Genomic DNA, 72,089 nt, shown 5'->3' with positions numbered 1-72,089 from the left:
AAGAAAAATCTAAATCAAATCCATATTTGGTGTGACAACCCTTTGCCTTTGCCTTGGCATCAATTCTTCTAGGTACACTTTCACAAAGTCAGGGATTTTGTAGGCATGTAGTCAGGTGTATGATTAAACAGTTATACCAAACAGGTGCTAATGATCATCAATTATATGTAGGTTGAAACACAATCATTAACTGAAACAGAAATAGTTGTGTAGGAAGAATAAAACTGGGTGAGGAACAGCCAAACTCAGCTAACAAGGTGAGGCTGCTGAAGACAGTTTACTGTCAAAAGTCATACACCATGGCAAGACTGAGCACAGCAACAAGACACAAGGTAGTTATACTGCATCAGCAAGGTCTCTCCCAGGCAGACATTTCAAGGCAAACAGGGGTTTCCAGATGTGCTGGCCAAGCTCTTTTGAAGAAGCACAAAAAACAGGCAACCTTGAGGACCGTAGACACAGTGGTCGGCCAAGGAAACTTACTGCAGCAGATGAAAGACACATCATGCTTACTTCCCTTCGCAATCGGAAGATGTCCAGCAGTGCCATCAGCTCAGAATTGACAGAAAATAGTGGGACCCTGGTACACCCATCTACTGTCCGGAGAAGTGTGGTCAGAAGTGGCCTTCGTGGAAGACTTGCGGCCAAAAAGCCATACCTTCAATGTGGCGACAAGGCCAAGCGACTCAACTATGCATGAAAACACAGGAACTGGGGTGCAGAAAAATGGCAGCAGGTGCTCTGGACTGATGAGTCAAAATCTGAAATACTTGGCTGTAGCAGAAGGCAGTTTGTTTGCCGAAGGGCTGGAGAGCGGTACACGAATGAGTGTCTGCAGGCAACAGTAAACCATGGTGGAGGTTCCTTGCAACTTTGGGGCTGCATTTCTGCAAATGGAGTTGGGGATTTGGTCAGAATTAATGGTCTCCTCAATGCTGAGAAGTACAGGCAGATACTTATCCATCATGCAATACCATCAGGGAGGCATCTGATTGGCCCCAAATTTATTCTGCAGCATGACAACGACCCCAAACATACAGATAAAGTCATTAAGAACTATCTGCAGCATAAAGAAGAACAAGGAGTCCTGGAAGTGATGGTTTGGCCCCCACAGAGCCCTGATCTCAACATCGAGTCTGTCTGGGATTACATGAAGAGAGAGAAGCAACTGAGGCTGCCTAAACCCACAGAAGAACTGTGTTTAGTTCTCCAAGATGTTTGGGCCAACCTACCTGCCGAGTTCCTTCAAAAACTGTGTGCAAGTGTACCTAGAAAAATTGATGCTGATTTGAAGGCAAAGGGTGGTCACACCAAATACTGATTTGATGTAGATTTTTCTTCTGTTCACTCACTTTGCATTTAGTTAATTGATAAATATAATCTATTAACATGTCTATTTTTGAAAGCATTCTTACTTTACAGCATTTTTTTACACCTGCCTATAACTTTTGTACATTACTGTATGTGGTTGGATATAAAGGTGTTTTGAAGCAAAACAGTTTCTAACAGATAAACAGGTACTTGGACATATAATAATAATAAAATGTAAACGCCATCCTCCATTTGCAATTCTTCAAAATGTTTTGTCCTTTCATCTAATAGCAAGGACTTTTAAAAATTATGCTTAGGAATCATTTGAGATTTCAGACTTGATTGTTACACAATAACAAGTCATTCCTTTTTCTAATAAAGCAGTGATTCTATATGCATTGCCTTTTTTTTTTTCAATTATGTTGTTTGAAATATAATATTTTTTCCCTAACTGTTGCCACAAAGTTGTAAGTGCAAAATCGTCTAGAATGTCATTGTATGCTGTAGCGTTAAGATTTCCCTTCAGAGGAACTAAGGGGTCCGAACCATGATACACAGCCCCAGAACTTTATTCCTCCTCCACCTAACTTACAGTTGGCACTATGCATTCCATAGTCACCCAGATTCGTCCATTGGACTGCCAGATTGTGAAGTGTGATACATCCAGAAAATGCATTTCTACTGCTCTAGAGTCCAATGGCAGCGAGCTTTACACCACTCCAGCCAACGCTTGTTATTGCACATGGTGATCTTAGGCTTGTGTGTGGCTGCTTGGCCATGGAAAACCATTTCATGAAGCTCCCAACGAACAGTTAATGTGCTGACGTTGCTTCCAGAGGCAGTTTGGAACTCGGTAGTGATTGTTGCAACCGAGGACAGATGATTTTTACGCGTTGAAAGTCACTGAGCACTTCAGTATGGCCCATTCTACTGCCAGTGTTTAAGGAGACTGCATGGCTGTCTGCTTGATTGTATACACCTGTCAGCAGTGGGTGTTGCTGAAATAGTCCAATCCACTAATTAGAAGGGGTGTCCACATACTTTTGACCATGAAATGTACTTACATGAAAACTCAAAAAACTTGGCAGTGTTGTAGAGGGCTTTTATACTTTCATTACACGTGCAGGGATCATTACCTATGAAAATACCGACATACTTAAATCTGAAAACATATTACCTTTTCGGTTGTTATCCTTATATTTCATAATTTTTTGGTAACATTCAAACTGTGCCGTCACAATCTTATTCCTGGTGACTCCCATGTCAGTGTATATGTACCCCTGCTGTGCTGACTGAGTTTCATTGCCTTGGCTGGCCAACACAAATAGCTGAAGAAAAGGAAACAAAAATGGCAACAACAAGTCTGATATTAACGGAAAATGTTTTAGAAGCAAACTGTTTTGAACATGCATTAGTTAGTTAAATAGAGTAATGAGTCAGACCGATCAGCTAGGTCCCAACCCAGGTGAGTTGGATTAAATCGGTAACCAGGGGATGAATAAACTGGACACAGGCAGGGAAGCCAAGAAATCTGCAGAGTTTGGGGTAATTGACACAGTCCCACAGTACATGTGGTGCAAGAGACTCAGACCTGGAGAGCAGCTGGAGTCACTGATATTAACCCCCCACACACACAAATCCCATCAACTCCACCACTAGCAAATACACACACTCTCTTGTGCTGTCTTATTTTACAACTGAGATTGGAGTCTGGCCCAGGGCTGTTGGTTTGTAGGTTCAATCTGTCTCCTGTCTGGTCATTTAGCCGCACAAGGGTAAACTAAACAGAATAAGCTTTATGCCTTTTATCAGCCCCGAGGCCAATGAAACTGGCCAAATGGATCACATTCGCTTGTGGAGGAAAGGAAAGGCCTAAAATAGGGCACCACCCCAAAACTTTTTCACTTGCACCAAATTGACAATCAGGTTGTGGTAGCTTGACTGTTATTGACATTTTCAAAACATACAGTGTTTTCCTTTCAGACAAAAATACTGGTCTTAAAAGTCAAACAAACTTAATATAGTCCTAGTTATCTTGCCAGCTCCAGTCAAAGACAAAACCACTTACATTTGATTCTTTTTGCTCAAAAACAAGTATATCAGACTGCAACTAAAGACATATTAAGGTTTATTATTATGACAGAGATATTATTATATTATATTATTATAGTGGTTATTCTAACTATTGGATTTTTTTATGCAAATGATGTCCCTGGTAGATGTATTTGCTAAATATGAGAATGTATCTGCATTCCTCACTTGCATTACTTCCACTATTATGTGAGGAGCAGGTTCTATTTAAATAATAAGAGATTGATTCTGATATTTCTTGGATGCTTTCTTTTGTGATAACTACACATTTTGTGACTGACTGAGCTGAAAAGTAAATATCATTAAAAACAGAATTATTATGTTGGCTTGCTGTATTTCTGGACTTTTTTTACGCCTAAAAAGCTTTTCTCTATAAAACAAATGTGTCTGGGGCACAGGTCTCTGGGAGCTGGCAATATTTGCACATTATGTTTCATATATCTGTCTGATGCCGCATTAAAACCATTTCACATACTATATCAAGCTTAATTTGAGTTACAGCACAAGATATATAAATAGGCATGTTTTCAGGAACTTCAATTAGGTCATACCTTATACTGTAAAACACACGACTAAATAAAGCATGATTTTTTTTTCACAGAACAATAAAAACATAATAATCTGAACAGTAGGGAACACATACTACAAATAATTCCTCAATCACACAAAACCACTCATCAGTCTTTGGATCAACAACAGGAGATGTTATATGTTCCAATTTACAATATGCTAATCAAAATTAACTGTATAGATAGCCTAACGTCTGTTATTGAAACAAGATTTTAAATCAGGAGGGGACAATGCAAAAATATTTGATAACATAGCTGTCCAAAATATTTACACATATTTAATAAATAAGCAGTCTACACATGTATTGTTACCATATTAATATACTGTAAATCTTATTTCACAATAAAACAGAAGTTCATAGAAGCTTCTGGAAGTCAACTTGATTGCCATTAGTTATGAAAGGAGGGTTGGCACAGAAAAATCCAAGCAGAACTATTTGTGTTTAAAGGGTAAGTTAAGGAATCCGAGAATAAAGTTCCAGTTAAACACTTCAAAGTCAATGTGCAGTATTTCTGTTTGATTCATATGTGATATCTGCATAAGCATAATAGTCACCACACATCTTTGATGTTTACAATTTCTGGCTAAACAAACACTGATACTAGAATCTGGATTTTATGTTTACATAGGAGAAAATGATAATAAGCAACTTAATCTTGTTATTAAAACCTTTGCATTTTTTCAAACAATATAGTATAAGCCAATCTGGAATTAGAATAACTGACAAGGATGCCATATCAATTGGTTCAGTAATGCTAATATTTGTTTTTGTTTCTGAAGAAGAACAGGGTCAGTAATTCTTTACAACTCGTTGGGTGAGGTACTTCAGTATAATACGGATCAAAAAAACGGCAACATTACAAAATAGTAAGGTCTATGATTAAAAACAGGAAATACATTTGCAAAGGCAGAGACAGTGTGCTTAATACATAGTATTTAAATTGTAAATCGGGGTATTATAATGAAATTTGGTTTATGCTTGAGCAGTTTTAATGTCAATTTTGTTTTATATAAATGCATTGTATGGTTATCTTATGTTTAGAAATAATTTGAGATTTGAGACTTGATTTTTTCATGCCTTCTTGCTTTCACACAACAACAATATTCAGTGAATAAAAAATAATCAATAGATCTTACCTTTGTGAAGGAACATAGTAATAAAAGAGAAGCCACCCAACATCTGTCCATCTTTATGCGTGATGCTGCAGAGCATCCACAATGACGAACTCTGAGGACAGACACAATAATACTTCTGTAAAGACAGCTTTATCTGATAATGGTGTATATTACACATAATTAGTATCAGGTGCACAGGGCATTGAGACCATAAGCGATTATTATTATGTTTCAATTATGTATTGCTGTCATTCTACAACTGTGTCATCAGGACATAAACACACATTGTTGTTTAAAACACATCAGAGTCACCCATGCACCATTTAAAATTAAGAACCTGTACTATTAACATGGAAAGAAAGACAAAGCAATATTGGTGAAACTGTGTGGAATTACATGGCCTGTAAAATGCACCTTACAAATAGTATTTTAGTTAATTAATTTCACAGCTTTGACATAACAAAATTAGCCAGGCAGTGGGTTTATCCAAGTCACATCCTTGTCACCATAGACTTAAAAATATGATTATAGAATACATCCACCAAAAGATAGCAATGTACTGTACTTTCGAACTCCACACGTCGCCCACAAGCATTACAGCACAATTTACATGAAGAAAACCAGTTAGATACTTTAACTGAAAATATAAATGGAGCATTTGATATATATTATATGTGCTCAATAAGCTGTAAAATAGAAGAGTGCTCTGGAGCTCAAAGCTTTCAAACGTGATGTTGAATGCCTCCAGCAGTCATGTAGCTACACAAAACACTGGTAGATAAGCTACTAATACAGCTGTGGATCAATATTTATTTTCAAACCCAAGCACTCAACATCAACAGCAAAAAGAGCAAACACTTGAAAGAGAACTTGAAAGATCCATAATTGCAAAGAGGCAGGAGGGTAAGAGTTGTAAAGACAAATGAGCTGAAATTCCTGAAATCTTTGCTCTGCGGTTTCTCTAATCTGGAAACTCAACATTCACACTTGACTGTATTATAATGTGTTACTACTGTGTTAAGATAATGTGCATGGGATTCTACTGACACTCTGTCCACACTGTGTTATCCCAGCAATATCAGACAGCCGTGTGTCTATTCATTATTTAACTTCCCCTTTCTCATAGAAACAAGATTAATGCTGTACAGATACTGCAGGTCCAGCTGCAAAAACAACAAAACAGGAATACTGAGTCCTGGGCTATTATTGTTCATTTGAAACAGTAGATACTGCAATAACATGCTCCTAGAAATACCTATATATTGTTTTAACTACATCAAGTCATAAATCATTGTAAGAACTGTGTATTCTCTATTGGGCAGCATATTCATTTCTGCCTAACTATGCATTTCACTGGCCACCACTTAAGTCTACTGCTGGTTCCCTCCAGCGATCTCTTGTGAGTTCAAGCTGACTACTCAAAATCTTAAACACATGAAAAGACATAGCAGGTCAAATACATTTTTAAGGAATGCTGAGGGGTAAGAGAGTTTGCTCAGAGTTACTATATCTTCTAAATGATGGAGTTTGTCTTAATCACCAATTCACTTACATTTGGGTCTGAATTTCATTGGCCTGAGAATACATTATATGTGTCTGAAAGGCTGTATAACTTTATCATTCCCAAAGTATGACTGGTTTGTTTGCTAATTTACTTTATATATTTGTATATTTGAACATTTTACTACCAGCCTAGGGTTGTGTATCAATACAGGTAAAATAATATTCAAATTACAAGTAGTAAGGATTGAAATTAATATTTACATAAGATAAATACTAAAAGGCTTAAGAATGCATTGCTTAAAACATAATAATACATATCATACTGTCTTCATGACTAGTTTTAACATGTTGTGTTTTATCCTTTCTTTCTTTTTGTAAGTATACACTTTGACACAGTTAAATTACACAGGTTTGTTTTGTTGTTTAACACACAAAATCTAAATAAAAATGTTATCAGACACTAGAAACTAATTTCCATTTGGCTGGTCAAGGATCTCCATGGTAAATCAAACAAAGTGAAGACATTACTAAACAGAAACTGCCTTTTTGACATAAAAAAAAATATTTCATTTATTCTTTGGGACATATGACCCTATCACCCAATAGATTTTGCCAAAACAAGGCTGTAAATCACTAAAGCAATGCAACTAAGCCAGAAGTTATGAAGTATTTTCAAGCCTGTCTAATCATTTCATTAAAATGAAAATGCTGCAACTAGTTAACTGTACAAAGAAACATTTTATTTTCTCTAGTTACATTCACTATATGTGTTTCACAGTTTAAAAAGAGTCAAATGTATTCTGAAAAGAAAGGAGTATGAGTTTCAACTATTAGTTTTCATTCCATCGTTCTCCAGCAGTTGTAATTTGCATAATGCAGCAGATTTAAATATAAATACTAGCCTTGAGGCCACTGTGAAATATCACTGTAGCCACATGATACTGACAACATCAAGTAGCCCTTGGTTAAACCTAACATATTTCAAATGTCTGTGTTGTAGAATACAACGTGGACTCGGACTGGAAAAACATGAATCAAGATTTACTATGGAAATAAACTAGAGCTCTGAATGCTTAGGTGACTTACTTCTCTGTGTGTTTATTTTTGTGTGTCTGGAAAAACATTTTAACCTGTAAGCATATAGCACAGTGATGGCTAGATAAAAAAGAAATACATTTAAATAATATATTAATATGTAAGACAGTAGTCATATTGATTTAAACCAAACAAAGATGGACCATTTGGAATCATCCTGCATAGGTTAAATAATCAAAAACTGGGTACACTGATACAATTATACACACAAAGTAAAGAAAAGTTTAAGAAACATATTAAATACAAAGCACGTAATTTAAAAAGCGAAGGTTAAATCATTGTCTTCCATAGCTTTCCAAAGCAACCTTACTAATTGTAACTCCACTGCACAAATATGTTCCATCCACTCTTTCCTTAAATATTTCTCCCTAGAAGTAATTCATCTGACAACTGTAACTTGAGATGGCATTAAAAACCTAATTAAATAACATATTTTAAAGGTTTCAGAAAAGTCACCACTGAAATAGCATGGTTATGTAAACTGTACCAGGTCACCAAATAGCTAATTGGCCATGAGGCTGATATAGTTATATACATAGCTCTACTTACAGGTGCCTTTTCATACACTTGTCAATGCTCCACAGTTGTCATTTCCCCAGCAGTCATTGCCTGATGTCATGATTAATGACACCGAGCAAATAATAGAACTGTCTGGGATCACATGATCTAGTGTACAGCTGTTTAAAAGCATTATTTTTCACCAAATTCAATGGCCCAGTATTCCCCCAAAAAGTAATATAGACAAGTTTTTGTCAAAAAAAAAATATATATACAAAATTAACCAGATTTATAAACATTCCACACTAATTAGCTTACAAAGAGCTTTATTGTAGTAGATGTAGATGATTGTGTATCAGATTTTAATAAAGAGGAAAAAGGTATGTAAACAAATGCTGTATCACTAAAGTTTTAAGTTTAAAAAGTCACATAATACCAAGTGGTTATCCAGAGAATTCTACCCTACATTTGTTTAACTGAACATATTTATCTTGACTACATCAGGCAAACATTGGTTAAAAACAGTGCAATTAAAATTACTTAGACATCCAAACAGTTGCAAATTATACCACAATGACTGTTTACAATGGTGGTCAAAAGGGTTAATTTTTTATCATTTTGGTTTATGAAAAACTTACAAATATTATATAAATATTGAACATATACCAGTTTACTCGTATCACTTAATTCTGTGAAACTATTATGCCTTCTAGGAATTCATGGTGTGATAATATGGCTCCAAGGACAGATATACAATACGAGGATCATGTGTCCATAGTTGCCAAGAGTATGCTCAAAGTTTCATAATTTTAACCGTAGTTGACCTGCTCACTGCACTAACAGTGACTCTGTTGAAGCTCTATACAAGGCCAATATGAACTAAATAAATGTGTGTAACAGCTGTGGATTCATGAAATCAGTGTGCTAGCTATCATTATCAAATCTATTGTCTTCACAGGGTGTGTTGTAAACATCCCACAGGACAGACAGGATGTTTACTTTTTGGTCTTTTCCAGTTCCCCAAAAGCTTTCAGCAATTTATTTTTCATTGTGTTATTAGATTACACTTTATCTTGCAAAAGTCCCTCTAATTGGATCGGATGGCAGTTTTACGCATATCACTTAATTGTACATTGCGTAACATTCAGCTGGATAGCAAATCCAATGCAAATCTGACTGTAATACTTTCTTTAACTTTCTGCTTACCATAAAAGCCAACAAAAAACCTAAATCATATACTATATATATATATATATATATATATATATATATATATATATATACCTTATCAGGTTATATTATATGTAATCAATGATATTACTTTAAGCTTTTGCATTCTTAGTTGTATGGGAACTTTCCAGTATGCTACTATTTTAAACCTCAGAAAGTCTGTTTTGCAAAGGTCACAACAGCAGTCTACATACAGCTCTAAAACATTTCAATATCTGTAGATGTCAACTGGGAATTTAATGCAAGTGTGTCTGACCCTGTCTGAGTCACAGTGGACCTGAAGACACTATCCATTAATAAAGAGTCAAAAGGCTTCTATCCAACCCAGGAATAAATCACTGCTGTGCAGTTAAAAGCACATAGCTCCCTAGAATAAATCTGTCATTAAATTGAAATATGAAGTATATCTATTATATAATAATAATAATAATAATAATAATAATAATAATAATAATAATAATAATATAATTACCATTTAAGTGTATTGATTCAAAACCATAGGTTATTTTTATTGTATGATACAACTGCCAATATGTGTATGTGTTTATAGATTTTACATAATTTTCTAATGATTTTGTATCATGAATACAGGAATGGGAATACATGTATCGTTGACCCTCTCTTATATAAAGCATGTTTATTATTTCATTAATGTTTATTCAATTTCAGAAGGAATGGACAGATTGGTTATTTTAAATTGATGACCATACCTGTTATTAAAAAATGCCATTACACACCTGTAGATAAAGGCTATCAATGGGTGTTTATTTTTATATTGGAAACATGAAGTATTGACAAGTACAAACTGCAGCATTCATTACATTTTATTTAATTGCAATTTTATTAAACAGCAATTTTACATTAGCATATTGAATAGCCATTATATACATATTGATGTTCTTGAGATTAGCTTTTTTCCTCTTTTTTTTCTAATTAAGGTTTAGAAAAAAAGTAATTGCTTTGCCTGAGTTTTTCAAAAAGCAAATTGTAATATTTTAAGGCCTGGTCCCAAATGTTGTTTATATATGTTTATAGTTTTCCACTCAAAATACAAATATGTGTATGTTCTTCAAGAGCACCAGTCAGACCTGATGATGACTGCAGGTTGCTATTCAAAATGTCTAGCAAAGCAGTAACTCTTTGCTAAATCTCAGTGTCAGAAAACCAATTGCTTGCCTATAGTAGCATAGAGGCCAGCCAGGTGAGAGATGAGACACGTTTAATTGACAGTTAGGCTAGTGGCCTGGTTGCATACAAAACACTTCCAAGACAGTCTTGATTTAGTTTAATCATGAGTGAGGGGAGATTCTATCACTTAGGCTTGTACTGAACTTAACTTGTATTTTGTACACAGTGTGCTTATTTTGTTAGTAGTGTTTGTTATGGGTTTAGCCCCTGAGCTGAGTAGTTATGTGTTGCCATTTGTTGTTACTTGAATAAGTATGTGTTGAAACTTCATCAAATTCTATCTCACCTGTGACTCTCGGCTACCTCACTATATATATATATATATATATATATATATATATAGTGAGAAAGTCTACAGAAAATCTACAATTTTTTCCCCTTAACTGTGTGGAATATGGTGTGTAGATAAGTGGAAACAATCCTAATTTAAATGCATGAAGCTCTGAGGCACTGACACAGCAAAATGTGAAAAAAATTCAAGGGTATGTAGACTTTCTATAGGCACTGTATATATTTACTGTATATATACTATCTGTCAAAAGGCTACAAGTTATTTTATATTCAAATTATTCAATAGCAAATCTGTCCAGTACTTCATTTCAAGGATACATGATTGGTATTTATGACTCTTTTTACAGATGACTAACTCAAAACACTTCAAACCTCTTAACAGTAAACCAAAGCATGTGGTCAAGAGCAGGAGAAAATTAAAAGTCACAATTGAGTGAGGTGCAATGCACCAGGCATTTCTAACCAAGGTGTACTCTGTTCCACATATCAGAGTTCAGTTTGCCCCAAATAAATATTCAACTTTATTTTACGTGGATTAATCTGATGTTCTGCTGCTTTTCATTTTTTCTTTTAAAATTGAAACCAATTTCAATCCAGCAGAGTGCCAGCTGTTGCATAAGAATGAACAACATGCGCACCAGATTTTTTGAAGTTAAAACCAGAAATTTTGCTAAAAGGGATTAAGATTGATTTAAAGAAATAACTCAGAGTGCTTTTTACAAAGAACTTTATTTTATTGTTGTATTTATTTGTTCGTTATTTGGCACTCGCGGTATGAGTTGTTAACATTATAACTTTAAAGTCTCCCCTTAAACAGATGTTGACAATAAAGTCAAGAATGGAAGTTATCAACCATTAATTTAAGTTTGTGGATGTCAGTTTTGACAAAAGGAAATTACTTCCCTTTCCTTAAATTCAATTCCTGGGTGGCCCTTTTTATTACAGCTTCACTCAGCTGATGTGAACAAACACAACTAGGATTCCTGAGAGAATAGGCTGTTAATGGAAAGCATGGGAAACCAAAAACCGAGATGAGGTTTTACAAAAATAATATACTGGATACTCCAAATGTCTAGAGTGTAAGCCATATTTAGAATGCACAAATATATTTTTTAAATTCTAATATAATTCTGTTATTTTCTTCTCTCCTGTGTTACATAGTTTCCATTATATGTTTTAGAACATCTTTATAGCTGTATATTATTTATGCAAATACATGTTTTGCATTATAGGGAAACACATACAGAAAAATGCATCAATTATCTACCTGAAGGATTAGATAGGAGCCAATGCACATATGATACATCACACTAATCTAGCGATAATCCAGCTGCCTACAACATTGTGAAAATGTTAGCAATTATGTGTGAATGACTACAAATACATTCAATTTTGAGAAATGCAAGTGACAGGAGTGCAAGCTTTCATTTGCTCGGGTGAATGTCACAAAGCATGGCAGCCTACAGGGATGGGAGCATGATCCTTAGGTTACAGAAAATAATTTAAATGGCTGGAATTGTTGCAACATGACTGGCGAAGGCAACAAACTGAACCCGAAGCAAAACATTTTTTTCCACAAAGTGCAATAGTCCATTCTCATTCAATTGCACTCACAATGACAAATCCAGATGGTTGTCTTTTGCTGTTAAACAAACTGCACACCCTTCAGTGTTTGCCCACCACTCTCTGGAATGTCGCCCTGCTTTTGTGTTAGTAAATGCAAGCTTTGTCAGTAGTTATGATGTTATTGTGTAGAGGTATTATAAGGTAAAATTAGCTATAAACCGCTAGAGAGAAATCAAGTCAAGCCTTAAATTAGAATCAGAAGGTAAAACTTCAGATAAAGGAATGGTTTTCTGTTCTTTTTTTCTTTCTTTCATGCAAAGCTTTCTATCCAAGGGGAGTTTGAGTAGGCTGCAGTACACAACATAATGCAGACGATTTTCAATGAGATAACAAAGCCATAGGTAATTACTGTATCTTTTTTGTATTATTGCATCTACCAGTTGACCAATCAGGTCCTTCGAATATGTTCAGGCTACTAATAACAAGTACACTAACACACCAAGACAGAACGAGAATCCAGAGCAAACATGAAAAAGCTCTAATGATACTCATTTGCTGTTTACAAACTGTGTATTTTGTTAAGTTTATGTTTACATCTCTGGTTGTTTTATTTATCACATCAATAGTAACACTTAGGATGTGTCTTTACATGATGCACACACATTCAAAGAGATCTCTGTAGCCTTCTTGGGAAAGTCTAATGAGTTGCCTTTAGATGCGCCATCATCACGCCTGCATTCTAAATACTCTGTCTTTGTGTGGTTCACAGTTGGGGAGCTCTTTCTCTGGGTGACTCTAACTAATGATGTTTTCGAAATGAATGCTTCAAAATAGACATTGAAGGTAATGAGAAAATGGCTGATGCGTGAAGTCTGTTTCTTGCTCTCTGTTCTGTTTGTATTGCACGTAGAACACTCGTTCCTAATGTAATTAATTCTGAACTTAGTACAGGTAACCCCTCAAACAGCTGCTGTAATTAATTCACTTGTAAATAACAATAAAAAGACATGTCATTTATCTCATACAACTTTTTCCTGAGTGGGTTAGTGTCTAACCACCCCACCATTCCTTCCCAGCAATAAAACCCCCCAAAAATAATCACCTATTTCCAAGCTATGTGCCATTTTTTTCATGTGCCACAAAATGATTCATAGTACTGTCTAACCACACAAAAGGTCATGTTGTAAGGTCTCTCAGGAATCTATAATACTGGTTTGAATTATATACTATTGCAGTACATTTGCTAACTTAAAAAAACAATATATGCATTCTAAATTGACTATCACACTAGTAGGTCTCCTATTAATACAAAATAACAACAAACAGAAAGTCCCTGGATCTATCTGAGCTTGTTTGTCTTTGCTTGAAAGAACAGTGTATTATTAGAAACCCTAGACCACAAACATGGCTCTGTTTTCACACCTTATTTTTCATTGAGGACTGGAATTTTAAAGCCCATTAACCCCAAAGAACAGAAATGAGTGCTTCTAATCAGGATTTGTGTCTTCAGACATTCAGACCTACATATTTTCAAGTTGACACCCAAAGCTTTGACTTTCAAGACACACAGAAGATTACAGTGAACTAGAGTGTGCAGGCTTAAAGTACAACTGCAGAGGAATTTACAGTTAAGCCAGGATTTGGATTTGTAGACCAGTCCTTTTTCATAATAAATACTCAAATAATACATTGTTATATCACCAAATATAAGTCACTCTCATCCAGTACATTTTTGTTTAGCTATCAAGCTTTAAAAAATAAAAAACGATGTGGAAACTGTTGTCCTTTTCTGAGTTTAAACCACTCAGACTAACGTAAAACATGTCAGATGTATAACAGATGTATAACAGATGGTAATCCTAATTAAGCCGCCACTAAGTAGGCCAGGCTTGTTGTTTGCTATAAGCAGGTGGGTCAAAGTTTTGTTTTTGCTCCGAGCATCACTGTCAATTAAACTCTTCACTCGAGGGACAGGGCAATTGAGCATGACTACTAGGCTGTCTTTTCTGTTTGGAAACTAGTCAAAGGTCTTGGTTGGGTGACCACATTTTAAAGGCAGATAAGTAAACCAAAATTAGCTTGGAAAACTGCAGGCTCTATCCATAGCTGGGAGAAACAAAAAAACAAAACACAACAACTGCACTTTCCACCCATACTGTGATGGCAAGGAAACCTAATTTAGCCAGAAGGATACATTTCAGTAACTACTGAGAAAACAAATGCCAAAGAACTTGGCCTTAGAGTCAAGGAGGAAAGCGGTCACTGAAACAAGACTTGCAGAGGAATCAAGAACCTTTGTTTGCTGGACACGGCACACAGTATTGATGTCATCATAACCGCCATTAATATTTCATTCCTATTGCTGTACTGTAGATCAATCCTGTTTGTCAAACCAATCTTCCTGAAAAGAGTTAACTGTCAGCTGGTAGAAAAAGCCCTTTCTCCAAAACATTTAGTGAACAAACCACTGGTAGCTGGTATATCTCATTATGTTTGTCTTGATTATGATGATTTAAAATAATTTGTTTTATAATTACCTTCTCAAAGTTTTTTGAAAGCAACATATGCAAAGATAATCTAATCGTATACATTGTAAAATATTAATTCTGATTACCTGTATGGTTAATCCACTGAGCCACACACACAAATTATACTTCAAATGTTGTGGTAAATTTACTGGAGTAAGTCATTTAATTAATACTATATTGCATATTGAAACCAGTAACACGAACAGACTTTCATATATGTGATCTGCTGTCCTAAAACCTGTCCTTCTATGTTAATGCTAATATATATATATATATATATATACATATATATATATATATATATATATATATATACACTCACCTAAAGGATTATTAGGAACACCTGTTCAATTTCTCATTAATGCAATTATCTAACCAACCAATCACATGGCAGTTGCTTCAATGCATTTAGGGGTGTGGTCCTGGTCAAGACAATCTCCTGAACTCCAAACTGAATGTCTGAATGGGAAAGAAAGGTGATTTAAGCAATTTTGAGCGTGGCATGGTTGTTGGTGCCAGACGGGCCGGTCTGAGTATTTCACAATCTGCTCAGTTACTGGGATTTTCACACACAACCATTTCTAGGGTTTACAAAGAATGGTGTGAAAAGGGAAAAACATCCAGTATGCGGCAGTCCTGTGGGCGAAAATGCCTTGTTGATGCTAGAGGTCAGAGGAGAATGAGCCGACTGATTCAAGCTGATAGAAGAGCAACTTTGACTGAAATAACCACTCGTTACAACCGAGGTATGCAGCAAAGCATTTGTGAAGCCACAACACGTACAACCTTGAGGCGGATGGGCTACAACAGCAGAAGACCCCACCGGGTACCACTCATCTCCACTACAAATAGGAAAAAGAGGCTACAATTTGCACAAGCTCACCAAAATTGGACAGTTGAAGACTGGAAAAATGTTGCCTGGTCTGATGAGTCTCGATTTCTGTTGAGACATTCAGATGGTAGAGTCAGAATTTGGCGTAAACAGAATGAGAACATGGATCCATCATGCCTTGTTACCACTGTGCAGGCTGGTGGTGGTGGTGTAATGGTGTGGGGGATGTTTTCTTGGCACACTTTAGGCCCCTTAGTGCCAATTGGGCATCGTTTAAATGCCACGGCCTACCTGAGCATTGTTTCTGACCATGTCCATCCCTTTATGACCACCATGTACCCATCCTCTGATGGCTACTTCCAGCAGGATAATGCACCATGTCACAAAGGTCGAATCATTTCAAATTGGTTTCTTGAACATGACAATGAGTTCACTGTACTAAACTGGCCCCCACAGTCACCAGATCTCAACCCAATAGAGCATCTTTGGGATGTGGTGGAACGGGAGCTTCGTGCCCTGGATGTGCATCCCACAAATCTCCATCAACTGCAAGATGCTATCCTATCAATATGGGCCAACATTTCTAAAGAATGCTTTCAGCACCTTGTTGAATCAATGCCACGTAGAATTAAGGCAGTTCAGAAGGCGAAAGGGGGTCAAACACAGTATTAGTATGGTGTTCCTAATAATCCTTTAGGTGAGTGTATATATATAATTAATAATCCTGAAAAGTACCAAAAAGAGCCAGAAAGATCTTCAGAAGTCCCTTCAAAGTGTATGTTATTAATAAGCACGTAAACACACAATATGTAAATGCTAAACATCTTTCATATTATGAAATGACACCTCCCTGGAGTTAATTTCACAACAGTAGTGTTTCCCACACTGCTAAAGAGACATCATCTTCTAAACCAGAAAAACAGATGGACATGTTGTCCCTCTTGTATCTAGCACATTAAAATAACAATGCAGCCTCTGTCTTCTAAAATCTACAAGAAATACAAGCACAATATACATCACTCTCATGCTTCTTAATATACCCCACCACTCATTCACAAACACAACACAGACAGGTATAATATAATGAGTTAATTTAATTAAAATCACATAAAATGAAAAATCTCCCTAGTTAATGGAAATGTGTTAATTGCTTTAAATGGAAATGTGTTGCTTTGCTGAGAAAACAATCTAACTTCAAATGCAGATTAAATTAAATTAAAAGATTAAATTATTTGCAAAAGGCACAAAAAAAGAAACAGAAAAATGGAACAGACATGGAAAGGGAAATAGCCATATACTTAATAATTGGGGAACTGGTGTGTTGTGTTTCACTACACTGGTGCTACGCAGGCAGTATGCAACTGTCTTGGTTATGTTTCTACAAGATGTTTCCACAGTGAACTGGTGCCAACTATAAAAGACCCTACTCAAAATGATATGATAGATACTCACTGCTATAATTTAAAATAAGGCCTGTTACAGTGAAAATCCATCTCCAGTGTGCTGTTCCACCCAAAGCCATAGTGCCAAAAAGATTGGTGTGTGTGTGTATGTTATTAAGTGTGTACCTCATGCACACAGTATATTCATGCAGATGAGGAAAGAATTACACTGTTTCCAGGCATACTAGTATAATAAAAAAAAGTTAATTTCATGCACAAAGTTGACACAAAGTTTCTTGATAGATATCTTGTGTGTGTGTGTGTGCATGTGTGTGTGCGTGCGTGCGTGTGTGTGCAGGGGGATGTAATGGATCTCAGCTGTTGCTTCCGGTTATTTTTCATGTGTTTGATTGCTGGGGTCTTTTTCAAACTATGATACTACCCTGTGTATATTGAAATTGCTGTTTATGTCAAATGTATCTTTCCCTGCATTCTAGCTGAGAACAAGGGTGCACAGTAAGCATATATATATAATAGAGTTCAACCGCTGTTTTTGAAATACACAGATTCTGTCATTCAGTTTTCTTTTCCTTTCTAATATAAGTAAATATCTAAGAAAACCATTATAAGAAAACTCTAAGGATAGATTATGTATTACATAGCTCATGGCAGATTAACTTTTCCCATTCTTTCAGCTGCAACCTCCCCCTCTTATTCTCTTTACCTGCCTAGCTGTCAGCCCACGTGTTGGCCGAGATGATAAACCCACCAGGCTCTGATGTGTTAGCCGCAAACCAGGCCATCAAACATTCACCGCCAATACAGAAATAACCCCCAGGGCCATATCAAATTCAGGGCTGTTTTTAGATAACTACAGAAAATAAATGAACAAGCATGTCAGAGGCAATGAACTTGATATTGTAAGCACTTCTGAAAGCAAGAAGCCTTTTTTGTTTTTTATTTGAATTGCATAACATATGTTTTGCAAACACACATACATCCACAGTGTAGTCCACACTCTAGCACAAACTGTCAAATAAATGTCAAAACATCTTTATTTTAACGTCAGGATGTCATGTAAGATCAGTAGTTTTCATAGAGTTTAACGATTTTGCCTTTTTAAACAGTGTGTGTTATAATGGATATGTAATCACCCATATGGATCACTATTTAATCTTGATATTAATACTGAAAAACTATCAGAGTTAAGCCATCAAGATTTTGTGGACAACCAGTTAATTAATTCAATGAGAGAAGTAATGAGTATGGTACCATGCTCAGAAAAAGAATCACACACACACACACACACACACAAATAAAACATTTCAAAAACATTTGACAGAAGTTGCCATAATGTTTGGTGTGCTTTGAAATAAAGCCGTTTCAATGATTGAAAAGTATAAACAAAGACGTATACCAGGATGCTCTGTGGTAAGATGTCTGTGAAATATGAAAAAGTGTTCAATAGATAATAAATAAATAAATCTATGAATTAAAAACAAACAAACAAACAAAAACACACCTTTGCCCGAATATTTGCAGAGGAACTAGAATCTGGAACATCAACTCATATGATCAAACAGGGCATCAATGGACCATGCCCAGACATATCTCATGGAACAAGTATGTATGTAGATATACAAGGTGATGCTCACAGTGAAACAATTAATCAAATGCACTGTCAATCGTGGTGTGACCCTGATTCAGCTTACAGTTCCTGAAAATCTATGTGCAATTGAACAAAGCTCAAGGGCAGGCAACTACCTGGATATTCATTCAATTTAGCAAAGTTATATTAATTATTCAGCGGTTCATCAGACGTAGCATTTCACATTTAATCAAAACAACAATCCAAAGCACAAAGCCCAGCCATAAACAGTGCTAAAGAGGATCAAATTACTTAATTGGCCATCAGAAAACACCAGGCCTGAAACCTTTTGAAATGCTGTGGGTGGATCTGAAGGTTTGAATGTATTAAGTTGTTTGTAACAGAGGGAAAAATAGAAGCGCAGAATTTGTTAAACTCTTTCTGGGGTTCAAGAAATATCTGCATCCTGGAAACAAACTAAATGTAATAGGAACCAAATGCCACCGCACCTTTGCCCACCCATTATATGACTTCTTCCAAAGCACTTTAAAAAGTATAATAATTAATATATTACATCATGCAGGTGTTTGTCGTTAACTTTATTACAGGATGTAGTTTTAACCTTTATTGTCTGCAGAGCTGTGTATTATATGTTTTGCATTGTTTATCCAGGCAGGCAAATGCTTTTGTCTTTGATTGTATGTGTAAATAGTTAAATGTTTGTAATGTTTGTCCAGCTGATCATATTCTTTAGAAAAGCTCTGTGATTTCTTTCCAACTATATCTCCTAGTTGAAAAATAACACAAAGCTGAAATATGATAACATATTGCCCTTCCTGTCCAGCTAGGGGTGGTGATATACAGAGATATATACATTCCCAGAGACCCCTTCTCAGAAAGAACCAGGACTAACGCTGTAAACTATATATCAGGAAACTAATGTCTGCTGGTGACAGTCTGTTTAATACATAGCTCCTTTAAAAACCCCTGGGCATCATTTCAATTTTTTTCCACTGTAACGTCCTGCTTAAAAAAACATTTTGTACCACAAAGAGTTCCCCAGGATGTCTGCAAACACTGCGTCAGTGAAAACCACAGTAACACAACAGCCAAACTTCAGTCAAAACCCTCATGATAAATCCAACTAATACAGTAAACAATATTCAATCTGTCAATTGTTGGTAATAATAATAATAATAATAATAATAATAATAATAATAATAATAATAATAATAATAATACTATATTTTGAAAAGGCAAATAATATGTTTGTGGGTTGGAGAAGGAGTAAATAACATGTTAAAACAAAGTCGCACCCTTACATTTTGCCACCCTTCATGTGAAACAATGCTCATCTCTGACTTATTGTTAAAAATTGTGTTTGTGAAATAGTTTGTTGTCAAAAATACCTCTTCTAAGGTTATTGAACTCCAATCAGCAGCAATGTTCATAGTACTTATGTCTATCAGCAGATATCTACAGTACTGCACACAAGTGTTAACATAATTGGTGTTAAATAAACCCACATCACTGGAATATCTTGATTACCACTTGCTAGCATGAGAGATCAATAAACATGCAAATCTATATATAGTCTACACTTGTAAAATATTCTAATAACATGATTTGTCTGTCATTGTACAGTATTCAATATCAAGTTTGTTGGTTCTGATTAAAAACACAAATTCAGTAACACAAATAAGGATGTTGAAAAAATAAATACACAATACACTTGTTGTATGACTCCACCGTCTATTGTTTATAATATGGCTGTTGTGTACAATACTGAAAGGATACCTTAGAGGAGTATTGGTTTCATTTGCGTTTGCATTTTTATTTACATAGGGGCTCCATAGAGAATTATTTCTGTAGTCTGAGAAAGAAAACAAATATTGGAAGAGATGATTTCTGGTTTGAAATCGAAGTAAAAATTACGTCTAATTCCTTTGTTGTCCATTGTAAAATTTGCATCACAACTTATATTATAACAAGCTGTTAAGACTGTTATTGTCTTTGTTGATAGACTTCTCATTTATTTGCTCAAGATGAATAATACAAACATTCCCAGAAACAACCCACATTTAAGTATATTGACATGTACGTTTTGAAAGTTAGCTGCCAATCAAAACCCAAATCATGCAAAACTAATTTTATTTACAGAAACAACCAAACAAAAAGGTGGACATTAAAAATAAACCCAACAGTATCAGTTAGCAATATAAATAACAGTATAAAAAGATTAAACAACGGGTTCCATATTTTTGTTTTAAAACTTCAAAAGTAATAAAAATAAAGCATGCATCTGAACTAAGCCACAACTGAAAAACTTAAGCCAGGGAAGTGATGACTGAAGTAGAGACCAAATGTCTGTAGTGTTGTTTAGACACGGGGAATTATTTACAAGAATAAGGCTGATGAAAAGCAATAAGAGATACATTTGAGCTCTATCAGCATATTGAGGAACTGTGCATCTAGATATGTAAAAAATGATTAATGGAGGAAGAGACAATGCCTGCCACACTCATATCCAACTAATCACCAGAGCTTACATCCCATCATACCCACATCTGTTCAACATTATCTTTCTATAACCCACTGACTTAAATGTATATACAATCATAAACAATAGATGTGTGTGTGTGTGTGTGTGTGTGTGTGTATGTGTATATATGTCTGTTTGTGTGTAATTTATTTCCAAAGCTGGCTGGCTTTTCTCTGTAAACAGTCCATCTCAGAAACTACCGAGTGTCTTAGTGAGTTCATTTTTCAAAACATTTATAAAGCTTGCAGACTGGTTCAGTTGTCCATTTGGCTCCAGGTAACCCTGTCAATCTGCTTCTTTACACTTGAAAATCACATCAGAAATGCCATTTTTAGTCTATTCAACTTCACATAGAACAGAATGGATTATCACATTAATTCAAAAATTGATAATCCCTCAGCATTAGTATCTGCATTAGTATTCAGAGGATCTTCAGTCACCTAGCAAAAGTTTATTTTTAACCATTGGTAAGTCAATGACGCAATTAAAACATAATAAAACATATTAGGTATCATCTGCATATCAGCCTTCAAGAATTTTGGCTTTGACCCCAGTATTCTCTAATCCTCTGCTATAATGTAAGATACGTTTCCAGTCTTCAAGGAGTATCCAAGTGCACCTACATTTCACACAAGTAAGTGTGTAATCCATGGGTTGGTTACCTTCTGACATATCAAGTTATATCTTACTAAAATCCAACAATAACCCCAATTATATATATATATATATATATATATATATATATATATATATATATATATATATATATATATATATACATATTGTTTATGTAAAGTTCTACCTTAAAGAAAGTAGTTGTCTCACATATAGAATTAAATATAGTTTCCTCTTTGTATTATTATTTTTATTTGCTTTTTTAGTCTGTTTAATCAAACTTCAGATATGTGTACTTTATTTAAAACAAAATGCAGTGTCAGGTTCTTATATTACTAAACATTCTGATAAAGCAGAAAATACATACTGGTCATGTTAATATTTCAGAAGACTCAACAGCCACAGCCCTTGTATAATACAGAACGATACTGGGAAGCACAACTCATAATGTAAAGATTATATATATATATATATTTGTCTCAGAGTTGTGTTTTGTGAATATTACATCCTATTTATCGTTAAACATATATACACTTCTAACTGAAAATGTTCTTATCAAGTAATACATCAAAACAATTATGAATATTGTTACTTCTTAGTGTCTGTGCATATATATATATATATATATATATATATATAAAATCTGATTAATGATTAATCTTTACATGAACTCTCCTAAACAACAACAGCAGGAACACACACAAACACAACTGCATCTAACGTGTTTTTATTGCAACAAAATGCTTTGTTTTTTTCCTAGAAAAATCTCATGGGACTGGACTGGTGGTTATTATTGTTTCAATCACCAAAACTAATTATTAAAAACGCATATTTTCAATAATTATCATTTCAATCCTTTAATGCTATTACCAAATCGCACAGTTATTCTGAAACGTAATATTTTCCCAGTAGTTAACCTGTTTGGGAAATTTACTAGGACAGGTAATGCTTCAAGGAGAAAAGAAATGTCTTTTGGAAGGCTATGAAAATAATGGATGGTTTCTTGCCTGTTATTTGGCTGACCTCTCATGGACTTGCCAGTTTGCATCATCCATAACCACTTACCAGCCTTGCTGTCAAAACGTGATTACAGGTCTGGCGATCAAAGGACCAAAATTAAAATCTAATTAACCACTTAACTCCACTTCAATTAAAGACACACAGAAAAAAATGACTTCACGTCCAAGTCAAAACACAGCTCACATCAGGACATGTATTAATTAGGAGCGAAATATCTTTGGAAGAAGTAGACACATATATATATATATATATATATATATATATATATATATATATATATATATATATATATATAACAAACTTGGAAAAAATAGGACTGGTGGTTAGTTATTATAAAGACATTTTTGTTAAAAAATAAAGATCATATACAAAATTGACAGTTTAAGGTAGTTATAATGTAAATGAGGACAACTAACCTAAACAATCAGTATTATATTAATGGGCACATGTAATTTTTCGACCGCAGTCACATGTTTCTGCTTTAACAAAGCCCATGTATTTAACTGATCAGAGGGTTATATATATGAAAAGCTCTTCAAATTAACTGCTAGTTGATTTAGTCCATTTGGAAACAAATGCTTCGGATAACAACATAACTTTGCTTCCACTCGAGTAATCTTTGAACCATTTTAAACCCCAGCTATGAAATATGATCATGAACATGCTGTACATTGACTCGCTAACTGCTGTCACTAGCTTACGAGATTTGCGTGTATCAAAAAATACAACAAATTAAGACAAAATCGCACGAAGGTTTGATATACAATGATTGAAATATGTAACGCAAATACAATTAAATACAACAAAAAAAAGTAAAACCTTATTCTGTGGCGCTAATGCTGTCAACCGCTTTCTGCGAGGTAGTTGTTAGTGCATGTTCACTATCCCCCCTATAAGTTACCCACGTTGTCATTAAGACAGCAGACTAATACATGTAGACGCATCTTACCGAAATAAATGTGGAAATCCAAGTTCAAATTGTGCAGATTTGTAAGTGCCGTTTAACAAGCGTTTCTCCCAGTGTTTTCCTGTATGTGAAATGCAATCTGATCCTCGGATCTGGGACTAACGCAGCCGCTGGAGAGCTGATATAACAATGTTGTGCATGCAAGCCGACTCTGGTTTAAAGTGAAATGTGAGGAGAGTTGGAGCTGCTGTCAGATTGTAACTGATCAGCTACAGTGGCTTCCTGTTGCATCACAAAAGACCCCGCCTGCACTAGAGACACATGGCCTTCTTGGCCACTTTTCTCCCCCCATACACCCATCACAGTGCCAGTTTCACAGTGAAACACCCCTCACACACGAAAGGGTCTTCAACCCACACCAGGTTCTGCTGTTCTGTGTACATGTTTTGTTCTTGATCCTGAAGGTAACAGTTGGTGCTTTGGTAAGTACAATGCCTTGCAAATGTGTTCAGATCCTCTCAGCATTTTCACATTTGGTTGCTTTATAAACCTTGGCATCATGACACTTTGAAGTAGGAATTCATATGTGTTTATTACACCACCGTATTCACATATTCAAAGCAAAACCAAAAAGAAAGAAGTAAATGTATGATTAATATGAAATACAAACTGAAAAGTCATGATTGGATATGTATTCGAACCCGTTCCCGCGTGCAAACTTAAATTCATTCAGGTGCACAAAATGACCTTCACGAGCCACACAATTATTTGGATTGTGTGCAAGAATAGTGGTTCTCAGGATTTCAGAAAAAAACACACTTGTCTCGGTGAGGTTCCTTGGTCAGGTTGTGAATTGAGGACCAAGGAGCTTTCAATGCAAGTCAGGGTTGCACAGATCAGGAGAAGGGTGCACAAATATTGTGATGCATATCCCTGTGAGCATAATGTACTCGATCATCAATCAAGAAACGGATGATGCATTGTATCACACAGACACTGTCTAAATCAGAAGGTCCTTCCAAACTGAGCAACTTGAAAAGGAGGAAACTGGTGAGGGATGCCATTGTCAGGCCAACGACAACTTTGAAAGAGCTAGAGTTCTGCAATGTCCATCTCAATCACCTGAGTGATCCTGCAAAACATTTGCAAATTTGAACTTATTTGTGTATGCAAAGCATTACATTTGATGCCCAACACAGCACATCTCCCATTTGACTCCATCCCTACAGTCAAGCATAGTGGTGGCAGCATCATGCTATTGGGACTTCTCCTCAGCAGGGACTTTGGTCATGTAAGTTTGTTAGCCTTGAGTGACCCAGTCAAAGTCCTGACCAAGTCCTATTGAGAATCTGTGGAAAGACTTAAAAACTACTGTCCATCAGCGATCCCTCAGCAACGTGAGAGAGCTTGAGTGAATGTGCCAAGAATGGTAAAAACAAATGCACAAAGATGGTGTAAAAAGATTGTAGAGACTTACCTAATAAGACTTGCAGCTGGCATTGCTGCCAAAGGTGCTTCCACCAAAAATTTAGTTGACAGGCCTGGATAATTATGCAATCAACATATATATTTTTTTCTAATTCAGTTTTTTGTGACTAACTTATCCTACCCTTAGAATTCTTCAGTTGGAGCATTCAGGGTTTTATTTTCTTTAATATAAGTTTATTTAAACATGTATGCATCATTTTGGAATTTCCAAAAAATGGGACACCATAAGAAGGGTCTGAATACGTTTGCAAGGCAGTGTATGCATGCATGTATGTAGTATAAGAATACATATTTTTGTTATTTGTGTGTTTGGCAATTGTAATTTTCTCCTTAGAAAGGCAAGGTTCAAGATGTATGAAACCCAAAACATTCATTTATTTTGCACTTTTTGAGTTATGAGAGGCTCACCAACCAGAGAGGGATAGATAATGGATCATAATTGTAAATTAAAAGTTGTGAAAATTACAACACATATGATGGTGATTGCAATGAATGCTAGTTTGAACCTTTTTGTTGTTGTTATTGTAGCATTGATATTAAAATATGTAACAAATAATGCAATAAAAATATCCAAGTTTCCTTATGGCATCAAGAGAAATTCACCTTGTTACAATGTTGTTCTTTTTTCTCATTACTTCCAAAAAAATCACAAATTCACACAAAAAGATACAGCAATACTGCCCTCTTGTGATGCAAAGAAAAACTGAAGCACCTACAGTGTACAATGAAAGTGCTTTTCCATTATTTCTACCAATATAAAACATTCCTAACTATAAAGAACTGTATTGTCTACAAGTTGTCTTTGGATTAACATGTCAAAAAATACCTTGCCAAATACCATGTATGTTTGCAATAGTTCAGAATGATCTGCTATATAATATGCTCCAAGTGTAATTCAAGCCCAATCTTTACATTGTTTGATTATTTCAATTTAACTAACAAATTAAAACAATTAACACCAATCTGCATTGGAAGGACTGGAGTTTATTTTTCCCAGCCACTCAGACTGCAGACAATTTAACTGCTATGCCCAGAGAGTCATGTGACCATATGGAAAAGTCAGCCCTGATTGCCCAGTTCTTTTAAAAGTTTAGCATGAAAGAGAGAAGAGGAGGACTGTTAAATAATGGAGTTACACGGCTGTGTGGAAGAAGGTAAAATATAATAATTACATATCCATAAGTACCCCAGCATTAGAAAGTTTTTTTCGATGAGGGAAAACCCTACACCCGCCTATTTGCTCAGAATCAGGATTTCCAAGTCCTAGTAGAAGAGCCACCTGTTCACGGTTCAGAGTATTTCAGAATATATTTGTCACAAATCACTGAACACTCAATTTTGTGCCAGCATACTGGCTGATCACAACTGAGCTGAATTACACAGAAATGTATATTTTTCTCCCCCTAGAAACAATCAGAAATTCAAGATCTAAATGAAGAAATAAATCCCATTAGCACAGGAATGGATTTGGAATTAATTAGAAAAGGTCTCATTGTTGATTTGTTTTTGCGGCAGAATTTTGGTTGGATAGAGGAAAGTCGTTGATAACTCGCTTATGAAACAATTACAGGCTTCAAAAATAAAGAAACCTTTCGCTTTTATTTTTGTTCATTGCATTTAAACGGCTAACAAGTACATTCTTTATAAACATGCACAGAAGCAAAAAACAAACCAAAAACACCTATCACCATTATATTTTTCTGAATATAAAATATGTTGCGGTTTCCTTATTTTGTTCTAGTTGGCTCAAAAATATCAGTATAAAAACACAGTTTTTAGTAATACAGTTATCAGACAAGTTCTTGCACTTTGTTGTTAAAGGTAAAGAATGTGCTTGTCAAATTCATTAAATGTTAAATAAACATGTTGACAAGAAGAGTATATTTTAAACATATTATAAAACAATTCAGAGAGAGGTTAAACTACTTTAATTGAGAGTAAGTAGTGTTGACGTTTACTGCCATTGTTCCACGTGTTTTTCAAGGCTTGACAAGGATGTTGACGTTCTTCTTCTTTATTCGTATTTTCCCTCTTGTCACATGAGCACCTAAACACAAAACGCACACTTACACATTCAAATGTCTTTCAAATGTCCGAGGCCATTTTTTGGTTTTACATAATCTGCTTTTGCTATAAAGTGGGAAGACATCATCTGACAAAATGATATGGTTAATTAGGAAAGAGGAGTTTGAACCTACTTTGCTACTCAGTTCTTTTTAGAAATGAAGTGTGTTGCATAATGGCAGTCAATACAACCCAACAGAGTATTTAGTGTATGTGATTTGTAAATAACGCTGTTTCTGTTTACATCTGTTCAACTCTGGTCACTATCTTCAAACTTCAATAGTGTTTTTAGTGCTTCAAATTACAATTATATGACAGTTCTTGTGTATGGCGAATTCTAGGGATACTGTTGATTTCTGGATGTTTATAAAGAAGAGCCTAGATACTTTATTTCAGAGCATACTTGTCAGACATTTTCAAATACACTTTAGATTAACAAAGAAAGATTATTTGCCTATAAACAAAAATATTGTTACTATCTAAAACCTCATGCAAACAAAGTGATTTTACTCATGTTGTTTTACCTTCTTTCATGATTGTTGGTTGAATTTATAAATAATTCTGCTCTCCTCTACCAGTCAGCCACCCACTAACGTGACATTTCATTCAAATGAAGTTTCAAACCCAAGTTTTATAGCAAATAAAACTGATATATGTACAGTGAATGTTCAACACTAAATCCCTAAGTGTTCAGTACTGTGCAGAGCTTTAGCAAAACTAAAAACATATATATTGCATTTGATTACCAAAATAATCAAACATATATTGTGAATTATTATTTATTTATTTATTGTATATATAAGAATCCATTCAACTATATATTAAAAAGATACTTTTGTTGAGGAGCTTTTTGATAAATACCTTTCATGCAAGTTTTTCTACAGTCCTTCTTGGAGGTGAAGTTATTCTGGTTTCCTCCACATCCGCTGTACACAAAAGCCTGGCATCTGTTCGTCTTGGGATTATATAAGTATCTTTTCACAGAACCATCACAGGTGCCTCGGTCTGCGCAACTTAGACAGAAATCTGGTTTGTCGGAATCTGGAAACCACAAAGTAAACATCAGTGTTGCAGACAATAGTTAAAACCAGGTGTGGCACAGATGGCCACTTGAACTTGTAAAGACTTAATTAATAATAGAAGAATTGCATGTATCCTCTCCAAACCTTATGAGTGCAATGAATCAGTTCAAACATATATATATCAATGCACATAAATGTGTCTGATTGATGCTAGAATGACAAGGGCCAAATCTCTTTTTACCTCCTCTTTATCAATGTGAAAAACACACTGAATCCTGCTGTGCCAAATCACCAGACTGAAAATGATAGCCAGCAGTCTTAGAATAGGCAGGTTGACCCCACACTCAGTCAAGCCAAATAGCAGCCTTTGAATGGAGCAAGTTCAAACAGCTCAGTAATAGAAATTGGGAGGCTGCCCGGGGTCAGTGTGAAATATCAAGACAGCTGCAAACCTCTTGTTAACAGATCAGACCAATCCAGGAACACCCAGCGGATAACTCGGCTGACTAAGGCCATAAATTGAGAACAATCTGTAATAGGTGGGAGCCAATATGATGGAAAAATCTTTCCTGCGTATTTATGATGAAATATCATGTTCAGGCCTTGGGATATAACAGAGTATTACATGCCAGTATAAAGTAAAACTTGAGCACAGTGACATCAAGCAAAACAAATGAGCCTTTGAGTTCATGCATTAACCATGATCCATTACAGTGACTATTATCTGTTTCCAGCGATGTCACTTTTGTTACTTAATTGGAAAGACCCAGGGAATGAATCACACTTTCTTTGGCAGCATCACCTAACATCACAAACTCTGTGCATTCCGGTGATTAATGAGTAAACAAGTCATACTAAGATATTGAGATTCATGTGATTTTGACCCGGTAAGCATATGTACCAGCATTGATTAACCATTAAAAACGATTAAACATTTTACTGTATTCACAAATAAAATGACTTTGAACTCGTACATGGCTCAAAATAAGCACAGAAAATAAAAATAAATAAATAAATGATACATTAATAATTTGTGATGTATGTAAAATTGTACACGGTTTATAAATGTTGCAGGTGTTCAAAAATGAAATGCATAATCAATAGAGATGTCTATTTTTGGAAATAATAGAAGGCATTTCAAAATGTCTGTTCTTCTAAGATAAAGGATGTGTACAAACTGTAAAATAATATTATTTTATTTCTTAGCAGACACCCTTATCCAGTGTGACTTATAAAATAAGAGCATTAAAATATCCCTCTGTGTACAGCCCAAAATAAGATTTTGCTCATAACCCTGATAGAATAAAAACACTATAGTTTTCATCATTTTATAAATAACACACAAACTGAGGCCTCTTTACAGTACCAGCAATAAGGTCAACAGAGGAAAAAGCATTAATTAGGACACTGTAAGGGCACAAGGAGGCAGTATAGCATAACTCCTGAAAAATGCTTACTCCGAGATTGAAACTGGAATGATAGAGGCTGAGCTCAAAAAGACTAAAACAGAATAGCTTAAAAAATACTACAGATTTCTTATTTATGTATGCAAAATATACTTGGCACTATTAAATATGAAAAACAAACAAAACAAAACCAAAAAACGAGATGAAAGAACAGATGGCAAGCAGGATTTATTGCTGGATACCATTGTGTGTTACTATCTCATGCCTGAAATTCTGTACCAGGCACTGTTCCATTTCTGTGATGATGTTCATCACTTCAGTAAATCACTGAACATGGTCAAGGGTAAGGGCGAGAATTTCAATATTTGCCTTTGACCCCTGAAGCACTGGTTGTTTACTAAGTCACTTAAGCATCTCTGTTAATTTGTTCATTGGAAAGATTAATGCAAACCCACTGCAAAAAATAAATAAGAGTGTACTGTTACACATCTTACACTGATGCTAAGTTAGAACAGGCATATGCTTTCTTTAAAAAAAAAGAAAAAAAGTATGAAATATTTTAACAGTCAATGTAGGCTACTTACCCATATATTTGGAGGCATGTGGACGTGAAGAATTAGTCAGAGTGACAAAATCTATAAAAAATAAATACAAAAATACCACATTTAGTTTATTAACTTTATAATATAGGTCCTGCCCTTTTTGTGTTTTCTAAAAAGCAACTTCTTGACCTTGGAGCTGGTCCAAATAGCCCTAAGTAATTCTATATATTCAAACATTTGAATAAAAACACAACTGTCAGATTTTTGACTGTATATTTTCTGTGTATAAATTCCTTACATAGACTATAAAATGGAAAAGCTATATTTGCTGGACTCTTGGTTTTGTACTTCACAGGAGGAAAGTTGCACTGGAGGAATGGAAATTCACAAGTTTCAAGCACAGTAGGTGATACGATAATTCTATTTTAGAATGAAGGATTATTATAGTTTTATTTTTTATTTTTTAAGAATATTTTCAAATTGAAAAAGGTCACAAAAGCATTTATTTAAACATTCTCTCATCCAGCTCAATTTCCCCCCCTGGGTCTGTGGTGTTCTTGTAATAGCTGTCCCGAGTCTACCAAAAAATATTCATTTCACATCAACACAACCTACTACCGAAAAGGTAATTTCATGATGGTGTCTTGAAGGCAGAGAAAAAATATTCTCTGAGCTACAGTAGTTCCCAGCAGTATTTCTCTCACTTATTTTGACATTTACTGTTTACAACTAATAATATATCTGGGGTCAGGAGTTTACTCGCTCTTTTAGTTATTGGTCCTGCTCCCAATATAATTCATTAAAGCTCTATTGTAACACAATAATTCAATATTTCTTCCAGAGATTTTATATATATATACACACACACACACACACTCACCTAAAGGATTGTTAGGAACACCATACTAATACTGTGTTTGACCCCCTTTCGCCTTCAGAACTGCCTTAATTCAACAAGGTGCTGAAAGCATTCTTTAGAAATGTTGGCCCATATTGATAGGATAGCATCTTGCAGTTGATGGAAATTTGTGGGATGCACATCCAGGGCACGAAGCTCCCGTTCCACCACATCCCAAAGATGCTCTATTGGGTTGAGATCTGGTGACTGTGGGGGCCAGTTTAGTACAGTGAACTCATTGTCATGTTCAAGAAACCAATTTGAAATGATTCGACCTTTGTAACATGGTGCATTATCCTGCTGGAAGTAGCCATCAGAGGATGGGTACATGGTGGCCATAAAGGGATGGACATGGTCAGAAACAATGCTCAGGTAGGCCGTGGCATTTAAACGATGCCCAATTGGCACTAAGGGGCCTAAAGTGTGCCAAGAAAACATCCCCCACACCATTACACCACCACCACCAGCCTGCACAGTGGTAACAAGGCATGATGGATCCATGTTCTCATTCTGTTTACGCCATATTCTGACTCTACCATCTGAATGTCTCAACAGAAATCGAGACTCATCAGACCAGGCAACATTTTTCCAGTCTTCAACTGTCCAATTTTGGTGAGCTTGTGCAAATTGTAGCCTCTTTTTCCTATTTGTAGTGGAGATGGAGTGGTACCCGGTGGGGTCTTCTGCTGTTGTAGCCCATCCGCCTCAAGGTTGTACGTGTTGTGGCTTCACAAATGCTTTGCTGCATACCTCGGTTGTAACGAGTGGTTATTTCAGTCAAAGTTGCTCTTCTATCAGCTTGAATCAGTCGGCCCATTCTCCTCTGACCTCTAGCATCAACAAGGCATTTTCGCCCACAGGACTGCCGCATACTGGATGTTTTTCCCTTTTCACACCATTCTTTGTAAACCCTAGAAATGGTTGTGCGTGAAAATCCCAGTAACTGAGCAGATTGTGAAATACTCAGACCGGCCCGTCTGGCACCAACAACCATGCCACGCTCAAAATTGCTTAAATCACCTTTCTTTCCCATTCAGACATTCAGTTTGGAGTTCAGGAGATTGTCTTGACCAGGACCACACCCCTAAATGCATTGACGCAACTGCCATGTGATTGGTTGGTTAGATAATTGCATTAATGAGAAATTGAACAGGTGTTCCTAATAATCCTTTAGGTGAGTGTATATGTATATATATATATGTATATATATATATATGTATATATATATATGTATATATATATATATATATATATATATATATATATATATATATATATATATATATAAAAAAACATAAGATGGGGGCTCTGTTGATAGATCAGTTTGGTCACTACGAGTCAGACATGGCTGGTTTAAAACTATGCCCTATGACATGTATTCCCCAAAGGGAAATCTGTAACTGTACCTGTAAACTTGCAGTGAAAACTAAATGTCTTCTTCTTACAAAACTATAGCGTAGGTTGCACTGTAGACTCAGAGGGGAAAAAAGCAGATGGCCAGTCAGTGCACATTTCTGAAGATGGGTATATCGGTCTACATCTCTCTTACATTACTAAGAGTCCTGCCATGGTGAGTAACACATAGGAAGGTATATAACAAATAATTGCCAAATTTAGAAATAAAATATATTGTTCATGGCACTATTTTGTCACAACTTGTGGGTTATATTTATATTGCGGGGAACTGGTTTCAGATCATTCTTTGCAAGGGTCTTTGTATGAAGCCTTACTTTCAGCTCTTTGATCTCAATGTGTATTCTTTTGGGATTAGATGAATATATTAAGTTGGCCATTCAAAAAAGTGAATCCTATTTTGACAAACTCCTTTACATCATTCAGCTAAGTTTCATTAATTTAATAAAAAATACATTTAAAAATCACAAATATTCATCTTCTCATTACAGTATTAAACTACATAATTTATACAACACCTTTATTGCATTCACTACATAGCCTGACAAGATGTAGTCTGTCTACATTATACATTTTTTTCCTTTGCCCAACATTAATTCCTTTTCAGTGGGTGCACCCATTATTTCATTTCATTTAATGTTGTAGTTGGTTATTTGGTGTTATAACCTGCTTGATCCTATTGTGGTCCTTATAAGAGGCAGTCATGCTCAATATAACCCTGGCAGGTTGTAGAGGCTCCTGGGCTTTGTTCCTTCTACACTATAAATTACTTAACGAAAGCTGAAACTGTTCACTTGATCCAACTTTCAAACCTCACAGGTCATACAAAGTTAATTAACCGCAAAACATAGGACTGTGGTTCTTGAGGGCCTACTGTTTGGCACTCAGGGATACACAGACAGACAGAAAGAGGAGATATTAAATGCTGCCTTTTTGCTGTATTTTTAATTGATTAAAATAATAATAAAAAAAGATGTGTGAGTGAAACATCCAGGGACAGCTCAAGCCTCTCATCAGTTTTTCAGCAAAAGTAATTTCAAATGTGTTATTCCCATTAGAAATCCACATTCTTGAAATAGCCGTGACCAAAATCCCACTTTGTAGTGTCGAAACGCAGCTTCACGTAAAACTACCCAAGACCCTTAAGAGTCCTTCCTAAGCTCAAGAAACCACTGGCTCAATGTCATAAACATTTGATTGTAGAGTTATCTGAGAAAGTATTTTAATCTCCAAATGGAAAGAAAGGAAGGGAGAGTACCAAGTCTGTTTCTCAAGGTAAAAATAGCCACATCCCGTGCTTGTTTTCCACTATTTTGCTTTAGGCATTTATATATTTATCCCTGACATGTATTTATTGATCCAGTTTAAGTGACTAATATCCCCGGTAAACCATTCAATAATAAAAAAAGCATTTACGAAGGGTGAAAAACACTTAAAGTTATAGAAGTAGTAAATTAACTCAACTGAAAGTCTTAGCTTGCAAACCTTTCATCAATTGTTTTCAGCTATTTCCTAATTTCCTACATTTTTTTTTAGTATTCTAGTAGTGTCAACAGAAAAATGGCATATCACTATTTATTACAATATAATACAAACATTGCATTCAATATAGGCAAGATGTCAATAAATAAAAAGGTAAATGAACGGAAACCAAAAAAAAACTCAAACTTTGTGTTATAAAAACATTATTCCAAATAACCAAATCCCCATGTGGGACTTTGGAAATAATATATTGAAAAGTAAACAGTTTTTAAAATGTTTTTATAACTACAAGAATAACAAATAAAGACGCTTTCCATAAACTTTGATAAGAGAAGGTAATAATCTTTCCTTGATGTTTATTTCAAAATCAATGAACATAATTAAAAAAGTTTAAAATTTTACTTTTTCCTCCCATTAGCTTTAGACTCACAAACTTAGATACACCTTTCCCACCAGAGTCTTCCCACACAGTTTAGGAGCTTATACTTGTAGAAAACTGTGTATGTGCAGTACATAACTAAAAATGAGAAGTCAGCCAGATGCATGCTGAATCTTCACACTCTCTGCCTCTTTTAACTCCTTCTGCACATCAAAAGACTCTGGAGGAAAAAGCACTTGATATCTCATATGTTCACGCAGTGCAGTTTATAGTTATTGTTAAATCTGATAACCTCAGTTTTTTCCCCCCGTCACCGTTGATATCTTGAGTCATTTGTACGTTTCTGTCTTTCAGAGCCTTGTATAAAAGTGCCTGCAGTGTTTCCTAGAGTAAGCTGCGAGAACCTGTGTGGATTACCATACTCTGAAATGGAAAACACATGCAATGGTAGTGAAGGACTGAAGAGTGAGAAGACTAAGCCAAGAGGAAACCTAGCTTTGGAGGAAAAATCTCAATTCTCCACGAAAACTGTTAGTCATGAAACAATCCTTATTTTGCTGATGCACCATACAATTTCAAGTCATGATTTCTGGATCGCCTCGATTTCTTGATTGTTTTCAAGTATTAATCCAAGTGTTAACATAATGTAGACTGTGATATCGCCACTTTCCCATAGAAAAGGCTTACCTGCAGAAATGACAGGAAACATAGGCTCAGATTCTGTGCGCTTTTCAATGACTTCTGCTTTGCCAGACTCTGATGGGAAAACACGAGAAGAGGATGTGACAATGTGTCTTGTTTTGAGACCAATGAGTCAAGTTTGTCTTGTATTAATCATGAACAGATAATGAATAAAAAAAAATGCTGCTGTGATGTGGTAAAGTACTGAAATGTAATATGATAGCATTGGATGCATAATAAAAAGCATTACAACACTCTTGCTCTGTTACTTGTGGGGAACAGAAAAATTATATTACCAAAAATAATATATAGGAAAACTTTAACCTTGTTTTAAAATAGTTACTTAATACAGGTGTGTGTCTGTGTGTGTGTGTATAGTGTTTAGAAATAAAATTGATTTGAAAAACTGAATGTCAGATAATAAAAATAGAGTATGGTAATAAATCCCACTGGACCATTTTAAAACACTGTACTTATAGGAAAACCAGTCTGCAGTGCATTATACTACGGGCAGCCAAGGACATATTTCATTTCATTAAAGTTGATAACCTAATGCTGATTCACTAGGTGGGTGCATTCCAGAAATGCTGCTCCATAAACACCTTTAGAAAGACCTTTCTGTAGTGGAAATATAATTCAAACTGAAATCATGAGGGATATTATGTGGATCAGTAAATTCTGTGTTGGCAATATTTTAAAGTATTTATGTATTTCATTGCTAGGATCCAATAGTAAGCTTATATAAAGTGCATGGAGCCCTGTAACTTATACATGTATTCCCTTCTTGTTTTATATGCTAAATATATACATTAATCTCCCATAGCTAATAGAGAACATGGGTGATTTTTCTAATTGTATTTTACTTAATGAATGTAAAGATCAGAGGACATCAGGCCAGGAATTCCAGGTGGCAAGGTGCAGGATATCATAATAAACAACAATACAGATTTATACAAAAAAGATAATAACGGGAGATAAAATGAGAAACTAACATACTTAAGATTTGTCTTACTGAAATCACCATATTTTTCTTCCGTTTTGTTTACTAATCAAATCTACAATCATTAGGTCCTGAGAATCCTGGGACAGCGTATCTTGTGCTCAAACGTTGCATGTGTTTAAACTAACTACATCAATTATACCAATTATCTCAATGGATATCCATACCAAAGCATATCAAAGACTGATGCTGTTAAAAAGTGCATGCAAGATACATGTGGGATACAATCCGAGCTGCAGCAGTGGCAAACAGATGTAGTGTTCAACAATACAAGAATATTCAATTTAGAATATGCATGGGTTATTTTGAGGAGTTGTTTTAAACATTCATAAAATGGCTTTGATGTACTGGCCAAGGCTTCATGAATCTAACTGGTTAATGCTTCAGAAAGAAAACAGGAAGCGTTCATTTGTTCAGTACTGGCATACTTCATTATGTTGACTGATTAAACACAGAATGGAATATTTTTGTAATGAAATGGCCTGCTTTATTGGAATAAGATTCATTTAGCCTCCTTTTTAGAGAATATCTTCATATTTCAAAAGATAAAGTGATCGGAAACCCCGGCATTGATGTTGTACAATGCTTAATGAAAGATCTGAAGGCTTAACGCAGACGAATATTATCAAGAATAAACAAGTCGGAAGAAACACAACTTTGCCTCTGTACATCATTATTTATTTATAATATTAATGATGGTGCATGGGGAATTCAGATATTTTTATCTGAATGGCCTGAAAAGAAATATCATCACCTTTTAAAAACAAAAAAACATATTTATTGAATTGAATGAGTGGCTGATGATTTACCCTCTGGAATGAAAATGATAGTGTTTATGGACCTACTGCAGTATACGTGCATTTGAGTAAGATGCGTTTATTAGTGATTTTATCCCTGAAGTTAGTTTTAAAGGAGGTTAATCACTCAGCTTCACTAAGATTCATAACAGAATGCTTTCCTGAGCCAAAGGTATATCATAACAATACAGCTTTACTGTGATAAGCAAAAAGATAGCCGAACAAAATATTAATTATGATGCGTTGGATGTTGCCACTTTTGTTTATTCTGTATCAATTGTATTACCCTGTTGATTATGTTAGCTTTGTTTTCTTGCTTTTTATTAGCCCAGTTGTTCTGGATGCCAGCAATGACTAGTCACCTTATGTAATGCCTCAATTACACAGTGTTTCTGCACTCCTGGCCCAATAAGAAGTCTGGTCACAGATGGTACAGACTTTCCATCACTTTATACCTTCCTATGGCAACCCCCCAAAGTCATTCAAAGCAAACCCTAATGTATGGACGCATGTATGTACTTACTCTGTTTATGGCAGGTATCCTGGCACTCTCTTAGTGTTTTGAAGTTATTGGCATTTCCAAAACACCCTCCGTAAAGCAGGCGCTCACACTGCTGGGTTGCATTGTTGAAAAAATATCGAATGACAATCCCTCGGCATGGTCCTGGTTCTTCCTCTAAATGGCATGGGTTTTTGTCCTCTGAACAAAGAACAGCATTAAGTGGCACGAAGTGAATTAAATAAAGCAGAGAATAGGAACACTTCAGGAGGTAGGGCAACATCCTGATTAATATTATAGAAGCATTAAAAGCCTATATAGAATTTTCTGCCGAATATAATCTAGGCTGCTGAAATGAAAGTGACACTAAGAACATTACAAAAGCCATCACAACACAATCAAAATAAATTAAATATTCCACAGTAACAAAGGAAAGCAGAAGGTGATTGTCATATAAGTAGGCACAATGGCAATCCAATTACATTTGATAATTGTTTGTTCATTACTATAATTCACAGTTTTACAGCATTAGGACAAACTCTGCTATGTAACATTTATTCATATAATAAACATTAAACAGGTTAAAATGTGAAGTTGTTTATGTCTAGACTCTGAAAATGTTGATCCACAGACAAGGCTTAGTAGTCTTAACAACACAGGCTGGATCTTAGCCACAAAACGCAAAGTGCTGAATCCATTTGGCATGATTGATATTTTCCTAGCACCATCTATAGGAAGCAACATGCTCCTTAATCGCTGGCTGCGGGCCAACACGCCATAGATAAAATCACTTAATTTCCTGGTAGTTCGCTTTAGTCAGTAGTGGAAAATAATTTATTTATGGATATAATTCATTAAAATATTTTATTTAAGTGGCGGTCTATCATCTAGGCCAACCACTCCTGATTGCTTCTTTTGCATCTGTTTAGAGTAGCCAGATTAATATGTAAAGGACCTTAAATCAATGAGAGGGAAGGCACTGCTTTTCTGTTTTGATTTTTGAAGTTTCTCATTTTCCCTTGCAGGCCCTGTTCCATCCTTTAAAATGTGCATTGATTATACACTTGCCTATTTTTGTTTTATGCTGTTCTCTTACCCGTAGACACTGTTTGAGACAGTGTTTTGCGATTTGTTTTTATTTGACCGGTCACATTAACTATTAATTAACGAGAGCACACAATGTGCCTCAGCTTTTTCGTGATTCGGTATAATTTTGTATTAGTGAATCCCTATCCTCACATCACCTAACTGTTTCTTACAATTATGTCAGAGTTGTTTCCTTAGAAACTTAGAAGCCCCTTTCATGAAATCAAGTAAACGTATCATGGGAAATATAAGATAATACATAATTAAAGTTGAGCATCAGGTATAAAGTTTTCACTGAAGAATTTGGTTTCAATGAGTGTGTCTCAAAAATGCATTAACTACACAAATAAAACATTTCAGGTATTGTAGGAAGAGAGCCTAGTAGAGCTTCAGTGACATACAATTAGTTATCCTTTTCTTTGAAGCAGTATTTTCAAAGTTGTGTTTAGATGATGGTTATCCGATTCCTTTCAAGGAGACGGATATTTTCATTTCTGTCATTATCCAAACAATAAATCAGTAAAAGTGGTTGAATAATCCAAGTTTCAGCTGCTCTCCTAATTATCCATTCCCAAGGCTTTTTGTTTGGGGCCTCCATGCTTCCTTTGAAGAAATTATTTAGGAGAAATTTTAAATGCAGTACACAGTCACACTGCATAATTCCTGTACATGTGTGTTTTGTTTTTATTTAATGCTGCAAGATTTGCCGAGGGGAGCCCCAGTGGTGGTAGGTGGCACCAAACAAGGCTATAAGAACAAACAGGAGGCAATGCCCGTGAAAGAGAGACGGAGGAAAGTCAATACATATGTGTTGAAGCAATATATGATTATCTATCTCTTAAATGAGACCAAATTAAAAATAACCTAAAAACAAGCAGCATGCATAATCAAAGCAATTCTGGTATTTGTGCTCCACTCACCATATTGCATCCTACTCAATTACCCCCAAAGATGGGGCTTTGTTTTTAAAAGCATCTGTAGGACTAATACAAATGTAAATGAAGGATGTAAATTGATATAATAAAGTCAGAAGGTTAAGTTTTTTTTTTATGTTTATGTGATAAACTTTTAAGGGGCTTGCAGATTCTGTCCACCAACGTGATTAAGAAGAAATGTTGTGGTACGAAGCAAAGACAGGGATGGAACAACTATCTGAAATTATTCCGAAAAATTCAAGATTTTCAGTAAATATTGATACAAGCCATACAATGTCATTAGTCATACAATTCGTAGCTTCTTGATTTATTTGTATGGAACAATACTGAGTATATACCTGTATTTTCTTGCTATCAAGGGTCTGAATAAATGTGAAGCCTGCCGTATATGTCTGCTGTTAGAGACTTTATATTGTACCATGTAGACACACTTTCCAGTATTGAAGAAATAAACAAACATTGACAATCTCTACCCTCTGTGGGACAGCTATGATTTAAACAGACCTGCTGTCATCACTCAGGAAACTGAATAAGAGCAAAAGTTGAGGGTGATGTCACAGACAAAGCACATTGCCACATACATTCATCCGTTTTCTCATATCAAATTATCTTAATGATTCCCTATGGGGAGAGGAAACCGTGACAACAGTGTGGTAGGTTGTGACACTTGTGTAGTTTTTCTGGGAAATCACTCATGAAGCTGCAGTGAAATCTGGCATGGTTGCTTGGGATTTATGAGATTTATCATGACCTGCTTCTGCTTGGGTTACAAAATAGGATTCTCTAAACCGCAGCACTGTAAGTAACTCTGCGTGTGATGTTTACTTTGGACAGAGTGGAACAGCACAGCATTCTTTAAGATGTTGAAGTGGAAAACTCAGTATCTGGTCTCAGCCCTGTATATCACGCTTAATTACTAGTTATAGATATCCCACCAGCTATGTTAATGTTTATCCAACCAAGTGTTGAAATGTACTATGAGCCTTGATATTAATTCTGATAATAAACATCCTCATTGCTAACTGTTGAGGGTGTTTTATCTTTTTACCATTTTAATCCAATGGATAGTGCTTAATAATCTTCTAAACACATTGCATATATTAGTTTTATTAGTATATATTTAATTCTATATTACCATTATTATTTAAAAATGTACTTTTTGTGATATATATATAGCAAGTAATTGACTGCATGACATATTTAATATAATCTTGTTTAATGCAAGTATTTTAGTACTTTTGTTTGAGAAAAACACTTTAAACAATCTTAAACTTGGTTGAAGGTTTCCTTCAAATTGTAATCATGCGGATTTATTTGTGTATGTAGTGAATGAACTTACATGTCTGTATTTCAAAGTTCCTATCATAATTATTCCAATTGTTCTTGCAGGCTTGCTCTTCAATGAGAAGGTATGAGTACAATAAGATCTTTGATGTTTCTTAGATCTGGAATTATGAAGAACTTGCTCAAATTAAAAACTATTTTCTACTAATAACACCATCTTGAAAAACTTGAAAACTGAAAACTGCATCATGGCAAAGGCATTAAGAGGATTTAGACAACAAATTGAAGTTTTCATGTGCGATCATGTTTCAGATATATCCAAAACATCCAGAATTGCAGATGGGGATTGGATGAATTCCTGAGATCTCTGTTTAGTGTTTGTATGACCTCAAAATGGAAAGATCACAATCCAAGGAATTCGAGGAGGGAATGGAATCTATGTTGCTTGTTATAAAAAAAGAGGGAGGCATCCCACTTCAGATAATATATAAACCTGAGCTATTTGAAAAAGTCTTCACGTATCTGTGGCAGTAATAAGGAATGCAACATTAGGACATGAATTTCACTACAAGACATTAACGCAGTTAAAATAGAACTTACTTTTAACTACACACATTTCTTCACACCTGCCCAAGCTTTCAAAATTGTTTGCGTTACCCCCACAGCCTCCATAATCGAATGGTTCACACTTGTGAGTCTCGATGTCAAAATAGAACCTGGGTAAGTTTGCTTTGCATGGACCGTCATCCATCTTCAGAGCGCAGGACTGATGGAAAATTTTCAGTTCAGGCAGCTCTCCATCTGTTGGGGAAAAAAGCCAGAAGTTACAATTTCTCTGTCGAGAGAATTAATAAAATGTATTTTCTACTGTAATTTAAGCTGGATATCAGCTTTAACCCGGGGTGTTTTAGAAGGTAAGGAAGCTCTGATATTTCAAAGTAACTACAGATTTAAACCAATCATTTCTTCAAGATATTTAGTTTGAGGGAAACATATGATGAACACAACTGTGTGTGTGTATATTATATAACACACACACACACACACGTAGGCTTATTAATTTAATCCTTTAACATGAAACACTGTAGGGGTCTTCCAATTTGTATTTATACAAGTAATTTGGTTTAATCCATATTGACCCTGAAGTGTCCATGTTAGGCCTAACCATTTATTATTAGACATGTTATAATTAAATCAGTCTTCATGTTTTATTATTTTACACAGATTCTAGAAATAATTTATATATACGTAATGATATATTGGATGGCTTCCGAAATATAGACCCAGCTTTGGACCTTCACTCAAAGATGAGACATTTTTTGCTAGAGTATTTAATGCTTGTTAAAAAACAACAAAAAAGCCTACTGGAAAAAAGCTGTGAATAAGATTGAGATATCTAGAGCGACATACTATATACTCTCACGCTCACTCTTATTCACAGAATTTGTTTGCCTGTTTTGTCACGGTAACTTGTATATTCAGACTGTTGAGCCACGTTCTGCCTAATCAAAGTACTGATAGAAGCAATCTGTGCATTGTCCCTCCACGCCTAAGCTTATATGCCAATGCACCCAGCACTTCAAGACATATTTAGGGTGCAAGTGAGAAAACAAAATCAGTAGCATCAATCAAATAGCTCCCAGCTCATTTTGTCTTTCTACACATGGCTACACTTCACTCCGGTTAATACACTTTCTTTTTAAAACCACTCAGTAGTAAAGATTTGTTACTCTACTTTACTTTTCCACAATGCATAAACAGAAATATGCAGGGCTATTTCTCAAACTGTTCACAGTGTAAATATGTCTGGACATGTCTGCCTAGATTGGAAGAAACAGAACATTGTTATTGATTTTTAAGGTAATCTGATGAGGAATGTGTACACTTCGTCAATCTGTTCCTGGTATTACTCCTCTCGTTATGTACGTAACCGTCATTCACAGATAACAGATTTAATATTTAACAACTTGAAAAAAACGTAGAATTCTAATATAATAAATATTGGCGCTGAGATCTCTAAACAGTTCAAACTCCAGGCTGTAATCAAAGCTAGGCCGCCAATAAACACATTGTCACATTGATATCCATCTGCCCGAAATCAATAGGACGAATGTTTCTCAGCTAAGGAGCAATAAAAAGCCACAAACATTAGGCATAATTCATAATATTAATATAAGTTGCTCTAATATATATTTTATTTTTCAACCAAACCAGTGAAACCAGTGGTCACTGCTTGTCAAATACATCTTTCACACAACCCACAAGGACAATCTACTCACAAAATCATTTCAATATCTGAAAGGCTAATGTACAGCCTGGATGTGCTTCTTCAGCCAAAGCCGCAAGACAAGGAAATCAGGGACCAATCCATGGCATACCACACCTTTAAGAACTGTGAAAGCAATACAGTTACATTTAATATAATCCTTGACCCAACCCAGATCCAAATGCACACAATGAGATAACAATAAAATTGTATGTTTTTGGTCTTTAAAGTTTCAGCTCACAGCTGTTTTGGGATAAGTAGGACTATACGTTTTTTGTCACGCTCCTGCCTCTACAAAACCTCAATTTAGATAATGGCCTATATTTTCCAGCTGGCAATGTGCCCATCTCATTGTTCATGTAGAGTGCGGGCAGGTTGCCCCGAGAGAGAAATCAGTCCCGGCATGTAAGGCTAAATGTCAGGTATGGGGGAAGATGTAAAACAAAAAGTGCTGCATTGGTTTTCTAAAAGGATACATCTTCCACATCTCAGTGCCCATGGCCCTGGTGAAGCAGGAAGAGCATTTTTTCCTCCAACCAGAAGATCCAGACTAATGTCCTAGTATGATAAGGGGAAGTGTGCTGTAGCTGTAGGCAGTACTCTCTCTCTGTGATTATACTGCAAAACCGAGATACACCGTCAATATCCACGGTCTACACTCTGGATATTAAAGATCAGCCTTTCAGATGAATCAAAGTCAGTTTCAAGGCCAAATGAAGTACAAGTTAATAAGATTCCAATTTTGATTATTCGCCAGTTCTGTTCTGAGTTTATCTTCTGGTCTTGCTCTAGAGTGGCTCAAAATAATGAGGAATAAATATACATCCCAGATAACCACAACTGAGTGTATCAGATTGCTGTTTTAGCATAAATATTACAGTAAAATTATTTTATTTCCGCTAATAATAGGACACTACTTAAATCATATATAGCCTAACACATCACCCAACCAAAAATGCACTATTCTTACTATGCCATCAAATGCACTATTCATTCACAAGCAAGCATGGAGTGATGTTTTAGAGTTTTAGTCAAGCTGCTCAAATAAAACTCTTCATACACATCCCTGTTCTCTTTCCTGTGAGCTCAGAAGGGGATTTCTCAGATACACAGAATCATGTCCGGTAAGAATGTGAAATCACAGGCCGCACCTTCAATAAAATCTAATACAAAACACGTCTACTGAAGGTGTAAAAAACGTAATGTGAAACTTACCCTAGCAGTTTACAGCAGACTAATTACAGTAAAAAAAACAAAAAAAAAAACTATATCAAAGTATTATTGATGCAACAATTGCCGCAATGAAGGCACACACAATTGGCATCGCACAACAGTAGTATATTAAACAAGCAGCAGATTGCACAATTGCTGAAATCATGCCAACGTCATAAACAGAAAGTGGCACGGAGTCATATCTTATCAAGTATATGATGTAACATTAGTGGGTGTTTGGTTTACATAGACCCCGCCATTAATTATTCCAGCCTAGTGTTTGAAGCACAGTCAGTAAACATGACACCAAAAGGTCTAAATGAAGAGAACCATTTTTATGGTTGATCAATTTAAACACACAGGTCTTACTCATCAGAATTAGTCAGAATATTAAGGGGCAGGGGACAAAGAACTCTTTTTCACTCTCAGAAGGCAGCTCATACTTTGATCTGTTTGACTCACTCAAATTGTAAATCAGAGTTAACATCAGCACTTACTAGTTGTAATAAGTTCACCTGGCTGTTGTTTCTCATAAAGAGAAAGCATGGTCTGGTGTGTACCTTATATTATATACACTATATCACAACAGTAATGGGCCAGGGATAACGTTCTCTATGCAAGTTGGTTATTGTGTAGGATACCATACCTACAGCCACTCAAACGCATTGTGAACATCTTTCTTCTATCCTGTCTTATCGTAACAGATGATTTAGTAATACGGTCCATCTCCTCTTATGTTGGGTACTATAGCTTTGATTTTAAATGCCTTATGCAGGTGTATATCAACAGAGTTTTGTGCTCAAGACTTTTTAAAATACAACCTGAGAGAACAGAAAACAACTGACATTTACAACTACCTAACTATGGGGGGTCAAACAGGCCATAATACATTGGATTGCGCGCATAATATACTGGTTCACAACTTCGCATGCACACTATATTGGTTTGTGTGCGTACCATACCGGTTGTTCACGTGATTCAAGTGGGCGGCGCAGGACTAGGGATGAAGGGAAATCAAGGCGGAAGCAGCAATGCGAGCTTCGTCCTCACGCAACACATTACTGGATGACTTAACCATGTCATCTGAGCAAGACATTACAGATTACCTTTTAAGTATGAATGTGTGTTTAGTCCCCGTGATATTTGTTTACTGCAGTAATAATAAAGCGATTTGTTGTTGCACCCACAATGATGAGTGGGTACAACTGTTTGGAAACCCACACAAGCCTTCAATACTAATCCACACTTCATATGTCCTACAGCCTATCTACATTAAAACATTTGATTTGCATACTGCCCATTACTTAAATATAGGTTGTTGGACATAGCTAAGTTCAAAACCGTCATAAAAAGCCCCTCAATTGCCACTGTTGTATCAGCAGGCATTGGACCTTTATCATCTTTACAGCAAAATGTTGTGTTATATAATTGAAACATAAAACAAAAATGTTTAAAAAAACATCTACTGTTTGGAATTGTTTGCTAAATGCACAGAAGACCCCCAGAAAACGTAATATAAGCTGTGCAACTGAAATTGGTATATCATGGAGGAACGAGCAAACTCAGCATTCATTTAACCAACTAAGTTAAAATTAAGATGCATTATTTACAAGGATTAATGCGTTGATTGAATAGAACTGAAAGCAGCGCACTAACTGGAGATGATCCTTGTTTAGTATGCAGCTCCGTATTAACTCTGCAATCAAAACATTATTATTTGTATTATTATTAATAATATAACGAAAAATATATAATGTTGACCCAAACTCTTAACTGTAGAAGGGAGTCTTTAGTTAACCCAAATGTTAAGGTATCCTGTGTTCCAGTGTCTACTTTCAGTATAGTTGCGTCTTTTAATTTTACTGAACACCTGGTATATTCATCAAGGGGTTACACAATTCATTATTTATGAAACTTTTTCTGTATTGAAGAACATACAAATTAAAGTTAACATGCATACATCACTGTGCATACACTGTATTATGAGTAAGGTGCTTAGGAAGGTTAACATGTTTCATGCAAGCACAATCAAGTCTCATTGTCAATAAATAATCTAGATAATTTACTTTATACTACAACAGGATGTTTTGTTTATATGGATTATCTGTAAAAAAACAAAACAAAAAAACACAACAACTGTACACTAGTAGCTCATGTGACATCATCGTTAAATTATGCAAATTATCACCACTGAAGCTTACCAACCTTCATTTGGTAATATGTTCCGATCCTTCAGAGGTAAAAATTGAGCCCTTTTGCGTGCACAAAATGATGTATGACACAAACGACGACCCATAAGTGTCAGCCATGGGCACGGTGTGATCAATACATAAAAGGTAATCTGTAATGTCTTGCTCAGATGACATGGTGAAGTCATCTAGTAATGTGTTGCTTGAGGACAAAGATCACCCCGCCCACTTCAGTCACGTGAACAACCGGTATAGTACACACACAAACCAATATAGTATGCACATACTATGTTCGGCCCCCATACCTAACTACAATTCTTAAGAACAGCGTCATATCATTCCCCAATTTATTGTTTAACTGTAATGCTAGATCATATGAAGGGGATAAAGGGTTTAATATTAAGCACATTTAAGAAAGGGGAATGTGAATGTAAGTGTACCGACTGATGGTGAGAAATGACCTACTGACTACATGGATCCAACACTAGAAAGCGAGCTGATCTCAACAATGTCAATAAAAGCCATTTCAAGGCAAAGAGAGTGAAACAAAACCTCAAAAAATGCACGGTTAACATGTTGCTGCAAGTATGCAACCCAGCAGTGTTTCCATGGCAATTTTTTTTTTTTTTTTAAATAAACTACTATTATTATTGTTAATCTTCTTGAAAATACATGTCCTTGGATTACACATTACCATCAAATGTAAATGAAATGGTGTGAATTACACTTATTTTTTCTCCTCTTCTCTTTTTCTTTCCAAACTAACATCATTAACTTTCTCCCAACTATCTTTTTTCCTCAGCTCTGTGTGTCTGATCTGCAGTTGCTCAGCTGCTGCTGCCGGTTAATCTGCACTGTTGCCGAATTCCCCACAGGCCAGCCAGTGACCCAGAGCCAGACATGTCCTGTAAAAGCCCTCGTCACTGAGTGGTCTTAGTGCTGTCTGATTTTTTGGCTTAGTTTAAATCCCTGATGAGCCACATCTTTTTCAAACAGAATGACAAACAAAAGGAAATACTCCCAAGGTCAAGACCCTGGCTCAAGACACCACTGCTTGATGTGCTTTTTTCTGACATATCACAATTCCTGTCAGGCCAGTCACAGAAGCCCACAGTTTTACTGGAATTAAATAACTGTAGATGTCTAAAGTATTCATTTTCTGTCTACAACCACATGATTCAAACTTCTAAAGTCAGTTTCACCGTAATTGAGGATACATTGGAACATTCTTATGCTATTGCAAAATGTCCTTGTCCTTTTCCCACAATGTGTGTGGGAAGTTTTAGTACTGAGCAGAAAATAATTTAATAGCATGACACAAACATTATTTAAGCAAGGCTGGCATAAAACAATGATTTTTTTAATGTATAAAATATCTGTAGCAAACAGACTCACAAGAATGTTCATCAACAACAGAACAGCAGTGAGGTTAATCATTAGTGGTTTCAATTTATATGATAAACTGCAGATGTAATAACTAAATACTTAATTCAAATTTTAACCACTGATGAAACATAATGTGTTCCCCAGGCAATAGAAAACATCACCACACTGTGCTTTGTATTCTGAGCATTAGCTAAACACAGGTTTTGTAGGGTGCAGTGGCAAACTAACTACCATGGCATGTCCAGATGGCATCTGCTTAAGTGCACTGCAAGAAATAAGGGAAGGTATTTATAGCAGACTGGCAAAGAGTCTTGACAAATCACTTAAGATGAGAGATTGATGGCAAATCTAGCATGTGGTAAATCAATGAGTAATGTAAAAAGGGATATAAAACAGCTGTGGAATTACAAATTCATTGCCCTTACACATAATTCTACTGACAATACGATCAACAATAAGTGCAAAGACTAAATTTATACACTGCAAAAACCTAAGCGTAAGAAAAACAGACTAACAATTGATGACATTTCTGCACTTTTGGAAAACAATCCAAAACGGTGATGGTATACTGCAGTAAAGGCATGGGGACACAGTCTGTGTGTCAAGGAACCTCATCCTGATGGACAGAATGGAGAGGGTGTCACAGGATTGACTAGGAGATTGCTGTTCCTTATCATAAAATTTTGTGTCACTCTTCTTTTGTTCAATTGACAAGCGTTGTATATTCTGGGATGTTTAGTGTTTCTACACTTCCATGTTCTCCCAAGTATATTCTACCTTCCTTTAAGTACAAAACTGGTTCCTTACAAATCCATTTGCAAAATATTCAAATTAAACTGAAATATGCCTATACTGAGACATGTAAAATAGAACATTATACTACATTTCTACCATCAATTCTACACCCAGGATTTTCAAATACAGTGAAAAAAGTAGCTTATAAAAAATGTCTTTTATCAAGAAACTGAGCTTTGGAAAATGTTACAATGACAACAACTGACTTTTGCATGAGTCTGGCTAGTTTGTGGAGTCTGAGGTAAAACATGCATCAAGGTGATCTTAATTGGAAATGTCCTGCAATTCCAGAATTTAATTCAATTTATTTTAATATATAGTAAACTCTGACTGCCTGTGCCAGCACAGTAAAATATAATTAAAATAGAGACATGCCCGCGGTTGTCTGGGAGTTAGGATGTTGCATTTTTCATCATCATATCAGCTCGTTTGTATTTTGATATCACTTTTCAATGCAGTGGTTAGAAAGCATTGAATGAAGCCACATTGTCATAAGTCATATTAAGCACGTGTGACTGTTTAAAACTACTTGTGAGAAAGAAATATATAAAAACAATTCCAGTCATTAAGACATTGACTTGTTTAATTAAAATGGATCACATGAGATTTCAAAAACTGTATTTATTTTTTGAAAGTGCTGAATATATTATGAACAATGGCTTTGTTTATTTGACTATTTCAACAATGTTATAGGATATCATATTTTCTCTAATGAACCGTAAATAAATGTACCTGGGATTATTTTCAAATTAAATGAGAACAGAAAAGCACTCCTTTAAAATATGAAATGTATGCCCATCTCTCATGAGGTCTGAAATACTGTAGCAGCCTAATGATGTGTAATCTGATCAATGCTTGAACTGGACAAAGAGCACAAACCTGAAATATTCAATCAATTGTGAACATCAAACTTTATATCAGTTCAAGTACACTGCTGAGATATACACCAGGTTCTGAATAAGTGTTCTTGGTTTTTAATGGAGACATTCTTCATGCCACTTAAATAAAAGCTATAACTTAAAGAATTCTTGAACACTTGCAGCAAGAGACCATTATTCATCAAGAATCTCAAGGACAAAGGGAATGGTAGCTTCTCTTTTCCCATGCATATTTTGTTCATATAATACTCTATTACAGTGGGGCTGTCTGCAGAATAAAGGTTATTAACAGAAATGGAATCACATACTCTGGAGGGCTGATTGTGACAGCCTTGACTACAATCCTTGTGTGTGTATGTTTCACACCGTCAGGTCTGCTTTATAGATGCATCAAGTTGCCCTGATTTAATCTGCAGATCAATATGGACTGTTTTGTGCAACTAATAAACAACTTTAATGCATAGGCCACTTCCTAAGAAGTCAGTGTAATATTAATTTTTGGTCAGCATGTAACAAAGGCGGAGGTTTCGAGATTCAAAACATGTTCCTGTGATGTGGGTCAACAGAAGTGGAATGTATTATACACTCACCTAAAGGATTATTAGGAACACCTGTTCAATTTCTCATTTATGCAATTATCTAACCAACCAATCACATGGCAGTTGCTTCAATGCATTTAGGGGTGTGGTCCTGGTCAAGACAATCTCCTGAACTCCAAACTGAATGTCTGAATGGGAAAGAAAGGTGATTTAAGCAATTTTGAGCGTGGCATGGTTGTTGGTGCCAGACGGGCCGGTCGGAGTATTTCACAAACTGCTCAGTTACTGGGATTTTCGCGCACAACCATTTCTAGGGTTTACAAAGAATGGTGTGAAAAGGGAAAAACATCCAGTATGCGGCAGTCCTGTGGGCGAAAATGCCTTGTTGATGCTAGAGGTCAGAGGAGAATGGGCCGACTGATTCAAGCTGATAGAAGAGCAACTTTGACTGAAATAACCACTCGTTACAACCGAGGTATGCAGCAAAGCATTTGTGAAGCCACAACACGTACAACCTTGAGGCGGATGGGCTACAACAGCAGAAGACCCCACCGGGTACCACTCATCTCCACTACAAATAGGAAAAAGAGGCTACAATTTGCACAAGCTCACCAAAATTGGACACTTGAAGACTGGAAAAATGTTGCCTGGTCTGATGAGTCTCGATTTCTGTTGACACATTCAGATGGTAGAGTCAGAATTTGGCGTAAACAGAATGAGAACATGGATCCATCATGCCTTGTTACCACTGTGCAGGCTGCTGGTGGTGGTGTAATGGTGTGGGGGATGTTTTCTTGGCACACTTTAGGCCCCTTAGTGCCAATTGGGCATCGTTTAAATGCCACGGCCTACCTGAGCATTGTTTCTGACCATGTCCATCCCTTTATGACCACCATGTACCCATCCTCTGATGGCTACTTCCAGCAGGATAATGCACCATGTCACAAAGGTCGAATCATTTCAAATTGGTTTCTTGAACATGACAATGAGTTCACTGTACTAAACTGGCCCCCACAGTCACCAGATCTCAACCCAATAGAGCATCTTTGGGATGTGGTGGAACGGGAGCTTCGTGCCCTGGATGTGCATCCCACAAATCTCCATCAACTGCAAGATGCTATCCTATCAATATGGGCCAACATTTCTAAAGAATGCTTTCAGCACCTTGTTGAATCAATGCCACGTAGAATTAAGGCAGTTCTGAAGGCGAAAGGGGGTCAAACACAGTATTAGTATGGTGTTCCTAATAATCCTTTAGGTGAGTGTATATGCCCACAATTGCCCAGTCCAAGATATCCAGATCCGCCTTTTCCAAGATGTATACTTATCACAGTGCCATAACCAATCACTCAGGCATATTCACAGCTTTGAAATTAGAATCAGTGAAATCTTGGAGGAGTAAATTAGGAGAGAGTTTGTGCTCCACCGCAGAATCACTCATCTCAACTGTTTAATTACTGTTATGCCAGTTTCTGTTGAAGCCATTTACATACCGCACTGGCATGAAGTATAGGGTACATGCCCTGGAGACTCTTCCCACAATCAGCTTAACTTTATTTCAGTTTAATGATGTTCAATAAACAAAAAAAGAAAAGAAAAAAGAGCGAAATGAGTAGAGACAACCTATAAAATAGTTGTGAAAATAAAATACTAGTTTAGTCTAGAATACAATAAAACTTGTTTTAAATAAGACTTCTTATTATGGTTCTTTGTTTACAATAATACACGAATGTAGGCAGTGGTTGTTTTACTTAGCAACAATTGTCACACAACAAGAAAACACTGGCATCCACTGTCTTGCATGTACATGTAGTTTTGTAGCCTACAAATGTGAAATAAAAAGTAAACACAAAGAGAGGAAATAGTAAAAGGAAAACCCCTAATTGAAATTGCACAATATAACAGGAATCTGATTGAGAGCCAAATGAGTCAGGCTTCGCTTAAATGGGATAAGAATGCCTTTCAGTGAATTGGAGAAAGTGGACAGCCATGTGAAAAGTGCAGTGGGAAGTTTAGTCTGGAAATTGTGTGAAGAAAGACAGACTACAGAACATCATCCCAAATTTAAATTGAAGTGTAATGACAACTAAGCAATACAGAGTTCACACAGTTTTACATGAACAGCCAAAAAAAAACCAATATATATATATATATATATATATATATATATATATATATATATATATATATATATATATATATATTCAACACTTTCATAGAAATTCATAAAAATGTATGATTTAAAAAGAGGAAACTGACATTTAATCTTCAGCCATGTGTTGACTATACTGATATAATCTACTTGATCCAATGCATTCTGAGAACTAAGTTATCCCCACGAAACACAAATAAAAGATGCAGTGGGGAATTTTATACTTATCTAATATATAAGAGAAGGAAAGACTATATAATTCCCTTTTTATCAAATGAAATGCTGCTACAGCACATGTAATTGAATCCCACAATGAATAAGTACTAACACACTCCACATTTAGTGTTTGACATCTCTTGTATACTTGTGGGAATCAGCAATATTTCAAAGACTGTTTGATCGGTGTGTTTTCCGTTTTCAAAGAAAGCTACCTTTCCAATTTGAGCTGCAGTAGTTCGGTCTTTTTTATGAACTGAAACCACCTTTCTGGGTGGCCTGGTAATTGGGGATTTTATTGAAATTGGGGATTGCACTGAAATTCCCTATTTGAGCAGGCTATGTTACAATTAAACATTACAATTGTTACAATTCAAATAATTATTTTATTTTTTCATTATTTTCCTGGCTTTGTGGCTGGGGATCTGTTTATTTTTGGGGGGGATATACATTTAAATCCAGCTTTCCTGATGAGAAAATGGCAAAACCCTTTGGCTATAACTGCATTATAATTCTAGTATAAAAGCTCTTACGTTACTGCCAGAGTACCAGTCTGGTGTCTTTATGGGGAACTGACTATAGCAGTTTTCACAGCACAACATTCTGGATTACATGCTTTATGAGGTTTAATCCACACAGTCTAAAAGTTCTGTCGGATGTTTTTTTTTTACTCCAAGAGGTCTTCCAAAGATAGAGTAATACACAGACATTGCCTTGGCTAGAACCACTGAAGCAAATATCTTTGTTTCTCTTCTATACTTTATCTTGAATTTCGATTCACAGTTTTTCTTTGTTGGATGATGTACTGAGAGTAATCTTGATACAGCTGCTAGACCACCCACATCCATGATGACTAAAAATTCTTCCACTCCTAAACATGTCAATAAATTGTGAAGTTAATATATGTAGAAGCAGGTAGTGCTATACATAATGCAAGACCACAGTGTGTTGTGATTGATAATCCTGAACACTGATTCAGCCTAGAAAACTGTTCATACTACACTTTGAATGGACTGAGCCGAGACAGGGGATATGTAAACCCAGTTCAATCAACAGGAATCTCTATAACCTGTGAAACAAATAATTGAAAATATACAACATATAGGCAACATACTAGTACCATAAATGGAGTGGTAGTCATAAGTTCACACACATAAGTTAAATAAATCATCTGCTAATATTGTATCAAATGAAAGGAGTGAATACTGTCAACTTTTATACTGAATGTTTATAAGATTTATCTTCTATCAAATAATTCAACTCAATTCAACAAGTATCACCAAGTATGTGACAAGGTAACCCCCTGGGCCGCTTCACATAACTAAAACTTTGAAAACAAGCCTTTCAGAGCTAGTGAGAGCTTGTCTAAAACACACAGAGCAAATAAAAACACAAAATGTGACTAATACATTTATTTACCATACATACCCCCAGACCACTCTTTGAAACAGAATAATTTTAGTGGATTGTTTCCAAGTGAAACATTTTTGAAAATTGGAAAAATGCAGATGAAAGCAGGCTTTTCTTCGAGAGGCGCAATTTCAGTTCAAAATGAATAATCCAAACATACACACACAAACAACAGCAACAAAATCTGAACATGGTGATAAAGGCTGAATCTCCAAAAGTGGGTACACTGTCACAGGGGTCTTCCTCTCACCATTTTACCACTCTTATAGGTGGCTGATTCACATTCATAATCTTAATTTAATTATGTATCCAATGTCAACTACATGAAAAACAAATACATGTGAATGTGTTCATTTACAGAATAAATAATGGCTGCCACTCACACTTGGGGCATTAGTGCAGGACCACATGTAAACATCACCACTGCTCCTACTCCATATGAGTGCAAATGAGGTGGCAGCAAGTGTCCTCTCTAGGTTAATTGGTACAACTCGATCACTTGATACCCTGACTCATAAATATGGAGTAGACACTGCAAAACGTAACAGAAATCGCAAAAATGAACGAAGTGGCAGTTCAATCAACTGGAGGTTTTACAGTTTTAAATAGGCTGACTCATACTTCAATAAACTCTGAAAAGATGCCAAATGATAAATAAATAGGCTGTAGCTTAATGACCAATATGTATTAGACCACACGAGTCGCTAAATAGCAAAGTAACATTGTTCCAACAAAAGATTATATTCTGGAATATATTCCTGAAAATCCATGCCCTTAATATAATGTTTAAGCACATTTCAATGTTGATGTCACTTAAATAAAACAGATCTGGTGGGAAAAAAAAAAAGTTTCTGAAGATGGACCAAAAAAAAAAAAAGTGAAAGGAAGAGACTGAAAATAACCAGTACAGAATTAAGATGGCGTTTGGCTTTCCAAAGGCATATGAAGGAGTGTCAGATGCACTTCACTAACTTTACCCAAGGGTAAACATACAGTACAAGGAGAAAAGAACTGAACCACGAATAAAGCCCTGGGGAACACATTTGTCGGTTTTGGATCGTCCCAAACTTTAGATGACATGCATACTGTCACATGAAAAAGGTTTTGTCACCGAGTCAGTGCATTCTCTAGACACATTTGGGAGTGTGAACATGTTAGATTTCAGTGACTGTAGCAGCACTGACAGACTCAGAATCAAAGAAGGCTGTGATATGGAGAAGCAGATTTGTCTACTGTCTATTCTCTTAACACGTTTCAAATATCCTAAAGAATGATCAAGAAGATTGGTCCACAGCACTTGAATACACTATAATTGTGTTATAATAAAATACACTTTTCTGGTATCAGTAGGTCTTGGAATTGCATTAAAAAATAAATGTAGTTGGTGCTTGAGTTTCAGTGGGGGGGGGATATCTTAACCACTTAACCATGCCAGCTTCAAAATATAACAAGGGTTGAAAGTCCTACACAGATGGTGCACATGAGGTCAACACCAGCAGAACCTTAACCTGTATACCTCTGACACCCTGACATAACCAGGAATGATTGAAGTGAGACGACACAAAACATGGGACATTAGAGTGCATTCAAGTTCTCTTCACTTTTGGTATTATTCATACTGACATACTTGGGGCAATATAGTGAAAGACTCTGGTTGCATCATGTTGGAAAACATGTTGAGAGATACTGGGAAGGATCTAAAATGATATGGGCTGTTATCAGTCTACAGGGAATGGTGGAACACTCTGTCACCCTTACGTGTTAAGTGTTGAGTACTATGATGAGACTGTCTTTGTGATTGTGAAACTTTATTCTTGGGAAGTCAGCACACATTCCAGCATGGGTGATGAGAATCCCTGCCCACATATAATCTACAAAGATGCATCTCCTGAACTTGGGCCAGACTACATGAAATACGAGTGGCCAATCACACAGGATCCAAAGCACTCCCTTATCCAGCTCCTACAGCCATGCACCATCGGGTAGAACTCCCTTAACCAGCTCCAACCAATACCTATGCACTGTCAAATTGGCAACTGAGTTAAAAAGCTATTGTCCATCTTAAACTGTGGATTATGCAATCAGATATTCAGTAAATAGAACAGAATTAAATGCTTCTCTGTTAAAAACCTTTATCTGGGAATTCTGAGAAAAAGCTGATTAGTATAATTTTCTGTATGCAATACAACATTGTAATATGAAGTCAAAAACATGGAGGGTGTTGAAAATAATGTCCTTAACCTTCTAAAGTATTGACATCCCTTGACATGCTGAAGTAACGAATCCATGGTTCATGTTTACAGCTATAAATGTATAGTGGCTAACATTATCTTTTGCACTTTTCTCAAATAGGTCAAACATATTAAAACTACAAATATGTGCATGTTTGTGTGTGTGTGTGTGTGTGGAACCTGTACAAACAGTTAAACTAGCAGGTTCCCACAACTTTTTCATGCCCATGCTGGTATTGGCATCTGAGTAGGTGCCTGCATGATACAAAAGCTCACACGTCAGTCAGCTATCTGCAAGTCAGCATGCCTGCTTTTGTGGCAGATCCATGTTATCCAATGATAGGCCTACATATTTAATATGCTGCTTACTGTAATGTAGCAGGGATTTGTATTGTCTATTGTCAATGAATTGTATTGTCTATTGTATTTTTGTCTTCAATCTCACATGCAATTCAATCATAAGATACAACTAAGTGGTTGAAAATTATATCTGAATCTTAAGCAAATGACTGCCAGGAAATCAACTGAACAAAGTAAGCACAATTCACCATCAGACAAATTGCCTAGCGTTTACCGATATGTCTAAATATAACCCCCAATACATAAGCACTGCAATAATCTTTTCTGCATTCAAGTTAGAAAAATACCTTCTGCTCTGTTTCCATGCCAAACAACAGTGTCATGGTGTTGTTTAATGCCAGATCAACACATTTAATAATATAACACCATGTGTTAGTAAATTTGCATAACATTAATATTAAAGTGTGACCAAAAGATGACCCTTCTATTTTTAAACATTTATGAAACTATTTATGACAAAAATACAAGTGCTTCAGTCAGCTTATGGATAAAGTGTTTTTACAGTGTAGTAATTTTTGCCCTTCAGTGTATTCACAAAGTGTCAATGTGTCAAAGATCAATTGCCACCAATATCAAAAACTGTAATTTAGCTAATAAGCAAGCCTGTTGAAGTGTGTATGGCTAAAGCAGACATAATTAGTATAAGCAAGTTATAGCAACTAGTCCTACATAAACCGTAAAACCTGTTCTAAAAATGAAAATAATCCCAGAAAATGTTTTACACCATGTAGTGGAAAAATATCACTAGATATTGCACTGAAGAAAATGCTGCATGACAAAAATAACATTAAAAACTAAAATGTAATGAAAAATTTAAGAAAACAGAAACTATATGATCTATATGTTTAACTTACTAATTCAATTATTTGCTGAAAAAAAATCTTTTCACTGAAGAACCAGTATTTCTGGTAATGAATACAGTTGATCACGTTATTAGACCCTTTTTAAAGTGTGATTAAATAATACTATTTATATCTAAGAGCAGAATGCCACATATATAAACTCTATAATTTGCTCCAATAACAAACTCTGACTTTACTTTAATCCCTAATATTACAGTAGCATTATAACCATTCATTACCTTAGCATTTGAACGTGCTCTCTTATAAATGCCTGGATGAATATCAAAATAATGAAATGCACTTGAGTTCACAAAATATTCTCAGTAGGACTGATTGCAATTCACTGTAAATGGTATGAATGGCAACTCCTCTTCTCCTTGGTTCACTATGATTAAAATAATTCCAGCAGAAGTAGGATTCTGGGAAAAAATATGCCAATAAAACCCATATATAGGCCTACACTCTCTTCAAATAGGTTCACCTATGAGATGTTTCCACTTGTTTTTGTATCATATTTTAACTTCAAATGCTTTATGGGTGCAGTCATTCTATATGAAAGCAATCACAAAAAAGCTTGAACTCCTTTGATTTTGATAACACTTTGAACATAGGTTTGTCTTGAAATAGTTGTAGGTTCTTTGATATACTTTTGGTCACAATTAAAACAGATTCAAAGTAAAATATTGTAAATCTAATGGCCCACTTGAAAAAAAAACAGATACGCTCTATTCATGGCCTGTAATTTTTTTTAAACCAATTATCGCCGTATGTTTCATCCAGTTTCTTTTTTCAAGATAAAAACATTTAATCACTAAACGTCTCATCAACACTTTTTTCAGATTTAAATTTGGGTTAAAATAAAGAGAAAGACTCCTTGACAGTTAAAAGTGATGCATTACTTTCAAGTTTTTCATAATAGACTTTGAATACTTGGTCAAACATTCTGGCAAACTGTCAAATAATAATAATGTTATCTATAGCAATGATATGAACAAATTACCATTTTTCTGTCATTTCAAGTAGTTTTTTTTTTAATCAATATTATGCATTACTAAGACATACTATCTATAACCACAGACAGCTCTGCAGCTGCTTTCACATTGTAAATTCTGCTGCTGTTTGTCCTGCATCTCAAATCCAAGTCTTCTTATTCTTAAAATAATAAAGTAGGGAAAAAATATTTGGTATAGGCTTCATATAATTTTCAGTTTAACCCAAGGAAGCTTAGCAGAGCATTCCAGAGCATTCCAGATAGGGAGAGTCCGGACAAGTGAGCTGAATAATGTATCCAAATTACTGTACTTCAAGATGCAAGCTACTGTTTTGACAGTGTGCATGTTTTCAGATCTTAGAGAAAACAAAAAAGCAAAACAAAACAACAAATGCTACTTGCACATATCTGTTGATTGCCTTCCTGATAAATCTATCTTGTTTTGTGGAATATTTGTTAATTATGAGGATGTTTCCACAACACTTGGACACAATGTTGCTTGATTGTATTGGCATTCCAGTTAGACTAATGATCAGTTTACTGCACATACATTTTAATTATGCCTGCTTGCTCACAAAGTAGCAAGGGTATAAATCTCTATAAATAAATCTCAATAAATAAAACAAATCCCTGTTTTACAAAGCCTGTATAACTGTGATGCGAAAATCATTTGTCATTGGGGGTCAGAAACTGCAATTCCAGTAAATAAAGTAAAGTAAAATAGATGTTTTGAACAAATATATACATAAATACAAACAAGACATAAAACAATATATTTGAAAATATATCAGGAAACAATAAACTAATATATTAAATAGTAATATTACGAAATATAAAATAGGCTACTACTACTACTAAACAATTCTGCATTAGTACAAATATCGTTGAAAGTTGCCATAACTGTATATAACCCGTGTTTTTTATTTGCTTTTTAATAAATTAGCATTCAAACTATTGGTTAACTTTCTTGAGAAGTTTTGGAAATAATCCAAACAGTAGAAGCTCACACAAACTATATGCACATAGTCTCAAACATGAAAACAACATATTGTATATATTCACTATATATTCATTATTTCTAATGTGTCCACTTTTTGCCAAAAGGCTAGTCAATGCAAATCCATTAATGTGAAAACATAAGTCATTACCAATATTACTAAAAAATAGTCAGTCTTCATTATTTGAGATGTATGCAGCAAAAACTTTCAAGTAAGTCACGCTTAGAGGAGAATCGCTCAAATCTAAATTATAACACTATCCCCTGAACCTCTACATTTCCATCTGCTGCATTTCCACAAATGTGTGAAATGATAAATGCCAAAACGAAACCCCCAGAACTTGAGTCTTCAGTAAACTCCCGAAGTGTGTGTTTTCAAGCGAAATAGCCAGATCTTACCTGCAGCAGACATGCTCATCTCGCTGTTGCATGAACTTAGATGTAAAATACACACCATTACAACTTCCCACAGGCTACATTGTGCCATTTTCAAAACACAAGATTCAACTCACAGCCTACTCTAGCAAAGTTGGGTCGCTCTGATCCCTGTGCCCTTTAGCTCTGCTCTTACTCTGCTCTTACTCAACTGGGGAGAGCTCTCACGCACTTCCGGTTGATAAGGCTCTGTAATTGACGGGCCAGTGATGGCAGACAGCGCCCTTATAGACTGGGGCTGCTGGGTGCACATGAATCACAATAGCCAACATTTCCTTTAAAGTGTGTGTGTGTGTGTTTCTCCCCCTTTCATAAATCATGCATATTCAGCCCATTTCTGAGCATTCAACAGAACTCTTGATATGCTTTGGTATTTCAAGTTTGGATACATCATTTGGTTTGTAGCTACTACACATATAGAAAATATGATATGGTTTATGTTATTTGAAGAGGAACAAGGCTAAACATGATTATAATATATATATATATTTTTTTTTTTTAAAGTCTGCACATTTGTGTGTGTGTGTGTGTGTGTGTGTGTAGCTTATCAGTCCCCAAATAGGTTACTTCTACTGGTAGGCTAAAGTGAGACCAGCACCAAAACATGCATATTTCAATATAGTTCTGCTTCCTGATCCCAGGTCTTAAGATAGTTGCAAATATATATATTTTTGTTGTTGGTGGTGTTCCTGGAGCTGGATGTTGTAGAGCTATTGTGCCTGAGGCGCATGTGTAGAAGCTTCAGCAGTCAGAATGAGTAATTTGTGAAGAAAGGAGGAATGGAAGGGTAAGGCACAGCTCTTTCCTGCAACTTCCCTACATACTCACCTGTGTGTATCAGTTCTGTGACTTTTTCCATCTATCTATCTATCTATCTATTTAGTTTATTTGCTCACTTAATAGACAGACTGCATAGAAAGGAATTGCCCTAATTATCTTGTGTGGGAAAAGACATTTATGAGTCATGCATTTTTCTAACAGACTGGAGAGGCAGCAGGATAACAGCTAAACAAAGAGGGTCTTTTGTAAAACTGGAATAATTCAGTGACGTAAACCTACAAGGTATATATATATATATATATATCTGGGAAATGATCAATGCTGATACACATAAATAACATAATGACATTCTTCAGGTTCGAACCATATGAGCAACTTGGAGGCATGTAGCCCATACTCTGAGAACTGCCTTCCTTTTAGAGAACATTAAAGCATATCTCCATTATTAATATAAAATGAATACTGAGATTAAAGGAAACAAGAAGCTTCTGAGAAGTTTAATGAGAACCCATGAACTCCTCCTTACACAGAGATATCATCTGTGTTTGAAGACTAAACTTATTTTAATAATTAGAAGCTTTTCCCTTTGCAATATCTTGCCAGTATATGTTGAGATGCTTGCCATACTTAAGCTTGTTTAGTTTGAAAAGGGTGAAAAAGAAACTGCTGCATTTTATAAAAGCTGTTGCTACCTGAATGGAAAAGTACCCAGTTATAGTTTGCTCTACAGTTCTAATTAAACCTCTATGACCCAGTATGTTCCAAGCCAGATATATAAAGCTTAGATGGGTAAAACTAAAATCCAGTAGGACTATGATAGGAATTTATATTCCTATAAATATCTACCTGAAGTGTACAACAAGTATTGCAATATGACACATGGGTCAAAGTTTTGAGTAAAGACTATTAATCATTTTGAGTGATTGTTGGTTCCCAAACACCTATTCCTTATTGCTTGAATACATATTTTAGTTCCAATTAATGCAAATCCATCACATTTGTATTTTCTTTTAACTTCCCATGCCACCTTCTCTCTATATCCTTATTTATATGAGACAGAATATTTAAAGGGCACTAACAAGCAATATAGTGATGAGAATACTCCTCACAGGAAGTAATATTCACACTGTGCTTCTCTTCAAGAGATAACTTTGAAAGTTATAGTATTTATTTATAGACAGGCAGCCTTCTCATTTAGGACTCTCTGAACAGCTTGCTTGAAAGTAATTTCATTCCTGTTGTAGTGGAAGTCTAAGAAAACTAACCTGTATCTCTACAGGAATTATGAGGGCCAAGTAGACTGAATGAATAAATTAGGGTTTTCCTGACAACAAAGGAGAAGATGGTGAATAACAAATACATTTTCAAACATTATTATATTGAGAAGTGTCTGTTCCATAAGGAAACAAAAAAGTGGCTGATATTTTTGGTTTGCATAATTACATGGAAACATTGAAAGGCATTAATGGTCAACATAAAACTTAAAAGTAATACCTAATTCTTATGATATTCTATATTTCATAATGTACGTTAATGCAACACAGAAGATTATTTTTTGTTTTTGATTTCAAGAGATCACAGAGGAAATGTTTAATTATGTATGATGTCCTAGGAAGTTACAGAGAAACTCATATATACTTTAGTAGCTTAAAACGTATTGTGTAGTCAGCTTTCCATAGCAAGAAAGGCACACATTGTTAATTGCTCATTTCGTAGCCAATTCAGCATAATTTAAGCTGGCTGGGGAAGGCATACCTTTAAACGTGTTTACAATGGTAAATAATTAAGTACTGAAAGATTTTATCAGAAATTGTAACAGGATGGATAACATTAATATACTTTCAGGTATTAATAAAAGGCTATCATCATGTAGACCTCATGTACAAAACTAGGTGCTTATCAAATGCTAAAAAGCATTGTCCTATTCCAGCATGCTGAATTTCTAACAATGTGAACTGTTTTAGTGTCTTGCTGATGTTCATTCCCCTGCTGTCACGCTGTCTAATCAATCTCAGTGGTTGAAATCCTTATGAAGTGTGACATGTAGTGCCAGATAGATGCATCTACAAACCCTTGCTGCTGCAGAAACTGTCAGAATTCATCATACAAATATAAAAGTACTAAAGTACATAAAGTCTCCCTGTGCACTATACAACAAAAAGCAGATTGCATTCTTAATTTACTAACCACACCACAAGTATCATTTTATTGAACTTAAAAGAAACATTATTTATTTTTCAGGAACATAATACACATTTTACATCTGGTTGACATCTAAATACTCACAATAATAATAATAATAATAATAATAATAATAATAAGTGTCTGTTACACTGTGTATCTAACTAAGAATATACTTTTCTACAAATATAGTTTGTTTAAAAACAATCCCCACATATAGTTTAGAAATTAAAACAGCAAAACAGTAAGGGATTACACTTAGTTGAACATAAGGAATGTACATCATAAAAAGGCATGAGAAAAAGAGAGAGAATGCAATATGCAGTTTATCTAGCGACAGAAAAATGATGAACATGTACAATCAAATCTTCAAACAGGTGAAAACAATACATACAAGTGTTTGTTGATATGAAAGTTGGTGCTAATATAAAGTGTTTTGCAAGTATATATATATATATATATATATGGGCTCAAATTAGCGCCATAAGTAACGCATTAAAAAAAATTGTAAACAAAAAAAAACTTGAGAAAGAACTAATGTTGAGATCAAAAATAAATAAAAAATATAAAGCAAAATGTATAGAATTGTAAACATTTTTTTTATCGAAAGCAAAAAAAAAAAAAAAAAAAAAAACATGAACACAAATAATGTTAAATCGAGAGCAAAACTCGCCTGCAGCCGCTGTGTTTGGTTGCGATGCTGCGAGCCTCGCTTTCGCTGCCGGTTTCTTTGCTTTCGATTGATTTTATTTCGTTACGAGTTTTGGCGCTGTTCTGTCGTGAGGGCGGGATTTACAGGGAGGCGTGGATCCTGGGTCTCCATTGGTCCAGCAGATTTGAGTGACGGTTCTTCCTAACCCAATCAGTGAGCAGGGTGGGATGGTGTCGACTGTCTCGGTTTCAACAGCAGCGCCGGTTCAGCGTCTCATTAAACCCCCTGTGAGCGCAGAGAGCTGCACAATCCCGGATCACCGCCATTAAACCCAAACATACAGCACTGAAACACAACACAGGACTCACCTGCTCCGTGCACAGTAACATGTTAATATCATGTTCATATTAATGTAACCTGCAGAGCACGGGTAAATGAGTGAGCAAGATATCATTCAGGTGTTGCAATTAATCAGTTAAAATCAATACAAACGTATACATTCATTTATAATCAATACACACATTTTAAATACAACCCCCACATGAAACAGACCTGAGATTGCTGTTTGCAATAGCAGAAACTATGTTTTGTGCATGAAACTCATCTCCAGTTCTTCTCTCTATCTGCCTGAGATTTTAAGCTAAGTTTTTCGACATCGAAATGACTCAGTATGGCTGGGGGCGTGGCTTAATATGCGTCATCACGCACGGACGCGTTTCTGCAGCCCCAGGGCCCCGCGTTCACACTGACAGACAGCCCGTCGTACTGGCAAAAAAATCCTTCCATACACACCCTGATTCTCGTCTTTTATTGATCGTTTCATGTATGCATCATGTTAGATATTTATCAGGCAGACACACACACACACACACAGCTCTGTTTTCAGAGCAGAGATATGCATACATATGGTTGTTCTTGGAGTAATGTAAATGAATACATAAAAAGTCACTCGTGATGTTAGGGAGAAACGTTCAATAAAAGACGAGAATCAGGGTGTGTATGGAAGGATTTTTTTGCCAGTACGATGATTTATTTATAATAGCAATGTTAGCTACCTAGCTTAATACATATTGATATGCATTTCTAAAAATATATTTAACCAACTACATATATTTAAATACTTTCCCCCCTGGTCCAGCAAAGATACCTGGTCCTATTTTATGTAATAAATGTTTAAGCCTGAACTGTACATGTTAATGATCACTCTTCAAAAATATAATTATTCTTGTTAACCTCAGTATTCATGCTATGCAAAATGTAAATATATAAAACGGTATATATTGTACTTACATTTCACGATTAAGACTACAGCCTGATTGGGTAACGTTTGCTAATTCCACTGATCTTATTTTCCCGTTTTTTCACTTCAAACTAAATCCACCTGAGAGCCAAGTCCCGCCTCCAAGAAGAATTAAACAACCCAATCAAACGTGTGATTTACGTCCCGCCTTCTAAAGGCAAGTAACCAATCAGATGCGTCATCCTGTTCTGCCCTGGGGCAGCGCTGGTTTCCAAAAACTCAACTGAGCCCTGGAAAAGCGGGTGTGAGTTTTGTCGGCCCAGGAGCGTCACCTATGAGTTCAGGCGCCCCGGACCACATGCGCTTTCAGCCAGACACGACCCCCGAGCGGCCACTGTAACCATGGCGACGGCACAGACACAGTTATGTCAGCCTGCCAAAGCGCTTTGGGGCATCGCGTTCTTTCGCCGTTGTGACGTCAGAGTGGTTCTGGAACCCTTAACGGGCCGGCTATCCTATGACAGACGCAGTTGCTGAGTTGACCTGGAGGAGATTAGACATACCTATCGATCAGCTGTGAGCTTCGACTCTATAGACCCGGACGCGGACTCAGACGACATATAGTAAGTATGGCATTTGTACTCAAGTTATACATTTTATTGATAGGTGTTTTCTGTATATCAATGGCATTGTTTTAGTGGTGGAACAGGAAGTCTCTTAGTACAGAGTCTGTTTCTGTCTGGATGTCTGTTTTTTGTCAAGTGTTAAATTATGTAATTAAGTATTTACCCTGGCCCCTTTCCAGTAGCCTCCACATCCATCCTGTACAGAAACTAAATCAATGTGTTTAAATCAGGGGTTCCCAACCCTGGTACTGGAGGAGCCCCTACCCTAATGGGTTTTGTTCTAACCGAGCTCTTAATTACTTAATTGAACCCTTAATTGAACTAATCATTTCCTAAACCAGAGCTTATTAATAATTTTAAACAGTAGGGGTTTTAAGTTAAGTATAGGACTGTATAAATAACGTATATAAGAACCAACTCTTTTATTACACAATTAAAAAGTCAAATCCAAGCAGATTGTTACATCAATTAAGGTTCGGTTAAGTAATTGAGAGCCTGGTTGGAACAAAATCCAGCAGGGTAGGGTCTCCTCCCGGACCAGGGTTGGGGCCACTTGTCTAAGTGGTGTAAGAGCTAAATTTGAAACTATGACCAAAGTCTCCTCTGTGTAACCTGTTGAGGGAAAACCGATTTATATATTTTATTTTAATGTCGTTTTGCTTTTGCCCAATAGGTGAGCTGCTGTACTCGAGAAGATGAAATTTCGCTCAATCTTGCCCTTCGGGCTGCCTGCAGCGCTGGTGCTCGTGGCCTGGTGGTGGTACAGATCACGCAACCAGCAGCCCGACACCAGGACCAACACGGAGACCCCCAGACTGTCCAAGCCCCCCAGCCTCAGTGGCTCCTGCAACAGAGACACCCCCGTCCTCCAGGAGAAGAGCCTCTCCCAGGCCGAGGATGGTGCTGAAATGGAAGACGGTGCTGAAGATGGTCTGTCCGAGACCCCTAGCCTCACCGTCTCCTCCAGTGGAAACAGTGACTCCATCATGGAGTGGAGCTGCTACGAGGAGATCGGCCACAGCTCTCCACGGCAGGTGTGTTTTGCGACAGCAGATGTAGGAAAACTGAGAGAGACACTTGCTCATTCGTCTCAGTGTGTTTGGCTCAGAGGATTGGCCAAAAACTGTTATATGTCTGCATGTATGTATTTTACTATAAAATAATATGCCTCAGTACTAACCCTAATGAACAGAACTGTTGTGGGGCCACACCTGTGTTGTTTTTGCTCTTAACATGCAAGTGCTCAATTTGCAGGGCGCTGAGGTGGGCATTTGTGAGTTCATGAAAGACCTCCAACGTGTAGACAATCTGGAACCCGTGACAGGTCCACCGCCAACAGAGCTGAGGTACTTTTGAACACTTAACTCCATTGTGTCACTTTATAATATGACAAGATTGTCTGGGTATTTGCCATGTATTCATGCAAAGGCTGAGCTTACGGTTCTTGATTAACTCACTCTTGTCCCCCTCTCTCTCTTGTGCAGGGGGCAGCGACTGACAGACTTCGAGTGCGTGGCCATTCTGGGGCGCGGTGGCTTCGGCAAGGTATACCCCAGTAACCCGAGTCATTGTGGCTGTAATGTGGAGCTGCAATTGATCAGTGGTTCAATCAAGGATCTGGAGAAGAGAGATTTGCTTGACACCACTTTTCCTAAAACATCTGTGGAGGCTTTCTGTGAGTGTAGATCCTGCGGTTGATGGTGGAAGTCGCTCATCTCGACTCTGTCTTGCTCTGACAGGTGGTGTTAGCCGATTACCAGCACACGGGACACATGATGGCCATCAAGGCCTTGAAAAAAGCAGAGATCGTGGCCCGTGGAGACATACACAGGTATGCTTTTCTTGTTTCTGGGTTTGAAAGCAGAGCGGCGATAGAAACGCCTCGTCGTGTTAGCAAGGTCTTCGTTGATGTTTTGGACCGTCTCACTCTGCAGGGAAGACGTCATTTTCTCGCATCTGCATCACCTGCACCCCAGCTGTCTCTAAACGTACATTCACACGTTGTCTGTCTGTCGTCTCTCCTCAGCCTCAGGTGTGAGAAGAGGGTCCTGGAGACGGTGCGAGACGAGCCATTCCTGGTCACGTTCTACGGCTCCTTCCAGACAGCACATCATGTGTGCCTCGTCATGGATTTTGCTCCAGGGGGAGACCTGACGATGGGCCCGTACACGGATATGTACTCTGAGCCCCGGGCCGTGTAAGTGACACTCTGAGTGACGTGAGCTTCAAAAGCAGAGGACACAGATTGGAATTGCTTTTCTTATTGTTAATGTTGGTCTCTTTTCTTGAACAGCTTCTATAGCGCCTGTGTGGTGCTTGGGCTGGAGGCCCTCCATAAACACTGCATTGCACACAGGTGAGTCATCACTCCTCAGACACACTTTGTACAACATACAAAGAAGAGAAAATGCACCATCTCACTGAGGTCCAACCCCACCTAATCTAGTCACCCATTTCATTTAATCTCTTAGAGGCCTGTCCTCAAATCAGTGCAGATGTGAGCCTGAATGCACACAGTGGGAGACGTGTGTGTGTCCTTTAATGGCTGACAGGAATAGTCCTCTATGTTCTGCCACCGAGTGATGAGCCTGTATTGTTATTGCAGGGATTTGAAACTGCAGAATCTGCTGCTGGACGGACACGGCTACGTCAAGCTCAGTGACTTTGGCCTGTGCAAGGAAGGTACGTGAGAATTAATAATAGTATTAATAGTATTGATTTCCCAGTTGAGCACTTTATCTGCAATTTCCATTTTTACTGTGAGGCTTTTTTCACCCGATTCCTCTTCATTGTTCTTGCTAGGGATGGGACTGAACGACCGCACTAGCACCATGTGTGGGACGCCACAGTTTGTGGCGCCGGAGCTTTTGACGGAGACGTCCTACACCCGGGCCGTAGATTGGTGGGCCGTGGGCGTCCTCCTTTACCAAATGCTGGTTGGCAAGGTGGGTGTTCTTCACACAAATGCAAATCTAATCTTATAGCTGCAGAAATATTGCAGCCAGACTTTGTGTTCTATGATTGATGTGCTTTAATAAGTCACGTTTAGGTGTGAATTGACCGTTTTGTTGCCCATTATATTGTGAATATTGAAAGGCTTGGTCTGGAGTGACCCTTTAATGTCCTCTCTGTCTCCTTGTGCCCATAGGTCCCGTTCAATGGAGCTGATTTCCATGAGCTCGCACACAGGATTGTGCATGATGACGTGAGATACCCGCGGTTCCTGTCCACAGACGCAGTGTCCGTCATCACAGGGGTGTGTGTGCCAGCGCTGTTCTTCCGTGTGACTTCAGTTTGTCCCCCGCTGTCCTGCTGACCAGCCATGATGAAGGCGTGTCACTGTAGGTCCATCGATGGAGAATAACTGGCCTCTCCTTGTTGTTTTGAATCATCCGCAGCTCCTGGAGAAGAACCCCGAGAGGCGCCTGGGGGCCGGGGAGGGAGGCGTGGAGCAGCTGAAGAGCCATTCCTTCTTCGAGGTACGTGACACCGGCAACCGCTTCATGCCTGCTCTGTCCCATGAAGGCAGTACCTCCTCATCCTCCCTCTCCTCTCTCTCATTTCAGGGTGTGGATTGGGCTGCATTGCAGGCGAGGAGGGTGACGCCTCCCTTTGTGGCCCCCTGCAAGAACCCCGAGGTCCTGGGCCAATCAGCAGACCCCGTCCTCACGCCGCCTCTCGAGCTCAGAGCCCTGACTGAGGAGGAGCAGAACCTCTTCAGCGACTTTGATTACGTGGCAGATTGGTGGTAAGGTGGTGTTGGGTAGGATACCAGAACATCCAGACATTAGAATAGAGACCATCCCAGAGAGAGAGAGACAGACTGTCCCAGAGAGAGAGAGAGACAGACTGGCCGTCCCACATGGAGAGAGAGACAGACAGACTGTCCCAGAGAGAGAGAGAGACAGACAGACTGTCCCAGAGAGAGAGAGAGGCAGAGACAGACCATCCCTGTCTCTCCCTGTGGGACGGTCAGTCTGTGTCTCTCTCTCTCTCAGGGATGGTCTGTCTCTGCCTCTCTCTCTCTCAGGGATGGTCTGTCTCTGCCTCTCTCTCTCTCTGGGACAGTCTGTCTGCCTCTCCCTGTGGGACAGTCTGTCTGTGTCTCTCTCTCTCTCTCTCTCTCTCTCTCTCTCTCTGTGACTGTCTGTCTCTCTGTCTCTTTTTCTCTCTCAGGACAGTCTGTCTCTCTTTCTCTCTCTCTCTCAAGGATGGTCTGTCTGTCTCTCTCAGGGATGGTCTGTCTCTGCCTCTCTCTCTCTCTCTCTGGGACAGTCTGTCTCTCCCTGTGGGACGGTCAGTCTGTGTCTCTCTCTCTCTCAGGGATGGTCTGTCTCTGCCTCTCTCTCTCTCAGGGATGGTCTGTCTGTGCCTCGCTCTCTCTCTGGGACAGTCTGTCTGCCTCTCCCTGTGGGACAGTCTGTCTGTGTCTCTCTCTCTCTCTCTCAATCTCTCTCTCTCTGTGACTGTCTGTCTCTCTGTCTCTTTTTCTCTCTCAGGACAGTCTGTCTCTCTTTCTCTCTCTCTCTCAAGGATGGTCTGTCTCTGCCTCTCTCTCTCTCTGGGACGGTCTGTCTGCCTCTCTCTCTCAGGGATGGTCTGTCTCTGCCTCTCTCTCTCTTTGGGACAGTCTGTCTGTCTCTGTCAGACCATCCCTGAGTTAGACAGAGAGAAAGAGAGACAGACTGTCCCGAGAGAGAAAAAGAGACAGAGAGACAGACAGTCACAGAGAGAGAGAGACACAGACAGACTGTCCCAAAAGGGAGAGAAAGACAGACTGTCCCAGAGAGAGAGAGGCAGATACAGACCATCCCTGAGAGAGAGAGAGAGAGAGAGGCAGACAGACCATCCCTGAAAGAGAGAGAGACACAGACTGACCGTCCCACAGGGAGAGACAGACAGACTGTCCCAGAGAGAGAGGCAGAGACAGAGCATCCCTGAGACAGAGAGACAGACAGACCATTCCTGAGTTAGAGAGAGAAAGAGATACAGACTGTCCCGAGAGAGAAAAAGAGACAGAGAGACAGACAATCACAGAGAGAGAGACACAGACAGACTGTCCCACAGGGAGAGACAGACAGACTGTCCCAGAGAGAGAGAGAGACAGACAGACTGTCCCACAGGGAGAGACAGACAGACTGCCCCAGAGAGAGAGAGAGAGAGGCAGAGACAGACCATCCCTGAGAGAGAGACAGAGGCAGACAGACCATCCCTGAGAGAGAGACAGACAGACCATCCCTGAGTTAGAGAGAGAGAAAGAGAGACACACTGTCCCGAGAGAGAAAAAGAGACCGAGAGACAGAGAGAGAGAGGGAGGCTGAGACACAACATCCCTGAGAGAGAGAGAGAGAGGCAGACAGACCATCCCTGAGAGAGAGACAGACAGACCATCCCTGAGTTAGAGAGAGAAAAAGAAAGACACACTGTCCCGAGAGAGAAAAAGAGACAGAGAGACAGACAGTCACAGAGAGAGAGACACAGACAGACTGTCCCACAGGGAGAGACAGACAGACTGTCCCAGAGAGAGAGAGAGACACAGACAGACTGTTACAGAGAGAGAGAGAGAGGCAGAGACAGACCATCCCAGAGAGAGAAAGAGTCAAAGAGAGACAGACTGTCCCGAGAGAGAAAAAGAGACAGACAGTCACAGAGAGAGAGTTGAAAAGGGAAAGATGAATAAATGCCTTTATTTTTTAAACCCAGTCTGAGTTGAGCATCCTGAGTTCTGTCCGAGCTGCTGTGGGGAGAGTGGGGGGCTGAGGTCTCCCTCACATTTATTGTTGTGACATCATCACTGTAATTAATTATAAGAGTGGATAATGGTGTTTGAAACACATTCGATCTTCAAGAAGGTGTCCCCTGTGACTGTCGAGGAGCACCTGTATGTGAGATGCTAGAGGTGGAATGTGGCTGTGCTGTCTCACCACACAATGACTCTGCTACACAGTGTAGTGTATTCACATACAACTCTTTCCAAATAACACATCACATCATGTGTGGCTTCAAAATAATATACTTTTAACAACATGGTATGCTCTCCTACTGTACTATTAGTAGTACAAGCAGCATGAGTAGAGAGTGTGTGTGTGTGTGTAGACACCTGTATTCAGAGCTTCAACTCCACAGTTACTACAGTCCACCCACATTTTCATTTTCTTTTCCTCCTTATCCACACGATATTACATTCAAGTCTGTCGTTCCTTTGTGGTTTTGTCATCTGAACAGTCAAACACATACATGATTATATAGGTTTTAAATACTTAGTTGTCTATGTGTTATAGCAAGGCATCTAATAATATTTCAGTTGAAATAGGAATCGCTCTATCAGGAATAGCGGATAGGGTTCGGTCCCCCAATTTTAAATACCCAATTGTACCCAGTTAAGCACTGATCCAGGAGGGATGAAGACGTGGAAATAGTAAAAGCTTTTGGTTCAGTCGATCACATTGTAGCTTTATATTGGAATACATAAGCCGTAATCACATTTAACAGTTTCAAACCAAAACCCTGGGGCTCCAGAGTGGAACATCTCAGGATATCGAGAGTGAAAAGGAGCAGTTGTGACGCGTCAGGGTCTAAAAACCTCTAGTGAGGCGTCGGTTTGCAGCACCTATGTTAACCCCCTCCCTGCCACATATGGCTTCCTCTGTCTACAAACAAAATAAAAAGTTGTCACCGTTGGTAAAACAAGCCGTTATTTTTAAACCTGCATACGATTCTAAATTGGGCCTGAGAACACAATTATTCTTGTACACTACGGACAATGAGGAGAGGTGACACAGTCAGCCATCATTCAATATCTACAAGGAACAGCTGGAATCTTTTAGAACAGACTTCACCATTCCTGAGATATCACGCGTGT

At 36.9% G+C, this 72,089-nt stretch overlaps 2 protein-coding genes across 2 annotated transcripts in view; both read right to left on the bottom strand.

Annotated features, from left to right (window-relative positions):
* The window catches only part of calcrla (calcitonin receptor-like a), a 31,180-nt gene extending 7,067 nt beyond the window's left edge, over window positions 1–24,113 (bottom strand). Inside the window, exons 1-3 of the mRNA XM_066687338.1 lie at window positions 23,916–24,113; window positions 5,110–5,200; window positions 2,489–2,639 (exon numbers count right to left, since the gene is read on the bottom strand). Of these exons, the coding sequence (XP_066543435.1) occupies window positions 2,489–2,639; window positions 5,110–5,160 (202 nt within the window). The 5' untranslated portion in view covers window positions 5,161–5,200; window positions 23,916–24,113. The remainder of the gene's footprint in view (window positions 1–2,488; window positions 2,640–5,109; window positions 5,201–23,915) is intronic.
* A 2,828-nt stretch (window positions 24,114–26,941) lies between these two features.
* On the bottom strand, window positions 26,942–59,918 carry tfpia (tissue factor pathway inhibitor a). Its single transcript, XM_066687818.1, has 7 exons — window positions 59,713–59,918; window positions 41,450–41,650; window positions 37,569–37,745; window positions 35,255–35,323; window positions 30,438–30,488; window positions 28,287–28,466; window positions 26,942–27,408 (listed from the first exon to the last, which is right to left on the bottom strand). Exons 1-7 carry the CDS (start codon window positions 59,798–59,800, stop codon window positions 27,341–27,343), a joined length of 834 nt encoding a protein of 277 aa, XP_066543915.1. The 5' UTR covers window positions 59,801–59,918; the 3' UTR covers window positions 26,942–27,340.
* Between the last annotated feature and the right edge of the window lie 12,171 nt (window positions 59,919–72,089).

This window comes from Amia ocellicauda, chromosome 16 (genome assembly GCF_036373705.1).
Source record: "Amia ocellicauda isolate fAmiCal2 chromosome 16, fAmiCal2.hap1, whole genome shotgun sequence".
Taxonomy (NCBI): Eukaryota; Metazoa; Chordata; class Actinopteri; order Amiiformes; family Amiidae; genus Amia; species Amia ocellicauda.
Note: the sequence above shows the minus strand (reverse complement) of the source record. Positions and strands in the feature narration are given on the sequence as shown.

Bases quoted from the DNA above. Each gene is read 5' to 3' on its own strand.
- tfpia (XM_066687818.1), bottom strand. From the start codon at position 59,800: ATGGCACAATGTAGCCTGTGGGAAGTTGTAATGGTGTGTATTTTACAT. The intron at 35,324-37,568 runs GTAAGTACATAC...TTTTCCCATCAG, and splicing joins GGATACCTGCCATAAACAGA to AGTCTGGCAAAGCAGAAGTC. The intron at 30,489-35,254 runs GTAAGCCTTTTC...TATTTTTTATAG, and splicing joins GTTTCCTGTCATTTCTGCAG to ATTTTGTCACTCTGACTAAT.